The sequence below is a fragment of the Castor canadensis genome, chromosome 14 (assembly GCF_047511655.1).
Source record: "Castor canadensis chromosome 14, mCasCan1.hap1v2, whole genome shotgun sequence".
NCBI lineage: Eukaryota > Metazoa > Chordata > Mammalia > Rodentia > Castoridae > Castor > Castor canadensis.
The window spans coordinates 76,533,628-76,605,716 of NC_133399.1; the positions used below are offsets into that span (position 1 = coordinate 76,533,628).

At 36.3% G+C, this 72,089-nt stretch overlaps 1 long non-coding RNA gene across 1 annotated transcript; it reads right to left on the reverse strand.

The window, feature by feature from the left end:
* Positions 1-20,586: 20,586 nt before the first annotated feature.
* LOC141416896 (uncharacterized) lies at positions 20,587-49,017 on the reverse strand. Its single transcript, XR_012441518.1, has 4 exons — positions 48,874-49,017; positions 39,232-39,321; positions 36,629-36,743; positions 20,587-22,809 (listed from the first exon to the last, which is right to left on the reverse strand). It is a non-coding gene; the product is annotated as an uncharacterized lncRNA (long non-coding RNA).
* Positions 49,018-72,089: the final 23,072 nt, after the last annotated feature.

The window sequence follows — 72,089 nt, forward strand, 5'->3', positions numbered from 1 at the left end:
TTAACCAAATAAACAAACAACAACAACAAAACCTTAACCAATAACATTGGCTAAGAAGCCTAAAGTTTTATTGAGAAGTACCTTTGTCTAAGTCCCTTCAGGCTACTGTAATGAAAATACCATAACTGAGTGGCTTACAAACAAACATTTATTTCTGACCATTCTGGAGGCTAGGAAATTCAAGATCAAACTGGAACGGATTCAGTGTCTGGTGAGGGCTTGGTTCAGACAGTCATCTTTTCACTTGTCCTCACTTGGGTAGAAGGGGTGAGAGATCTCCCTGGCATCTCATTTTATGGATATTAATCCCATTCATGAGGATGCTGCCATGGTGTCTTAATCACCTCCCAAAGGCCCTGTCTCCTACTGTCATCAATTTGGTAGTTAAAGTTTGAACATATGAATTTGGGGGGACACAAATATTCAGTCCACAGAAATCTTATTTCTTACTTCTGATGCACCTCTTTGTTTGCTTAGAGTAAAACACCTTTGGGTCTGTGAACTGCTGCTCCTTTTGGTGTTCACCCTTCATAGTTAGCCTGGACATTGTACTTGGTCTTAAAAATTAGCAGAGAAAATTTTTTAAATCTGAAAATCAAAATCTCCTAAACACAAAATATGAATTTTTCCTCAGAACTAATATTTGATTAATTAATTTCTCCAAAGTCATGTCTTTGTCTTTCTCATGGTCATTCTCTGTCTCTGAAAAAGTCTAAAAACATTCAACGGTACCAATGAGTTTTTCAAAAAAGATTAAATGAAGGGTGGGAAAGAGAAAGAATAAGAAAACAATAGGTAAAAAAAGCAAAAAAATGAAATAATAAAAAAGTAAATGTTTAAAAAAGTGTTGTGGTTCAGATGTTGGCTGTCCTCCCTAGTGTGAGGCCCTTAAAGATGTTAAGAAAGTTTCCTCACCTTACAAGAGAGTTGTTATAAAAGTCTGAGCCTGGCTCCATCCAACTCGCTCTGACTTCCTGAAGGAGCCCTTGTTCCTGCATGTGCTCCCACCATTGTCATCCCCCTTGTTCCCGCTTGTGCTCCCACCATTGTCATCCCCCTTGTTCCCCCATGTGCTCCCACCGTTATCATCCATGTGCTGCAGTCAGGAGAGGCGTACACCTCAGCTGGTGTAGGCACCATGTCCTTGACCCTTCAGAACTGAAGTATTTCATTATAGTGACAACACACAAAGTAGCATGAAAATATTGCAACTTAACTCATAAAGTAATGTAAATAGAATAAGTCTATACAGCCAGCGTTTAGGAGGAAGTTAAGGTGGCCATAGGAGAAGTTAAGCATATTGAATGCTGGAAACAAAGTGGATACTGACACTTGCATTCTTTCCAGTGATTTCTTTCTTCATTCTTTTCAGCTTTACATTCTAAACCACTTCAGCATTTCACCAAGTTAACCAACACTACTAAAGCATTCAGAAGTTATTTAGTGTTCACCCCTTAAAATTAAATTATATTTCAAACTAAACCAATGAAAAAGAAATCCAAACATAAATTTAAGAGATGATAACATGAAATTTAAATATTTGCATACTAATGCTGAAGAAATTGAACATTTTAAATTCCAATTCATGTTCTGCCTTCCTCTCATAGTGTCTCATATTCATATGCTCAGTTATTTATTCATGATAGAGAATTGATCATCCTCCCCATAATGAATTAATAAGTAAAATTAAATCTACAATAGATTGTAATATGTATTATAATGTGCCTCTGTTTACAGGTGACATATATTTGATGACTTCAATGGCATTAGAAAAATATAGCTACATAATGCTCAGCAAATATTATACTCAAATTTTACCAATAATTGAAAGTATTCCATGAACAACTGAAATTTCTTATCCTGCTTTAAAGAAATCTCTGGGTTCCATTACAATTGGGGCTGCATCCCTCAGTAAATTGGAAACATGAATCCATGTCAAATCCCTACCTAAATGGACACTCCTGAGCTGGAACAAACTCTCTGGAGCATATCTCTAGATATGCCCCAGAGTAGAAAAGATTCCAGCTGTCCTGCAAGAGGGATAGAGAAACTCCTGCTATAGGTGACAGACAGTCCAGATGTTAAAGCAAAGAACACCTCCACAGGGCCATCCTAGAGAAGGCCATTGGTTGCTGTTGCTCAATTGACCCACTAACACCCTGGTGACTATGATTTCCCCAAAGATTCAATCAAGGCCTGAACACTGGAATCCATATTCTGAGTTACTTACAGCTTCTTTTGTATTTGTATTTGTTCTTTTACTGCCTGCATGAAAAAAGAATGATGATAAAAATGTTGATACATCAATAAGCATGCTACACATTTAATATAAGAATTATTTTAAGAACTATTTACTATAGATGATTAGGAAATACTTCTTTATGGTAGAAATTTATTTAGATTTTATTTTGACCATTTTTCACATGGTGAAATAGTATTTCAAAACCAGTTGTTGGAAGACAATTCTCTTTGGATCATTTACATTTCTGCATACCATTGCTTGTATAGCAAACAGTATTGGATAGAGATAGTATCTCCCGGAACACAGAATAGGCTTGCTTATATCCTTGGAAGATAAAGATGGGAACTCCCTCCACAACAAAAATGGCATAATTAAAAAGCATATTTTCCTATAGGCAAAGAACAATTATACTAACTACCCATTATAAAATTTCAGGCCTCCTAAAGTCAACTCTTTGTCCTCCAACACAATCTTCTACTCATTCAGGTGCCACCTGGCCCTCTTCACATTGCCTTGTAGATATTGGTGCTTAAAGAAGTGACCCAAGAAGGTGGTGGTATTCTGAACACTACTATGTTGTGAATAATAAAATCCTTTGTTTCTGGTAAAGGAGTCTCATCTCTTCTTCCTCTATCTGTAGCATGCTAACATGTTTTCTTGCCATTCGTATAAAATATTAGATGCTTCACAGTTCTTGACATTAGCTTTACCCAAGGCACATTAAAAGTAGAGGAACAAATAACATGCCCATTTGAAAAATACTTCAAATAAATGAAGTATTTAAATAAATTTTAAAAATTTTCTAATAAATGAAAATTTCTCTGCAAATCAGGTTCTCATTAGGTTACATTCCCTAGTAGCAGCTTTATTCTGAGACCACGTGTTTTTTTCCCTATATTTTATTTTTTTAAATTAGAATCATACTCTAATTCATAAAATTTCCTTCATGACTACTTCTATAAGAGAAGAGCCTCTTTCAACAATGCAAATGAAGGCCTTTCTGTCTGAACTTGTTCAAGTTTCTTCTCTCACTTGAAAAGTACTTCAAATCAACCAGAATCATCTCTCTTTTTCCTGTCTTAGAAGCACTCTGCTAAACTATTACAAAACAGCAGCAATGTATTATGTTTCTCCGTGATTGTGCCCTTGCAGGTCCTTTCCTGCATCGAGTCTCAGCTACCCTGAGAGCTGCAAAATGCCTTTCTTTGACCTAGAGAACCTGGCAGGAATGTTGTGTGAGTTTCAGAACTATGACACTTTCTCTTCAATCACCATGGAAAACAGTCCAGGTCATTCTGCAGAAAGGCCCAATGGAAAGAGTGGACTCGGTCAGTAAGAGAAATCTTCACATTTTAGCCACCCTGGCTAAGGGATGGGGTAAGTGAGAGAGCAGTCTTATTTCTTTTTGTGGTAGTGGGGATTGAACCCAGGGCCACATACCTCATGCTTGCTAGGCAAGTGCTCTATCACTTGACCCATGATCCCGGCTGTTTTGTTTTCATTTTGTTTGAGATAGAAGCTAACTACCTTTGCCTAGGCTGGCCGCAAACTCTTCACCCTCTTGCCTCCACCTTCCAAGAAGCTGGGAAGTGACCACCTCACACTAGTTGAAATGGTATTATTTGAGATCTCTAAGTTTTAAGGTGGTTTGTCATAGAGCAGCACGTAACTAAAACAGACTCAAATATTCCTCTTCTCCTGAGTTCAGTACTGTTGAGATCTCTCTATCTGTCACTGAAGTCATTGTCACTCTGTGTCATCTGAAAAAGTAAAAGCTCATTTGAAACAATAATACTGACAAGAAACTATGTCTTCATGATTCCATACACCAATAATTATAGAGAAAAAGTACAACTACATTCATTTTTACTCCATCAGTACTTTCCACTGAATTCTATCATTTATCCTGTAATCTTATCTTTTACAGAAAGCAGTGTGCTAAAAGTCACCTAAAACTTGCTAATCTCCAGTCCTGATTTTAACCCCCATGCTTTTGGAACTGTGTAATATTTGGCTATGATAAGCATTATCCTTTTTCAAATTCCGCCACTGGCTTCTATAATTTAAGTAGCCATTGCTTTCACACAGCATGATGGATATTCCTTCCTACTGTTTTTCTAGCTCTTGTTTCTCATTTGACCCCCTTGTTGAAGCACATCTGTTGACTCTGTCCCCTTCCTGCTTCGCTTTTTATTCTAAATGCCATAATGCTGATACCCTAGCTCCTATGACTTTAACTCCAAACTCTATAAAACCACACTAAAGTAACTTCTTTCCCAGTATCTAGATTTTTGTTGCAGGAACCAGCCAGCAGAATGGGAACCTCTTGCAAGCTTATGGGAAAACAGAAAATAAAGTGTGAGACTCTACTCAGACCTGCTAAATCAGAAGGTCTGAGACTTTCCCACAACTTTCTTCCCCACAACTACCACACAATATATTCTTCCTTTTCTAGGGAGCCATTAATCTTTTACTATGTACTATATCACAAAACCTGAAATCTTTGGAACCATTCTTCTCCTAGTACTTCTTTCTTACCTGTCCCCAATTACCTTACCAAGTTGACTACCAGTTTGACTACCAGGGTCTCTCTTTCTCCTCCTGCTTTGCCTTCCTACTTACAATATTGACTTTGTTACATTTTCTTAAGACTGTTTTAATTATGTACAAACTGGACACCTTCCTTCTGGGCTTCCTGTCTTGTAATACATTACTTCTTATGACTAGTTACTTACTACATGACAACCTAAAACAAACAAAACCCAAAATCTAAATAATGAAATAATGCACAAAATTTTTAAACAAAAATTGTGCAAAATAACAAGAAAGACCATGATAACATATTCTTGTTCAAAGCCATCATGGATCTTTCTTCTCTACAGAATAGAAAGTGTGAACTCTATAGCAGAGCATAGAAGACCCCTCTAAATCTAACCCCACCTTGTCTTTTTTGTCTCACATTAAGTAGTCAAAATGGAAGGCCAGCATTGGCTCACACGCTCGCTCAGTTTGGAACTGTCTTCCTTTTCTCTATCACAATGGCTCAAACTGTTCTTTTCCCTCATGATTCTTCCTTCTCTGTCACACATTACCCAATACTCCAGTGCAGAATAGGCACTCCTCATTTGTCTGAGCCTATGTCCTTAGCATAACTTATTTTATTATTCCAAATTTTCATGCATATTGCCTCACATTTTGCTATGCATTTATCACATATATTCATGCATACATCTGCTCTGGAAGACTCAGCATCTCAAGCTGAAAATGACATCCTTTTTTACCTCAGTGGTCCCTGGAATATTTTACACAATTAGTCCCTAGTATAGATTTTTTGAGCTAATTATTGAATGGATTCAGGTAGTTCACTGAGATTTACCCTGATACTAACTTTTGCTTATTTTTCTTAAACTACATTTAAAATGGTTTAAAAGAATTGGGATTTCTACATCAGTTTATTTCATGATATGTTGTGATAGCTAATATAATTTCTTCCACAGAACAGATTTCTGTGGAAATCCTGATAAACTTTGGACCACACAATCCCTACTGAACATAATTACAATTGCATTCAGAGTGTGCTTTGTACACCCAGGTTAGCCAAAGTCCATGCTTCTTCTTCAGTTTACTTATAAATAGAACTACCGTTGCTATGGATGTGTCATCAAAAATATGCTATCAGGAAGTAGAGGAATAACCATGAAAGCTACAACTCAGTAAAAAAAAATGAGCATTTCCATTCTTGAAGTATATAATCTTGTTTAAAAGAAGATTTCCTGCAGTCATGTGGAATGATCTTAGAGTTAAATTATATGATAGGACAAGTTGAGCTTGTTTAAAGAAAAACAAAAAAACACAAGTTTAGAAGCTATGAAGCCCTTGTGCTCCGGCAGTCCAATCCAGAAGAGTGTCTGAGTACGTGAGACAATATAAATATTTTAAATTAAAATGATCAGACTTACATGGGAAGCATTTCACCACATCAAGGAGCAGGAAGGAAGGAAAGACACTGTCAGCTTTTGAAATTCCTATGTAAACAGAACATGGGGAAGGCTTTTAGGGACTACAGCATACATCCTTTCTTTTTCCTCTTTAAAAAACAAGTCTATTGCTTTCCTTACTTTAATTGTTAACTAAACATGGGATGTTTATGACCAATTATTCTGAAGAGATTCTACTTAGTGATTCTTAAATGTTACAATCCAGCATAAAGCAAGTAGAAACAGGTAAAAATAAGTAGCAGGAGAAAAAAATAACTTGCTACATGAGTTCTTGCTCCAGGAGGAGAAGAATAAAGTGGGGTAGGTGGGAGAGTTTCTTATTCCTTCTGGGGATGAAAATTCAGGTAGTCCAATGACAATAGGCACAGCAATAATACTCTGGAGACTCGACACAGAGCTAGAACTGAGGGTTTTTCTTTCCTCTCCCAATTTTAGAAGTTAGGCCTGTACATGACATTTTATTACTTCCCCTATTGCCTCAGATACCTAGGGTCTAATTATGTGTCATTCAGATCCAATTTTTCCCTTTTTTTTTTTTGTTTAGTTTCTATTTGAACAGTTTCTTTCTATTAGCCTTTTTATCAGAGATGGTTGACAGTTGGAGAAAAGGAGGAAATCAAATAAGCCAGTTAGCTTTGTTGCTCAGAATTGTAAAATCTTCTGTGAGGAAAGGTCTCATATTCCATGAGGACAGGGACCGAATTTTACATTGGTAACTTGCAACCATTAGAATAGTCCCTGTCACACACCATCTGTGCAATAGATGGTTCTCTAATGAAGAGGGAAAGCAAATCAAATTAAACATGAGCATTTCCAAATTTTCTCAGATATCCTGGTCCTCCATTTATATGAATCACTGAAAGTTGGCTTTGCTAAAAGCAACATGACATACATGAGTTTGTGCCAAGCAGGGTTCCAGCTTAGCAGTTTGGCTGTGACTCCTTGCACAACATCCAAACTCCAAGTTGCTTCAGAGTTAAGATAGCAGCTTTCAAACTGTTTTTACTGCAAATCAGAGTAAGAAACAAATTTTACACAAGAGCCAGCACACACAAACACACACCACCCCACACTTTCACATGAAAAAAGAAAAACATGTGTATATGTAGATACAAAAGTTTGAAGAAGCAATATTTACCCTTGCCATGTAAAACATGTTGGTAGGTATGTTCTATTTTATTTTGTTATTAAATTCTGTTGACAACCTATTATATTAATTTCATAACCAGTTAATAGGCTGTGACCTAGATCTTTAAAAGCACCCCTTAGGACCACCCTATATAAGCCTGAGTATTGTGAAATGATGACTAGAGAGTAGCAGACATGTTAGATTACATTCCTGAAGCAGAGGATTGATGAAGGCACAGTGTTTCAAGCTGCTCTCAGCAACTGACTGCACTTTAGACTTTCTACATCTAGGTAAAAAGTGCCAGAATGTCTTCAGGTGGGTTTGTAGTTCAGATCACTGAAGCCAGGCAGAGTCCACAGTTCCTCACAATAGGGCACCTGGTGTTCTTTAAGCCACCTCTTCATCATATACATAGATCACTCAAAGCTAGTGACTTTCAGATTCCACAGAGCATTAGTAATTGGGTTTCATAGATTGTCTACAAGCTTCTCTGCAAGTCCCACATGCATGAGGCTAACGTGGCAGTGTTAGCAATGAGGATAGAGAAAAAGATACATTGACATCTGATTTGGTTCGGCTAAACTAAATCACTCTAAAGACTGGAAAAATACTCTAAAGAACTGAAGCAAATATCTGAATAAGTGCAAAGAATACTGGTGCTTTCATTTTAACTAGACAAATACTATATCTGCTTTGCTTTCATACATTCACTTATCAAATAGTGTGTGTCCCTCTATGCCAGGCACTCATCTAACAAGGAGACTCTCTGGCCTGGTGGAGCTGCTCTCAAATCTGGGCTATGACATTAAGTTTATAATGCATAAAATGCAATATGCACTCTTCTTCCATAGACCTCTGTTGCATATCTTTATAGAAAAAGGTAAAATTCATTCATACAAGTAGACTATCCCCATGGCACTCAACTTTGCCAGTAGTACCCTTTGAGGGACTGGCCTCCAAGGGCAGGAGATGGAGGCTGTGCCTTGCAGTCCTCTCAGGAGGTGAAGAGATGAATACCCAAGGGAATCCAATGCAACATGATGAGGTCTATAAGGCAATGTGAGTTGAGGTGGTAGAGGGAGGGATCACTTAAATCACCAAAAGGAGCTAGAGGCTTCTACAGAGGACAAGTGCTTCAGCAATCAGTAGAAATTTCCCAGACTGGCAAGGAGTAAAGGCACTAAAATTGGAGCAACATCAGGTGTGAAGTTAGGGAAAATGGAAACACATGCAAGTTGAATAAAAAGCTGAAGACTAGGCTGATAGTGACCTTGTCTTAGAGAGACCTACATGAAGGACATTGATTTGAAAGTTATCAATAAACAGGATTCACTAAAACCATGGATGTAAGAGATAATCCCTGTGAAGGTTGAAGAACACTAGGATTTAGTAAGTCCAGGGTTTGACTTATGTCTGAATGGCTACTTCCCTATTACACTATTCCCCACTCCAACCCAACATTGTCACTGTTGTCATCATCATCTTCAAAACTAACATTATCAAGACTCTACCAGGAACTTCACATGCATCATCTCACTAATTCTCACAACAGCCTAATGAAATAGTTCCTATTATTACCTCCATTTTCCAAAGATCACAGATCCAGTGATGGATGGATGGAGTCAGTCTTTGAACCAAGTAATCTGGTTGCAGAGGCTCTGAGCACTCAGTCCCTATTCTATCCTACCCTGATGCATCTCTACAAAAATGGTCTGTGCCACATTCCCAAGCTCCCAAGCCTGGACTATAAACACTTGCTAGAATGCTGAGTTGCATTCCCCTAAGAAAAGGTGGAGCCACCTGCCTGAATTGTCTACTTGTCACTCTTCATTACTGAAACTCTTATTTCTAAGATTATTTCTCACTGGGCTACCTTTCAGACTACTTGAAGGCTTTTAACCTAGATTAGCTGTTAATCTTTGGCACATTTGTTGTTGTGTAATTTCTAAATTGTAGAATTGAGATTTAGCAAGCTGATTTTAAAGCTTACTACTGGACAGAATCACTTCAACTGCTTTAGACAGTGTAAACCACCATGACAGCACTGTGCTTGTTTGGGCTATAAATTTCCTGGGAAATGGAGGCCAGTTTACACTTACAACAACAGTTGAGTATAAATCAAATGAGAACTTCTGAAGCCAGATGCTTCATTTGTTATTTTAATATGTATTTTATTTTCCAAAGGATTACAGAATCCATGTTATCTTCTTTACTCAGAGCGGAGTGGTTGAAATAATCTCTTTGTTTTTGTAGGTAGAAGCTTTCTTAGTCAATCAACATTCACTTGTCCTGTGAACTTGAAATCTGTGATTTAAATGTTCTAGCTAGCTAGCTTCATGAGAGTGACAATTTAAATAGCTCTCACAAAAGTCACAAAAACACTAGGCAGAATGGGTAATAAAGTAGTTCCTTTAAAGTTAAATGACTCATAATTTAGCATGAAGTAGGTTGATTAGAGAAACACTTGCAAGTTGGCAGTTGGTTAGGATCCTGAAGTTGTCTTGGTAATTAAGATTGTTATGATGGCGATTGGCACCAGTATACAGCAAAGATGGGTCATGTCAAGAGTCCACTCAAACACTTGTGGGTTCAGAGATCCAAACCCAAGATGAACCTTTTGGTGTTTGAGTTTGTTAACTCTTGGCTAAGTGCCACTTCCTGTTCCTAAGAAAAGAGGCCTGAAAAAGTCTCATAAAAAATGACTTAAAAGGCTCCCTTGACTTCAAAGCGTTCTTACAAAACAACATTTTGATGAGTTAAGTGTAAAGGAATCAGAAACATACGGATTAAATTTCCCTTAATAGAGTCATGTGTCTAAAAATGGAGGAAGAAAAAAGTGGCAAGTTTGTGTTGCTCAACATATTTCAGAAATGTCTTAGAAAGGTCTTATTGATCCCCAAAGTAATTAAATTCTTTCATTCCAATATGATGCATCCTTAGTAACATCTATAAAGTTATGCCAAAGGGTTCAACCAAAGAAAGACTAACACATTTGTGTAGGTCGGGTTACACCAGGTCATCCTCTTTACAGTCCATTATGCCAGCCTCCACTTTAAAGGAAATCACAGAGTGTCACAAGACAGAGCCACAAAGAACAAAGAGAATTTCTAAACCAGACCTCTCACTTAGGTCAGGCAATTGTCATCAACTTGCTACCCTGATGCATTTGAGATGGACTTCACTGTCTGAATGAAGGGAATACAAGCAAGCATTCATTTGCTACAAAATTCATGGAAAAGACAGCATAACCTGTTGTATGCATTTAATTTCTACATCTTTAATCATAATTTTGTGAATTTCTAACCATTGAAAATAAATAAACTAATGACTATTTCCCAAGTAGGGAAAATGTTTGGGGGCAAGAATATACTTGCAAAATACAGAAAAATAGAAATCATTTACAGTGATGAACAACTAAAAATTCTAGTCAAGAATCACTCCTCCTCAGTTTTACCACTAGTTTAAATGATGGACAGCTAATGTCTGATTTTTTTTTGCATTGAAATGTTATATAAAGAGCAAAGCATTTAATCTTTGAAGGTGCATGAAAACAAGACCATCCATGTTTCACAGTGAAACATTAGATATGAATGGATATAACTTTTGCTATTCAATACTCAATAACTCAACTTAATTTTTTTGTGTTTGGCCAAATACAATGGCATGAATTTCTATAAAAATATTTCACAAAGTGGATCCCTGAGGTTATGGCAATGTGCAATTACAAAAGAAAAACTTTCCTAAAAATGGACATTTCTTAATTTAATATGCTTGTGGCATGGACTATTCCAGTGACATGTAAATAAGTTGCCTTCTTATAACAAAATTAGAGAGAAGAAAAGGTCTTAATTAATTGAACACATAAATAGCATAGTTGCTAAATAGTATAGTTCACTTATGTGAATATATTTCTTAGAAAATGGAATTAATAGAACCTTAAAATATTACTGAACCTTTATATTCTAATGAAGGTAGATTGATAAAATAATCTGTTAAAGTAAATAATATCACTATTTTAGCAGTTTTATTTCAACATTTCATAAAATTTGATTCAGGTTGACATTCACTATTTCACCAACTACCAAGTGATCCCAAAGTTTTGTTTCTTTGTGTGTCATAACTCTATGTATGTTCCATGACCCAAAGACCCCAGAAAATGAAGGACCAACCTGGCCAAGATTCTATACCTCAACAGAGTTTGGGACTTCTCTAGCCTGTTGTTAATGGTTTCACCTACTCTCACCCTTAGTTTCTAAAACTAATGTACCTTGATGAAAGAGTTTTAAGAAACCTGCTGACCAATCATATCAAGAGTACTAATAAGTACTTATTTCAGAAGTGGTCAAAGAAGTGATTTCACAGAATTGTCTGCTAAATCCCTCAAGAGAAATATTTGCCATGGTGGATTCTGATTATCACTGAATTTTCTGTATCATTCCTTAGGAGAGGTATGAGGCATACACCATACACAAAACAAATATCCTTTCTTTTAATAACAAGATTTTCAATTTCCTATTCCTACTTCTTCTCTAAGCCTTGAAGTTATCTACTTAATTTCCCTTCCAAAGATCTTAAATATTTTTCAAGGTGTCTGTCCACACATTGAATAGACATGCTCTAATATGGTATAATTGTTTGTCTGGAGTCCTTTAATCCAGCAAATGGCCACTTCCAGGAATGCAGCCTTTGAGTTTCTTCTATTAAAAAACCTCTCACTTGCATTAAACATTGTCCCCTGAGGTTCTCCCTACAAAATTTATACCCTTTCAGAAGGGCTGGAATTAAGCCACTAAAACCTTTGTGTTAATCCATCAATAGCTTGGGAACAGAGGGATCTGTGAGCATGAGAAAAAGCAGAAAGATTAGAAGACGAAGAAGAAGAAGAAGAAGAAGAAGAAGGAGAAGGAGAAGGAGAAGGAGAAGGAGAAGGAGAAGGAGAAGAAGAAGAAGAAGAAGAAGAAGAAGAAGAAGAAGAAGAAGAAGAAGAAGAAGAAGAAGAAGAAGAAGAAGAAGAAGAAGCAAGGTGATTACCAAATCACAAATGTTACCAAATCTTCAGGTTTACCAGAAGCTAACCCATATCATACCTCCTAGACTGTTAGCCTCTGCTACCAAAATCATGGAGGTTTTTTCCCATAGTTTTGAATAATTTTATGAGTATCTTTAAGAGTTGTGTTACCTGTTCATCAAATTTAAATAATGTAAAAAGATGTAGACATTTTGACATCCCCTGAAAAGTGTAAACAAAAACAATGACTCTTCCGGGGTTTAACAATCTTAAAAAAAAAAAAACAAAAAAACAAAAGCCTTTACTGAAAGGCTTTCGTTTTATTTTATTTTAATTTATTTTATTTTAGTGCTAGTGATTGAAACCAGGGAGGCCCTTATGCCAAGCACACACTCTACCAGTCTCTGAAAGATTGTTTTCTAGTTTCCCAAAATCATAACTGGAAGGGAGTAGGATAGTGAATAAAACTTGAGAGAGTTGGTTTTAAGATGAGCTTAGGTAGTGTTTGGGGTCAAAGCAGAAGGTGAAGTTGAGAAAATGTATGCAACACAGACAGCTAAGAGTTTCTTCAGTTTTCAAGGATAGTCCTATGAGTGGTGATGAAATAATCTTTTTCTCCTGAAGTTCAGCTCATCTTCCAAAAATGCAGGAATTTCTATAGCTATCATACCTATCAACTAGCACAGAAGGCGGTAGCACACTCTTTGCTAAATGACTTTTATTTAATGTGTTGTGTAGTAAAACACAAATTTTTGTATTTTCTTTTTGCAGTAGGTCTGGATCATTGCTATGGTTACAATTAAATAAGAATGGTGTATTCATATGGGTAAAAAGTAAAAATGATAATGGGAAATCAATAAATTTGATTTGTTAGGATTATGAGATACTCGGTGATATTTTTCTGACTATAATTATCACAATGTTTTTAATGAAGTAGTTTTTAGTCAAGAACAATTCTAGTGTGGTGATTACTTATTTTAAGTGTTATCTTCATTGCACAAGGTTGCTGAAATTTTGAATTATTCCAGCAGGAGATAACACAAGTACCATCAGCTTCAGTCTTATAACTGGGTCAAAGTAACTGCCATGTTCAACCAACATCTTATGGTTACCATCTCTGTCTATAAAACAGGTGTTTAAAACTCAGGCAGGAGAGATGGAGATTGCCTACAGCCCCATATAGCAATGTCATGCTTAGGTAGGGGAGTAACAGGCAAGAGACTAAGAATAACCCAGCCACTATTACTCCAAAGAAGTCACAAGATGAAAATTCAATGAAGCAGAATAAGAAAATATTGGAACCAGAAGCAAAACAAGTTGGCAATCAATTTGTTTTAGTCAAATCCTGATTAAATTATTTCAATTCTGGGGACTAGAATGGCACCAGATTCTGGGTTAGGCTAAGTCTTCCATGTCTGTTCAGGAAGACACAAAAATGACTCCAGCCTGGGAGTTAGGTTTAGGTCAAACAAATAAGTCAGATGTCCCTACCAGTTAGTCATTCCTCCTCCTGCTGTTCCTACTGTTTCTCCTCTTGCTGCTCTTCTTCCTCCTCCTTCTCTTCTTCTCCCTCCTCCTCCCTCTAGCACTTTACTAAGTTTTTCCTAGCTAGAATGTTTTATTCTTCCCCCCTTGTGTCTTATATTTTAAACTCTATTTTAATGACCTCTTCTATTTATTTCAGAAGGTAATTGGAAGTCTTTTAACAATATCAATATTATGCACCCCATAATATCTTATTTATGGCAGTGCTTGGAAAATAGTGTTATATTAATCAGACTCCTAATAAATTAATCTTGAAAATGGAAATAACAATATAACTGGTTTACATTCAAACTTCATTCTATTTTTAAAAAAAAAGTTTGGGAGTCCATGTTTGGTATGATGTATTGCTGTTATATTCTCTTATTTTACAGCTGTCCTTCAAAACATAAGGCAATATCTGGCCAAATATATATATAGAGAGACACATATATATATTTAGGAGCTGGAGTCCAGTGTCTCACACCTGTAATCCTAGCTACTCAGGAGGCAGATCAGGAGGATCTCAGTTCAAAGCCAGCCCAGGCAAATAGGTTTGCAAGATCCTATCTAAAACAAAAAACCATCACAAAAAGAGCTGGTAGAGTGGCTCAAGGTGTAGGCCCTGAGTTCATATCCCAGTACCACAAAAAATAAAACTATTTAGAGGCAAGACTACCTTCTAAACCTAGAGATGCTTTTGTCACAACCATCTGCTGTCAGAACTCAGGCTCTCTTCCATCTCATTTAGGCCTTTGACACATTCATAACTAGTTCTAAACCATGCTCTTGAATCATTTTACTTTGCCTTGGTGTCCTACTTCTAATCATTCTGAACTTTGACCTTATGAATCACATCTCCCTTTAATTTTCCAACAAACTTGGTGCTGTTTCACTTTTGTTTTCCTTTCAACAGTGATTTAACTTCTTCTCACTAACTATGCAATTATTAGGTAAAGATACCATCTGTCCACACCAACTCCTATGGTCCAATACATCCGAGCACAGCCTTGGACAGTGGCAACCCTTCTAGGAGTTGCCTAGAAGGCAACTATTTTGCAAGATGTAATCTGATTCCAAGATGTACAGCCTATTTTGCAAGATGTAATCTGATTCCTTCCAAAAACTAATAGCTCAACATCTCTCCACCCAATGAAATTTGAAAGGTATACTTAAAATTTTGAATCAGATAAAAATGCAACACTTGTATTAATGAACAATTATATAAGGGGAGGCTTTCATATTGTCTTTTTCAAATTTTATTGTATTACCACCAAATAATACTGTTTCATATGGAGAATATTTTGGGTTTTGTTCTGTTTTGTTTTGTTAACCTTGCTTAATTTCCCATAACCTTCTCCAGACCCTTATGCATTCATTTCTCCATTCACTAAAAAGATAACTTCTTGTGGAGAATTAAGAGGACAATTCAGCATACTCTGATTAAAGTAACTTGCCTTCAATGTACAAAGATAGTCTTAAATAAAACCTCTTCTTTTGATTACACAATATGGACAAAATTAAGCTTCAAAAGTGGCCTTACTAATCTACACATGGTCCGCCCCTAAAATTAAAACCTGAATTTAAGTCATGGGTGTTAGTGTGGACAGATGATATTTTTACCTAGCATAATACTGAAAAAGAACAGAGATCTATTATGTGTTTCAAAATAAACATAACTAACATGAGTTAGTGGGTACTATAACAGATAATGAAGACAAAAAGTCCATTATTATTCAAAAATTCAAGGGATTTTGGTGACTGAATTCTCTTTTCAGTCTTTGAACAATGGATTTGAATCACCAAGAAAAAAAAAATCTATCTTCTACAGTCCATAATATTTACTTTTATATACATATGAAAGGATCATATCCTACCTCTCTGCAGGTAGGGACAAAATTGATAATTTAAAATAAATAAAGTAAATTTTCCTGTTGTAAGCCTTAGACACATGTAAAGAAAGACATACCAGTGTCCAAAAATATATACACATAATGCACACGCAAACACATGCACGTTTTTCTAATAATGGATCAGCTGAGAGCAATCTTATTTTCTATTCAGGTGAGGGGTTGAGAAGTTGCATCATTCAGCTCAAGGTCTTTTATATAGTAAAAATCTAATTGTAAATAATCCCGCTGAAAAATCCACACCAAAATTCTAACTTCATTCCAACTACCTATCTGACTTTCTTTTAGTAACTGTTACATTCTTAAAATCAATAATTCTAATCAAAGTTATTTCTAACTTTTATATTGTACTTCCTTTGCCTTTATAAGAAGTTTTATCAAAAATGAAACAGGCATTTCAGAAAATGCCCGATAAACACTTGGGGACTAAAATGAAAGATAGGTTGAATCTATGTGTCTGTTCTCCTTTCAATCAGCTATCTGTCAAGCTCCTAAACTAAAGAAAAGATGGTATTGTGCATGCAGTTGTGGTACACACTATAATCCCAGCTGTGTGGGAGGTAGATGATCATGGTTTGAGGCCAGCTCAGGCAAAAGTTAGCAAGACTCAATCTTATCAAACAAGCCAGGTATATTGGTGCACACCTGTGATCCAAGCTATGTGGGAAATAGAGGTAGGAAGATTGCTGTCTGAGTCTGGTCCTGGGCAAAAAGCTTAAGACCCTACCTGAAAAATAAACTAAAGAAAGTGGACTAGAGGTGAAGTTCAAGTAGTGGAGCACTTGCTAAGCAAGCACAAGACACTGAGTTCAAACCCCAGAAATGTCAAAAAAAAAAAAAAAAGATATTGAACATAAGCAATGATATTGTTTAATATCAATATAAATGTTTAATATTATTTTTGACAGTTCAACAACAACCAGATGAAAGTATTTTCTATTCATAAAACCATTTGCCTTTTTGTTAGATAAATTGGGCTAATATATTATCAATGAGGTTGGAAATAACCACCAGGTTTCTCTCACAGAAAAATTAGCAAACTGGATTTGTCATTGCATATCATAAGTATAAGATCACAAATAACACCTAGAAATAAAAACCTTCAATTGATAAATAATAAATCATTTTTGCAAATGACTATATGGAAAGGAATTATAAATTTCATTTCATTTTGGACCTACATAGGGGTAAAATAAAATTTCCCCTCTTTTTCTGAAGGTTTGCTGAAATGAAATGACAATAGGCAAATTAATAGGAGAAAAACATACAAGTTTATTAATATGCATGAGACCATCACAGGAAAGTGAGCACCCAATATTCCAATGAGACCCAGAAATTTATATAGCCTGCTTCATAAGGAAGAGGGAAATGGGGGTGTTCAAAGCTTAGAAGGATAGAAAATGATTTTTAGGGGAAATGAAATGGCCCAATGGACAGACAAGGCCTGAAATTTCCTTCTTGCCTGGGGGATGTCATGGGAAGGTGAGAAGCAGAAATTCACTGTGAACAAGGATTGCCATATGCAGATAAGGTCTTCCAGGTAATCTCTTGGAGCTGCCCTCAGAGGAATAGAGGAAAAGTCTGTTTGGCTTTCTGTCTCCTCTCTTCCCTGGTTACTAATCGTTCCTGGTTCTTTGATGAGATTCTTTAGGAGAGGGTTTCAGACAATTGCATTCCCTCTGGGAAGGGAAATTCCCTTAGTTGGAGAAGAACATGTCAGAGAAAGCCTCTCTGTGCAACTGAGGAAGGTGGGGATTGAGGGCATAGAGAGACAGATCTTAGTTCTGAGACTGTCCTTAGTTCAGCATGTCCAAGTGCCACACTTCAGTATCCTTTCCAAGCCCCAAAACTACAAGGTTAAATTTTTACATATAAGTGTAATAAACCCAATAAAATGATAAAGTAAAAGGGCTTATTTAGCTTGGTAGTTTACAAGAAAATAACATTAATTTGAATTCAACTGGTTTAATTTATTTGCAGTTTAAAGTAGATAATAGAAACAATTGTCTGGAAAGTAGAAGTTTGCCAAAAACATCCACATACTAAAGTAATTTTTGGATTTGATTTATTTCAACTCTTCATCTTTGTCATCAACATTTTCTTTGATAAATACAATGTCCTTAGTATACTTCCAAATCAATAGTTTAAAATTCCTATAGATTTCTGTTTCTAGCAACAATCCAATATAAACTACTTTCCTAATGAGAACTAAAAAGGAGAATTTTAGTAAGAGTATCCATTATTATAAAATATTAATTAACTGGCCATATTTTGTATTCTTTCTTCATATACTTTAGTTTATTTGCAATAGGCAAATATTACATTTTCTGCACAAATTGTATGTTATCAGTTTTTTAAAATATATGAATATTGCACAACCTATAGGATGTTTATATGGAAAACTTCAAATTCCATGTTTTTTTGGTTTTTTTTTTCTATTTTTTTAGATGGGTTCTCACCATGTAGCACAGGCTGGCTACAAACTTACAATCCTCATTTTTGTATTTTGTTTTAAAATTGCCTTTATTTACTTAGACCTTTAGGAAACATTCCATCTTTGTCAATCACAGTGCTTTATTAACAGATTCATTTATTCTTTTCCCACACCTTTGATAAAAAAAATTATCCAATTATTTTCATCTGACATTTCACTAATTACAAGATTCATAATGTCAATATTATTAGATTAGTCATTGAAGTGGGTAACACAAATTTATCTTCATTGTGCCAAATACCTACTCAAAAAGCAAGCTGTATAACAGATTGATTAGCCTCTCAAGGGCTAGGATTATAGATGTGCCCTTTTAGGATTACACCTGGATAAAATTCTATTTTCATAAAGCCAAAATCATGCCTCTGAAGAAATTATTTCTTAGATTGTACTTGGAAAGCAAAGCTAAATAAAGAATTTTTGGTGCTGTCTTTGACAAAGGAGCACAAAACATACGATGGAGAACTGACAGTCTCTTCAACAAATGTTGCTGAGAAAACTGGATATCCGCATGTAGAAGACTGAAACTAGATCCCTGTCACCCAGTAGCAAAATGAACTCAAAGTGGATTAAGGACTTTAATATAGGGCCTGGAACTTTGAAACAACTACAGGAAGTAGGAGGATATACACTGCAACAGATAGGCAAAGGGAACAATTTCCTAAGCAGAATTCAACAGGCTCAACCTCTAAGAGACAGAATGAACAACAAATGGGACTGCATCAAACTGAAAAGCTTCTGCACAGCAAAAGAAACAGTCACAAGACTCAAGAGACTGCCCACAGAATGAAAGAAAGTCTTTACCAGTTATTCATCCAATAAAGGACTAATATCCAGGATCTAGAGGGAACTCAAAAACTCAACCACCAAAAAATCAACATCCCAATGTAGAAATGGGCAAATGAATTAAACAGAAAATTCTCCAAGGAAGAGGTACAAATGGCCAGCAAATAAATACATGAAGAAGTGTTCAATCCTGGCTATAAAAGAAATGCAACTCAAAACTATACTAGGATTTCATTTCACCCCAATTAGAATGACATATTCAAGGGCAATCACAACAACAAATGCCGGTGAGGATGCCACAAAACAGGAACACTTAGATGCTGTTGGTGGGAATGCAAACTAGTACAACCATTATTAAAGCAGTATGGAGATTCTTCAAAAAGCTAAAATAGAACTGCCAAATGATCCAGTGATACCGCTCCTGAGCATCTACTCAAAGGAATGTAAGTCAGGATGCAATAGAGACACCTGTACACTGATGTTCATCACAGCACTAGTCACAATTGCAAAGCTATGGAAACAACCAGATGCCCTACAGCTGATGAATAGATCAAGAAAATGTGGTGCATACACACAATGGAGTTTTACTCAGCCCTAAGGAATATTGACATGTGGTTTGAAGGTAAATGGATACAATTGAAAGGCATCATGTTAAGTGAAATAAGTCAGGCTCAAAAAGACAAAGGTCACATGTTTTCTCTCATATGTGGAAGATAAATCCAAAAGATAAACATACACACAAAAACAAGCATGGTCACATACGAACTCATATGTAGAACATGTTTGTAATAGTGGAACTCAGAGAAAGAGGGAAAAGAAAAGAGAATGATAGAGTATCAGAAATATCATAAAACATAACATCTGTGAAGGTAGAAGATATAAGGATATGTATTGAAAGCTGTCGAAAAATAGGGGTTAGGAAGTAAAAGGATAAGGGAGGGCAATGGAAGGGGTTGAACAGACCAAAGGAATGAATATCCACAGGGATACATTGAGAAACCCCTTTGAACATCAACTTAAATATTTATAATGAAAGACAGGACTGTTAAAAAGGTACAGTGTGGAGGGAGAGCACTTGTTGGAAGGGGGAGGACGAATGAAGGAATTTAAGGTGAGAATATATGGTTGATGAACTGCATATACTTATATGAAATAAAACAACGAAACTTCTTGCAATTGCTTTAAGTAGGGTTGAGGGGGTTGAGGAGAGATTAAGGGTAATCTAACCAATGTACAATATAAGCCTATTTGGAATTGTCACAATGAATCCCTCTTGCACAATAAATATACCCTAATAAAAAATTTTTTAAATAATTATTGGCATTATTATATGGCCAAGTCTAAAAGTACAACATAAGGTGAGATATTAAGTAATTGATTATTAAAATTGTTTTTAATTCTGAAGTCTAGCACCTCTCTAGTAAGAACCAATAGGACATGATCTCAAATATATGACTTTTCATTATACACTTGAGATTTCAGACTATAAATGGAACTACATGTTTTACTCTGGTAAGTCATGTTCCTATAATTAACTGCCTGACAAAAGTTGCAAATCACAAAGGAGTTTTTCTTTAGAGCACTTTACACATTGGGAAGTTTGATATTTTTTCCACTGGTCTGAGACTCAGTGAGTGGGAATTAAAATTAGTGAATACTAAAATAAATGGGGGGGTGCTGAAGATGTAGCTTAGTGGTGCAGTGCTTGCCTAACACGTGCAAGACCTTGGGTTTGATCTCCAGCATAAGAAAAGAAAGAGGGGAGGGACAGAGGGAGAAAGAGAGAGAGGGGGAGGAAGGAATGAAGGAAAAAAGGAAGAAAGGAAGGAAGGAAGGAAGGAAACGTGAAGGTATAAGCATGTTTATTGTCTTTTGATTTCTAACCTGCACTTCACCCTAAAATTTGGCATATGGAAAATCATTCATCATGAAGCTCCTCAATGAGTGAATGATTTTTGGCTGAGTTACATTATCCCAGTACAGGAATGTTGACTGCCATTCACTTTGTAGATGCTAAGGCAGAATGCAAAGACAGTAAAAGGAATTGGCGATTTCATTATAGTTTGCAACTTCTTTTCTTTTTTTTTTTCCCATCATTGCATTTTTTTATTCATTTATTCACATGTGCATACATTGTTTGGGTCATTACACCCTCTTGTCCACACCCACACCCTCCCTTCCCTTCCAGCCAGAACTTGTTCTGCACTTTTCTCCAGTTCCATTGAAGAGTAGAAATAAGCAATAATAAGAAAGACATAGCATTTTTGCTAGTTGAGATAAGGACTAGCATTATATACAAAGAGATTCCTAACATTGTTTCCATGTACAAATGTGTTACAACCCAAGTTGATTCATCTCTAACCGATCTTTACACTGGTTCCTGATCCCCTTCTCTTGTTGACCTCTGTAGCTTTAAGGTTTATGTATTAGTTCCTCTGGAGTGGGGACATCAAATACTTTCATGTTTTGGGTTTTCTATCCAACCCCATACCTCACGTATATGTTCTCCCCGTGTCATGTAACCCAAGAACTACAACATTGCTATATTTGCCCTAGATCTAAAGACCACGTATGAGGGAAAACATACAATTTTGGTCCTCTGAGTCTGGCTAACCTCGCTCAGAATGATGTTCTCCAGTTCCATCCATTTACCTGCAAATGATAAAATTTCATTCTTCTTCATGGCTGAGTAAAATTCCATTGTGTAAAAATAACACATTTTCTTGATCCATTTGTCAGTAGTGGGCATCTTGGTTGTTCCCATAACTTGGCTATTGTGAATAGCACTGCAATAAACATGAGTGTACAGGTGCTTTTGGCGTAACCTGTGTCACATTCCTTTAGGTATATCCCCAGGAGTGGGATTGCTGGATCATATGGCAGATCTATGTTACAGTTTTAAGAAGCCTCCAAATTTTTTTTCCAGAGTAGTTGCACTAGCTTGCATTCCCACCAGCAGTGTGCAAGGGTTTCTTTTTTCCTAACATCCTGGACTAGGTGTTATTTAGTGTTAGCTGAGTTACAATAGTGAAACTAACAAAATCAAGGAAGAAGGAGAATACAGAGAAAGAGAAGTAGAAGTAAAAAAAGAAAAAAAGAGAGTACCAAGAAAAACAGCAGGGAGAGATGGTAGACTATCAAAGACCAAACCAGACAGCCAAACCTTTCAATGAAGGCAAACAAAAACATAAAATGAAATCATAAAAAAAAAGAAAAAAAAAATCACCAGTTCAGGAACAGTGGAATTTCAGTCTTAGTAGTTCTGCCTTTATTCCTTTAGCATCTAGACCTCTCTGTGTCTTCTAGGCAGGTTTGGAGCCCTCCTATGGCGGGTGGCAGGTGGGTGGGGTCCCAGGGCTTGCGGGTGGAGGCCTGTCCTTAAGACAATCTAGGGGCCTTTGGAGCATGGGCCTGGAACGCCTGAAGGGCGCAGGCCCAGCGGAATGGAGATCGTGGGTGCCTGTGGGTCGCCAGCTTGGCAGGGGTCTGAGGGGTGGGAGTTTGGGGGAGCGCATTCTTTTAGTAAATCGTGACATGGAGAAGCCTTCCCCAGCTAGAGGTTCAGAGTGCTGATGTTTCAGCTCTCCCTGGTGCTTCACCTCAGGCAAGCGTATCTCCAGCATCTCAGCAAAGTCCCTGGTTCACGGAGCTCATGCGGTCTGCGGCTGTGTCCCAGTCGCCATCTTGGATCCAGTTGCAACTTCTTTTCTTTGGCCAGACTGAGCTGTGAAATATATTTGAAAGCCAAGGTTCTTGGAAAAGGGAGAAAAAAGAAAAACTGGCCTGCTTAGCATTAACATTAGACTCTTCAAATTAAAGAATTTTCCAGAAAACCATTTCATAAAAATAAAAGAAAACAATGTGATTTAAAACATTTTAAGAGTAAAGCATGCAATAAAAATTCATACTGATCCAAAACTCCCAGGATATTCTAATGCTTTTCTGCTCTTAGAAATACTAACAGTGAAAATTAAGAATTTGTTTGCAAGTGCATAAAAATCTGACAAGAAAAATATTCCAGACTAATGGTCAATCTTATTTGCCTGTAAATGTATCTTGGAAAAAATTATACATTTTTACTATTAAAAAAATCAAAAGTTTAAAACGAAAAAGCTCTATTGTAGGAGACAAGTGATATCAATTCCTTATCCATCACAAGGTTAATGGCTGACACCCTTAAAAGACGATTAACAAGAGAAAAACATAAGGAATTTATTTGACCAAAGTTTTGCACAACAGGGGAGACCTCAGAAATACTCAATGACCCACAGAAAACTGTGTTTTTAATGTGTACGTTTGATTCAGAATAGATGCCTTGTAGAAGTATGATTGGACAAATAGGGGGAAGGACTAAATACTAATAACCTAGAATGGGGAAATCACAAGTCCTGTTTGTTCAGTTTCTTCTTCAGCTTTGGGCATAGAGCAAGATCCCTTTGGAATAAGGGTCTTATGACAAGTAAGAGAATTCTTTTACTGGTCTCAGGGGTAAAGATGGAAGAAAGTCAGTGGGTGACCTTTCTATGTTCTAGTGATTTCTCATTTTCCTTCAGCTTAATAATAGTCAATATGCCAAAATGCCATGCTTTAGGGTAGCATTTCCTGTGCTCCATCACTACAAAGCAATGAAAATCGTATTAATTTTTCATAGAAAGTCATTTATTCCATTTAACTCCAAAATGTATTTTTGCTGGCATTGTTAATGAAAAATGTCATCTTCCTTTCATTTATAATAAAAGAAAACAGGCATTATGAATCCTTCTTAACAGATTAGTCTTCATGTTTACAACCAAGTTTACATTTGATAGTTTCTTCCAGTGTAAGAAAACCATGGGTTGGTAAAGCTTGATGGTGTTCTTACCAAGTTCTTACCAGGGATATGATGTTTAACCTTTCTAACACCTATACACGTACACATAGGTTAAATCTTTGAACCAATAAAATCTGACAGATATGCTGTTAAAAAATGGCTTAACGGTAGTGTGATTTCAATGATACAATTTTACCTGAATTCATCAGGGATAAAAATCAATGGTTTATATAACACATCTGCTCTTGTTTCCTGTTAGCCGCTCACACAGTCTGAACTCACTGATAATCCATACAGTAGCATGTAACAAAAAAGCAATTACTAGACTGATTGATATTTCAATTTGTTGACTTCTAAGAAGGTGACTTACACTTAACTATGAAAGGGTGTGTATTGTTTTGTCTACTTCTTAAAATAGTCATATTCGTACACAAAAAGTAAATAATCTCTAGGATTGCTTGATGAGATGAAGTAAATTAGCATAAATCTGGGTTAATTATACTGTCAGATTTCCATTATACCTCAAAAGAAAGGCACTTAAATCTTCAAAGTTTTGAAAACTTCCAATGACTATCCATGTGAAAATTGTTTTCAAAGATTAATAAAGTATGCCTTTTATTTTGCATTTTGCTACAAACAGCAATAACATAATAGTATTAACCAAATTTTAATCCAAATGAAAGCAAAGCTGTCTTTTAGGATCTCATGATATGTCTTGCTATGTGAATTGTAAAATGAAAGATCTCTACCCAGGCATGTCTTCTAAATACTTTTCCTGCAGCCAGATCATTGAATTACATCAAATAATAATGAATACACATTTTCACAGTGATACAGAGAGCTTTATTATAGTCATTGTTGCTGGTGTTTTTAATTCTCAAACTTGAATCTCCTCTGTAAATATAATTTCTCATTATTTTAGTCAAGGCTATCTTTTGAGCCATTTCTAATATGGCACTTAGTCAAGGCTAATTCTTTAAAATTAACACAGAGAAAAGATTCTAAGAAAATAAACTTACTGAACTGAGGAAGGAGAGAAAATAATTGCATTCTATTTCAGAATGTAGCAGACAACATGAAAAGAACTCCCCCTCCAATGTATATTTTCTTTATCTGTCCTGTACTTGTTGAGTACACTAATACTAACAAATAGAAGGCATGTGGTTATAAATCTTTCATCTATAGTATATTTTTATTATGGATGATTCCTTAATGTAACCAAAATGTCAGAGTCCAGTGAAGTCAGATTTGACTATGTATATGTGTGTGTGTGTGTGTGTGTGTGTGTGTGTGATAGTGATTATTATGAAACCTTTAAACATTTCTTAATATTTAAAAAGTAAATTTATTAGAACCTTTATGAATATAGCATTATTTTCAAACTCTGAGACAAATAACATTCAAAGATTTCTTACTAAAATGCCAAACAAATTTGTAAGTATGATAAAGACTCTACACAATTCATTTTCCTCTCTGAGAAATTTCTGTCCTCTCCCTGCTTTGTTTCATTTTGAACTGTGATGAAAAGTGATTTTAACATTTGACATCTGGGTGTGTTTCCTCTATAAATAGTAAAAATTGTGTAAATTATTCTGTTTACCCTTTCTGTTTGGACCACCAGGAATCTAGGAAAAGGTTGCAATTCATCTTTAATAATGTTTAAGACACATGGCGTGTATATCTTGTAGCACTGCCTTGGCCTGCATAAATACCTTACTACTACATTCTTCTTGTGAACTTTCTTTTGTGATTATAACTCCTGCCAGATGCCCAAAGGCCTATTACTTCTTCTATCCATGGTCTCTTGTCTCTTTTTGAAGAGTGCCTACTTGTTATTCATAACTAATTTCTGTGTTGTTTCTACTCCCTTCCTTGCCTCACTGGATGGGGCCAGACAGAGCAGGCCTCACTAGCACCTGCCTCCCATTGACATTCTAGAGGTTCTCAGTCTGTAAAGCTTCCTACATGGGCCTTGTGATACCCTAGATGGAGACAGGTCTGTGACATCCACCCTAGATCTCAAGTCTATACAAACACGGGCTTCTTGACTGACACATTATAGAAAATATTCTTTGAACTAAGGAAAGACATCACTAAGTTAGCCCTGCTGACATAACAGACAGCCTCCCAAAGTTTTGGGTCTTCTGACTGCCTCTCCATTCTCCTCATCAGTGAAAATGAACCACGAACCTCTGGTTCATTCCTAGATAGCTCCTATTGGCAGAATTGGGATGAGTCAGCTCTTTACAGAATTCCAAAAATCTACACATCAGGAAAAATGTTATAAAATATGGAAAAGATAAGACAAAGTATAAAAGAAGGAGAATAACATAGGGATAGAGACACAACCTAACGAAGAATTGCTTTATAGAATCAAATGGGGAGAAAGAGACTACCAGTGTCTAAATGATGACAATGCATGGAATTGTGCATGTACTTCCTTTCACTTCCTTCAAGGATCCTCATTACGGGTCTTATTTAACCTTACTCCTCTCTCTCCAAAACCTTAAGGGTAGAGCAACTTGGTTGATTTCAGTCAGGCTTTCTTTGAATCAACATGTCCAAATTTGTCAGAAGAGATTTATTATTGTCACTGTTATTTGTTTCCTTTTATTTGTTTTGCATTTGTTCTGTCCACCATGTTTTGCCTCCTTACACCATCAACATGGCTATATGAATTCTAATTCTTTTCCCCCTATAGAGTCATGTTAATTAAATGTGTGAGTCAGAGAAGCAGTGTGTGTGTGTGATGATTAAGCCCTTGGGAGTCTGGAGTAAGACATACTGAGTTCAAATGATGCATAAGGGATTTAATATAAATATATCACCTAGGGCAAATTACTTAATCTCCCTGATCCTCAATTGGCCTTTCATAAAGTGGATATAATAATAGTGCTTATTAAGTGAGTGGTACTTATTAAAAGAGAGGGAGGATTCACTGAGATAATAAAGAAAATGTTTAGTACAGTATTTGCTACATAGTGTATATTTAATAAATCTTAGCCATTACTCCCATTCAATCTAGAGGCTGGGGGTGTAGTTTAGTAGAGAGCACTTGCCCAGCATGTGCAAGGCCCTAGGTTCTATCTCTAGTATAATAAATAAATAAATGACTGATTTTTGTTGTTGTTGTTGTTGTTTCTGCTCTACTTAGTCATCAGCTACATTTCTCTTTTTTATTTACTCCCTAAATGTGATTTTTTAAAATAAAATGCTTCTTCTTATCTCCATTATTGGTCTCATCTCTCTTTTATAGGATGAAAGGAAGACAAATTGTGCCACATTGACATCTGTGGACACATCACAGACTTTCAAAAGTCCATGTTTGTGCATATGTTGTGGCCTCTACTTGGATGGAATTCAAATTCATCCCTCTACTCTCTCTCTCTCTCTCTCTCTCTCTCTCTCTCCCCTTCTCGTTTTATTCTCCAAGTTCCTGTTTATCCTATAAGGCTAGGTCAAATGCAATATCCACTATTAAGCTGTGCCTAAATTCCCAAGTCATTATCCTTGTCACAGATCTGAGTTATAACATATAGTGTCATATGCAATGGACTTTTCTGGGGGGAAGGAAGGCTACAATCCTGAAACTTGGGATACTCCCACCTCAAGCAATAGAACCCTTTATGTGCAATAGAACCCTTTATGTGCAATAGAACTGTCTCATAATACACTGAGTTCCTTGAACTCAGGAACTATGAGCTATATATTCTTTACTTGTTGGAAATGGATTCTTTAACATGGAAATGTCACATAATAGATACTTACTAAATATATTTTGAGTGCCTGAGCATCTTCTACCTTCTATGAGAATAAGGCAAATTATTAATTAAGAGTTTATATAATAAGACACTTATACACTTCAAAATGCAGAGAAAGGTTAAAGGAAAAATAGGGAAAACAAATGATTCAAGAGAGTGCACTCACAGAGAGACCTTTCAACTTCTTCTGTATTAGTCAATTTGTTTTGACAAAAAGTTCTAGAGCCAGAATTACACAAAAACGCTTCTTTTGAGCTCTGCCATGCTTTTCAACAAACATAGTTTGTTATGACATAAATCTAGTTCTTCTTGGGAAACTCTTCACCACCACTTAGAATCTTAATCATTGGCAACATTAAGATTGTAAGACCAAATCTTAAATGAGCTTTCAGTCCAACCAAATCATGAGTGCCTATATTTTTTGAATCAACAAAATTACCATTAGCTTTTAAAAAGTCCACCATGACATAAAGAAAAAAGATCATTTTTCTCATAAAAACATATATATGCTTACAGACATATGCCTGTTTTATTTACTGTAATATATAAGGTCATAATAATAGTCAGCAGCTGTTAACAACTACTATAGATTATTTTGCTGTGGGTTTAAAAATTCTTAAGCCATTAATTATATTAAAATTATGCTACTAGATATAAATTACTTCTGGAATAACTGTAAGATATAAGATGATAGTAAAATTTATAGGATTATTTACTGGGAGTAAATTTGATAGCTACAACTAAGTTGCTGGCTGATCTAATTCAAGCTTTGCTATCAGCAAGTTATTATATTATGATATAAAGTCACAGGTGGGTGTCTCCAACCATTGGCTATTTCAAGAGGTAAGGTCTCTCTGTCAGGCTCCTTCCAGTTCACAGTTGCTAGGAAATAGGTCTTAGTCTGGGGTGTGATATCTGATTTATTCTCAAATATCTGAGTTTAATCCCCTAAATCCCTTTTCCAAAGCATATGAGCAATCCCCTCATTCTTTCACTATTTGGAAGTCTTTATTTTAAGAAAGACATTAAATTTATCACACAGAAATGATTCTATGTAACAAAAATATGACATACAGAGAAGGAAATATTTCCAGAGGTCCAGCTATATTAAGATCACAAAATTAGGTAAAGGACAGAAGGGTTCTCGTAAATAACTATTCTTCTTGGGAAACTTCTTCACCACTACTTAGAACCTTAAGCTATCTTTGGCACAAGCAGTGATTCTCAAACTTAAATAGTATGCCAGAAACTTTTAAAGAAAAAATTATCAGGATTAACTCAAATTACATTTTTAAAAAAATCAGGAAAACATTGCAGAATTATTGTAATCTTCATGAAATATGAGACCAATCCAATTATTGTTGCAACCTATCAAGAAAATAAAATATGATTGAGGTTTTTTTTTGTAGCTGTTGAAAAGAATTTCCAGTTTCAGCACAAATTTTACCACCAAGACCCTGAAGAAAATGATAAATGCTAGGCATCTTTATGCATATTTAATCTTAACTTGAGCATGAGTTAACTTTTCTTACTATTGTTTACACGTTGTCTTCATCTTGGAATAGTCTACGTATTAGGCTAACTTCTATTGTTTTCTTATTAACCCATTACAAATTAAAATACTTCCAGTAACCAAAAGAGAAGTTGCTTTAGTACTTTTGCATAGGGAAGGAATTCCACATAAACATAATTGGACCCTCCTGGGTGGTTATTTTGCACTGTTTATAAAACAGCCCAATGTACCTCCCAACTCTGAGATAAAAGCCAAATGTTCTCATTTTAGCCACCACTCTGGTTCTAGACAAACCCAGAGCACACATAGGATGTAGTAGTAAAGTGACTATGGCGATAATGCTGAATGCACTAATGCTAATTTTCTAGGTTATCATTTTTAAAAAGTCAGAACCCTGTTTTAAAAGGCTTGCAGAGGACTCACAGATCCCATCAAACACATCTAAAAAAGATCCCCAAATTTTATTTTGAGCCAAGCTATGTGGTACAGAACTGTAATCCCAGCACTTGGGAGGTGAAGACAGTAGAATCACAAAGTCCAGCCCAGCCTATTTTAAAAAATAAAATTAAAAAATGTATTTTGAGAACCACCGAATTAGAGGATTCAAGTACTTTTCTCCAGTTCTGGGAAACCCACTTAAATCAAGTCCCTAGACACATTGAAAATGGAGGCTCAGCAGTTCTCAATATAGGGTCATCACCATAAGTGCATGTACTAAATGAAAATGCCACCTTTTTCTGAGTGACGGCCATGAACAAGACAGATCAAAGTCACCTGCAGCAACAGGTCAGGGAGCAATGAAATTCAAGTGACATTTACCAGTGATGACCAGAGATGCGAGAATGAGCAGAAGCACAATTCCATCTTTAAGAACCTACAGCAGACTTTTGGTGATGGATGGGACAGTGAATTACAGAGCAAGCAAAAGCTTCTACCAGCATAAGCAAAGGCAGCCAATGGCACTGGAAAATCCCTGGCAGCTGATTCAGCATTTACAGGAGAAAAGTAACAGGTCCTACCTAACAAGGAGACCTCAGATTCTTGATGACATGAATATAATTGGTTAGAAAACACCACACTTCCAGATCTCCCAAAACTGGGCGTGTAACTTTCAAACAACCTCCTAAATACCTCCAGTGCCAGAGAAGCCTGCCAGAAAAAGGTAGTTAATTTGCAGTACTTCAAATGGTTAGAAATATTTATTTTAATAATAGCTATCATTTAGAAAATATAAACTAACAGCCGCTTTATTAAATATGCATGTCCAGCATCTTAATTTCTCATAGGGATGTTATGAGGTCACTGTTATTCCCAGTTCCTGGATGAATAAATGGAGACTTAGTGAGGTTGAGCCAACCTCATCAGCTTCCATCATAAGTACTTGTAGGTAGTAAACTCGATCATAAACTATAAGCTATACATCAGAGCATCTAGTGTATAACCCACTACAGAGCAGGCATTTTCTTAATGTATAACCATAAATTATATTTTCAAGCCCAGCACAGCAATCTCTTCCTCTATGCTATAGTGTTTCATATATGATATATGAAGTTTAACTCCCTTTTCTCAGTTTCCTGCTTTTGTCCTGTTTTCTGTGCCCACATGTCTTCCTTCACTCACAAGAGAGAAAGAAGCTCTTTAGTTTTTCCAGTTAGACATCCACATGTAATTAGGGTGTATATTAGATGAAAGATAACAAGAGAACTTTTAAGGGAATAATTCAGCAGCACTTTCACAAAAGAAGAAAACGGCCTTCTCATGAAGCATGCGTGATATCACAATCCTATTGTTTGAAGAATGTCTCCTGATGAAAGTAATGAATAATAACAACAAATTAAAACAAACAAACAAAAAAAAAAAAAACCCCAGGGAAAAGCAGACAAGGCAGCAAGTGATGCTGATTTTGAGAGAATTCCCCTCTCATCAAGCCACTAAGCCCATCCATTCTGAGTGGCATCCTTAAGGATACAGGAACTTGAATTTGATAAGTGATGGTGTTTTCTAGACTATTTATTAAATAAAGAAAATATTTTAGCCTGTGAATGTTTCCAGTAAAATATAGTTTTTTGTTTGTGGATAGAACCCACATGCTTGAGAAGTGCTCTACACTGAACTACACTTTGGTCCATAAAGTTTTGAGGTCTGAGTTTCCCAATACCTTTATTTCTCCCATCCTTTTCTGAGGGTAAGCACACACAGTTTCATGATCTAACTGCATTAAATTTAGAAGAAAGTATTACATGGGTAATTTGGAGATATTTTGATGTAGGTAGTTTGGTCAAATCTAGCTGACAAATGCTAAGCACTGTAACGCATGTAATTGTTTCTCAAAATCAATTTACATCTTTTCTTTGATTGTCTTCATCTTGTAGATGAAGGCTCTGCAAACATTTCTAGCCCTTCTATTCCTAATCCTCCTTCAGGTATCTGTTCCTGAAGTCAGACACCATTTAAGATACAAGCACTGAGTAATTCATTTCAAAGAGTATCACATGCCTTTCTCTGGGTGGGGCTCAATACAGGAAATCACTTACTTATAAAACACCTTTAGTCACACTAATTACACTTTAAGCCCTGAAGAAATCTAAGTGGTAAAATACATCATCGAGTTCACACTTCTGGTTTTATTTATTAACTAAAGAGAACAGTCTTTAACATTTCCATTCTTACATTGAATGTATTTATTGTCTGCAAACCTCTTACAACTATGAAATGCCATTACATTCCAGCTTCATTTGTGAAATTGAGCAAAAACAGTAAAGAAAAGCCACTGACCATTTTTCAGCAGAGTGTTTTTACAACTTAGTACATTTCCCTTTAAACTCACCAATCACCATGATCTTAGCAGTAAAAGCTTTCCACATCAAGAAGAAATACCTCCAGCACTGCTCCTCTAGCTTCCTATCTCCCACATTTATTAGCCCAAGTAACTACTGTGTAAATATGAGTCACTTGTTTTGGGGCATATGTTTTATAGTTCACCTCAGGATGTACTCGTCTTAGATCAGACCATTAGCTCTTCAAGAATATTACTGCCACCCAGGATCAGTGGTGAAGCAAAAATATAATATCATACAATAAAAGAAACAGAGTAGTATGTGTGTGCAAAAACACAAAAGAACCATTTAAAATATTCCATGGATTTTACAGTTATGTCTCAAACAAAAAAGTGAATTAAAATGTGACAGGACAGGGGGAAGTAAGCAAAAACCTAAATCCATGCTTTCGTTCTTTTCAATAGAATGTTATCAATCATCAACTTAACAGACATTTAATAAGTAAATAAATAAAGATTGTACACTGCTTAAGTTTAAAATGTTTGATTGCTTATTTAATATTTACTCAAAACTAACATTCACTTCCTACTCATTAAAAACACTTTACTGGGTCATAAAGAAACAAAAGTGAACAAGAAGCAATGAAACCATAAACAGCACATAAGAAGGGATGCAATCCAATAGTTCAGGCTTGAGATTCCAGGTAGGATGGAACTCTCCCAAGGGGCTTTTAAATAGAATCTGCATGCAATTAACAGGGTGAGATGATGAAGGAGTAGGTTGGAGGGATAGAGAAAAGTATTGCAGAAGGAAAGGAAAGAAAAGAGGGACAGAGGAAGTAAGGCAGAAAAGAAAAGAGCCCACCCATTCCCTGCAGAGGGGGCAAACCACATAGGGGGCAAACCACATATCTATAAAGCAGTAACAGAGAGTCTATATTTTCACTACATTTTTTTCCATGACCATAGATTCACAGCAGTTCCATTAGGTTGTAATTTATAAAACATGCATTAGAATGCCTTAACTTTCTCATTAATTCTTCCTTGAATGATGAAAGTTTACTTATAATGTTTATTACCTTTGTAAAGATTAATTTAAACCTTTAAAAGATCTAAAAACTCATTCTTCAAATTAAAATATCTAATGCTGAAGGCTTTTAAATCTTAATTCTTTAATTCTTCTGCTAAAACAGTTATAAGATGAGCCAGCCATCAACATAACCTTGGGGGGGATAGTTTTGCCTTGTGTTGGTATAATTTTATACTTAAACAAAGCTCCTACCTAGAAAACTCTGCCTTTTTACGTAATCATTGCATGATGTGTGGAGAATTAGAAATAACCTAAACAAGCTATATTTCTTAATAGTGAAACAATCCTTCCAACAAAATTAATTGTATAATAGATATTATTTAGATTGTATTGATTGTTCTGTATATATATGGAATTGAATGATCTTTTAATATCTGTATTATTCAAATAATTTCTATCAATGACATTATCTGGTATTGCTATAAGCATTTCACCTCAATAAATACTAATGTGTTTTAATATGTAGAAAATTATGTCAAGCATTTTGTCTTATAAGTGCCTGTATGAGTATTACATAAAAAATTCCAAAACTGTTTATTATAAAAACAACAAAGCAGTATATAAAGTTTGAAAAATACAGGAAGTTAATCACTCAAAAGCTTACTACCAGTTTACTAGAACAGCTCCTGGCATTTTACCTATTGTAAGGCACTTACAAACTGAGTGTAAATCAGATAAATACATTTCCCAGTGTCTCTTTCCTTTCTTTACTACTGACACCTTAATCCCCTTCTGGAACCCTCTCTTCTGGCTTCTTTACAGGGCTTGATGCTAGGGCAGGCAAATTTCTCTTTGGAGCAATTTGCAAGGTAAGCCCCAGAGTCACTCCCAACCCTTTCACTTATGGAAAGTACCATCCTAACATCACAGACATGAGAATTAAGGTCCCTTGGAGATATCACACTTTATAACTGTGCCCCCTCCACCAGGCACACATGAAGAATGAAAAGAGAAAAATCTGTCATTGCTAAATATAATGAATGACTAAACCTTAATTCAAATAGTTTCTAAGCTAAGAGTGTTGCTGTACTCCTGTAATACCAGCTCTCTGGAGGTAGAGGCAAGAGGATTAAGAGCTCAAGGCCAGCCTGAGCAAAGTTATCAAGATCCTATCTCAAAACCAAAGTTTAAAAAGGGGTAGGGGGATAGATCAAGTTGTTCTTGATCTGTTTTCACTGTTTGTTCTTTTTCATCCAATTTATAAAAAAGCTAAACTTTCAGCCCACTTCCTTCTTGGCTGTATTCTTAGTCTTTATTTCTTCCTCACATCCTTTTTACATCTCCTAAAAATTTCCAGGACACTGGAGAGCTACCTAGGCTCTTAGCTAATACTCTGAAATTCAAATTAAACTTTTTGGAGGACAATTTGTAAATATCTATCACAGTTTAGAATATTACCAAACAACCATTGCTAGGAATTTCATTCTACAGAAGTACAAACAAAAATATACAAGAGAAAGTCTTTGAAGATTGTTGGTAATAGTAAAACACTTAAAATAAATCACAAATGCTTTCAATAAGCAAATGGGTGAAATAAATGATGACATAACCATACAATGATGAGTTCAGTTAAAAGTGTATAATGCATCTCTGTGCTGATTTGAAAATTACATATGATAAATTGTTGGATGGAGAATATAAAGAAACCCCAAAGTAGATGACTATGACTCAGAAGTCCATTAATTTGAAGTTTAGACATAAAAACTAAGTTCTTCCCACCTGTCTTGCTAACCCCTTCCCAATTTGTGAGTCTATAGATTTTTTTATTAATTTTCCTAGAATCATTTACTGTTCCTGAAAAGTACTATTAAACTTTATCCTACCAGAAGCAGTTCAAGGCTGGAAAATGAACCAGTTGATTTTAAGGATGTGATAGTATAGTAAGAAAATATTATCAAAGGTGACCACTTCTAGCATGCTAGCACATGCTAAGCGAAGTATGTCCACCCTCATGTCATGAAGGCTTCTGGTTATGTGAATCCTGGTTTCTGGCACTTGCTGTCAATGACGAGAGCTTCTACTAATGAGAAGTTTCGTTATATACTTAGATTCTTCCTCAGCAGATACACCAGTTGCCAAGTTCACTTATTACAGGATTAGGAAAGGGGAATCTTGTCTAGTTCTACTACTTATGTCCTAGAAAAGGCATTTAAGATTAGTAATTCTTATTTTAATATTCTGTCTGCTCTGTCACATTGGTTTCAGTACAAACTATTCTCTTCTTCATTGTCCTTACATAGTCAGTTACTTTTCCTTCCCTTCTCCTTCCCTTCCTTCCTTCCTTCCCCTTCCCCCTCTCCCTCCCCTTCCTCTCCTCCCCTTCCTTTTCCCTTCCCCCTTCCCCTCCCTTTCCTTTCTTTTTCTTATAGTGCTTAGGATCAAACACAGGGCCTTGAGCATATTAGGCAAGTCTCAACCACTGAGCCATATCCCCAACCAAATTTTTCTGTTTATGTTGAGTTTTTTCAAAGTTTATCTAGAAGTCATTTATTAATATTTTTCACCTTTTAGGTTACAGCCAAAGCTATAAGCACTTGATTTTTTTAAACACATTTAAGATTTACTCAGAGGCCAAATATATAATCCTAATTTTATTTTATAGTTATGAATTTATATATGTATTCAAGGGTTTGGGTTTTTTTTGAAAGGGAGGGTACTGGGATTTGAACTTTGGGTATTGCATACTCTATCACTTGAGCCACACACCAATTCTTTTTGCTTTAGCTATTTTTCAGATAGAGTCTCACATTTTGCACAGGGCCAGCCTGTCCTCCTACCTATGCCTCCTACATAGGTGGGATTACAGATGTGTACCATCACAACTGGCTTGTTGAGTGAGATGGAGTCTTGCTAACTTTTTGCCTGGGCTGGCCTTGAAATATGATCCTTCCAATTTCAGTCTCCTCAGTATCTGAGATTTCAGGCATGTGCCACCACACCCAGTCAATTTAAAGACAAAAAAAAAAAGACTATTTTAAATTCTAAGCTGACTGTCATCAAATGCATATAGCCAAAATGCAAAAAAATGATGGTTACTGTCCTCTGAATGACTGGGAAGTAATGATTAGATGACAACATAGGATTTATAAGACTGAAGAAGGGAAAAAGGTGTTCTAGAGGACCCTAGAGGGGAGGCCAATGGAGACCCAGAAGTGGGAGTAATCTCATGTGTGTGGTCAGGACTCAAAGATAGAGACAGAGACAAGAGCTTGGCAGACCAAGGCATAGGTCTTTAAGAATGAACTCTGAAATTTCTGAAATAGACTTTTCCTTGCAGAAGTTCTCGGGATTTAAAAGTACTGATGATTTCTATAGAAAATTGTTCATAATGGTAACATTATGATATTAGAAAATATAACATGACTACCAAATTGAATCAAAAAATCTAGATATGTTTGACGTGTGAGAAAGATGTGGGGAAGAAACAATCTAAAAATAGTATGGATAGATGCACAGAAACTTGTGCAAAACAACAAAAGCCCATCTAAATAAGATCTGTCAAAAAAAAACAAATGGATTACTTTTAGAAGTTGTATGAGGCTGAATAGTGCCTCCCCAATTTTTTCCTAATCCCTCAAACCAGTGAATATTACCTTATTTGGATGAAAGTTCTCTGTAGATGTCATAAATTTCAAAAAAAAAAATATATTGTGAAGAAGAGCTCATTCTGGATTATCTCAGTGATTCCCAAATCCAGTGACAAATGCCCTGTTAAGAAACAGAGAAGACAATGTGAAGACAAAAGCAGAGGTTTAATCAACATGACTTCGAGCCAAGGAGTCATGGCAACTAGAAGCAGGGAATGGATTTTCCCCCAGAGTCTCCACAGGGAGTTCAGTCCCACTGAGTGAGCCTACTAGCTTCTGTCCTCCAGAACTGTGAGATAATAAAGGTCTTAAACCACTAAATGTGCCAATTTGTGACAACAGCCCTAAGAAACTAACACAGATGTAGTTTCCATTGCTACATAGGCTGATTCTCCTTCTCAGAAATCAGTGTGTTGCAACAATTCTTGCCCATGGGGAAAAGCTGGTTTCAGTGATATCTCATGTTCTTTTCAGCCCCAAACTTTTAAATTTGAACTTTCACATAGGCCACTTGCCAAGATCATAGCCTCATCTGGTTGTTAAGTGGGTCATTTCTGTGTAGTTCAGACTAAGGACTAGAATATTGATATTTGACTATTCATAGGTTATTAGACACTTTATTTCCAAAATTGTTGATATACAAACTTCATCTACTACTTACATTCTGCTGTCTTGTTCTCTCTTTCTCTCTCTCTCACTCTCTCTCTCTCTCTTTCTCCTCACCCCCTCTGATAAAAAAGTTTGAATCAACTAACATGAAAATATCAACTGTTGAGATTAAGCAGCTGTCATTTTTCATGCTCTTTGAGAATATTTGCTGGAAAAATAAATGGAGTTGGGCTGCTACATTTGTTACCAAATCATTGGAAATTCCCTTATTGCACTTTGAATCATCCTGAAACAGTTATTTTTAGCCATTTCCCCCATTTTGTCATAAATCAAGGTTCATCTCTATATCCTTATGACTCAGGATTTATTTGCCTAAATAAATATTGAGGAGCAGTGGGTAGAAATTTCTTTCTTTTCAACAACGAAATTAAGCAGGAGACAAGGCATTCTGTAATCTCCAAGTTAAAAAGTCTGTTGTACTGAATTTGATGGGATCTTATGTAAGTTAGTGATTGCACAGAACCCTTTGGAGAGTTTTCTGGGTATTTTTTAATATACTGAATTGTTAAAATATCTATATGAGGTAGATTATAATATTCATTAGACACCCTAGTTATACCTGAGCATTGCAAATTTACTCATGTTATGGAACATTTGATTGCAGAAATTCCCTTAGTTTCGTGAACTTACATAAGACTTACAACCATTAGATTTTGTGTGCATAATGAAGTAAAATATCAAAGCAATGGCATGTGAGATTAAGAGTAGGAGTAATCCTGTAGCTTCTCCATTATCATCCCATTTCATCTTTCCCTCCCTGAGCATTCAGGAGCTCACAGGATAAAAGGAGGGTCAGAAATACACACCAGTGACCCAGTGACAAGGACATCATGAAGCAGTTATAGGAAGTGCTGTGGCAATGTAATTAACAAGGTGCTGTGGGAGAACAGGAGAGAGAAAGGCTCAGACCCCACCGAAGGGCAAGGGAAATCCCTCTGGAAAGGACTAGACTTTAGGAGTGAGCAAGACTTCCAATAAGACTAAGGAAAAGTGGGCTTCATATGGTGGAGCAAAGGTCCAGCCAGGGGAGTTCAGAGACAAGATTTGAAGACAGCAGGACATGAAGGTGACAGGTGATGGGAGCAGGGACTGTAGACTGCATCAGACTTGAATTCTATTTTACAGAGAAAGGGTAGTAACAGAGGACTTGTGAGTGCTGAAAGGTTTGCTCTCTGGAGAATTCACATAATGTGGATAAAAGTTTAAATTGGAGAGAAAAGAGCTATACCCTAGGCTATTCTTTCCTTTGGGCAGCAAGTTTGGGAAACAGTAATGTAGACTATTGATAATGAAGGGGATGACAAATGGAGTCACCAGGAAAAGAGGGATTGGGACTTGATTAACTGGGAGGTTGGGCAGAAGGGCAGCAGGTAAGGCCACCAGATGTGGCCTCAGAATCTTTTGTGCTTTATAATTTCAGACATGTTCCAAAGAACTAATGAGCTGCTTATGCTAATGCTAAAACAATAGGGAAAGTCCAGTAAAATACTTTCAAAAACTCGAAACATTGTTTGTACTGAATCCAAGTTGTTCAGAACCAAACTCTTTAAAATGAAATGACAGCTTTGCCACCTTCCTTCATGTGGTTTACAAGCAGGATAAGCAAACTTCCCACCATCTGTTGTTTTCCTAGCTTGCTAGAGCAAACTCTAGAACTTACCCTTTTAGGCAATAGCTTTTTTGTTTTATTAATTTTTAGCCAAAAGATAAGACCTTTTATACCATGTGTGTATGGATTAGTGCATATTTGTGGCAGAGGTAAAGCAGTGTTTAATATGAAGTTTTAATTTGTTGTCCCCAATCAAATGCAGCAGCCATCTCCCAGACCAGCACTGCCTGCCCTCTCTATGTGTTCTGCAGTTGTCTTTTATTTGCTGCACTTGATTGAGCCAGTCCTAAGGTGGCTTTTATCCCGGGCTGAATGCAGTCTGACCACTTACCTTTCACAGGTCCACTTCCCTTCAGTTTTCTCCTTTTATAAGACATGCTTGCCCTAGCACCTTCACTCTCAACCAGGCCCTTCTTGCTTTCTGTGGAGAGATGAGAACTCAGCAGGCCGTAAACTGTAATCATATTTACTACTCAGTATGATTGGATCTTAAATATCTGGGGGAGATGTTTCATTGGATTTGTTTTCCTCTTATAGCCAGAACATTTGTAAAGTAAGATTTTACTTATTTTTGACAGTGCTTGAAGAGAGAGGGGGCAGCTGCTTCCCTTAGAAAGTTCTAGGTTTACTCCCTCCCAAAAATGAAAATACAGTTCAAGATGCTTCCTTTGAAAAGGAAAATATCTATGGTCAGAGTATGTTCACAGCACAAAGTAATCCTTTCCCATCAGAGTGTCTGTGCATTCCAGACCAATGCAGCAACTGCCCTTGGCTATGCTGGGTCTCAAAATTATAACTTACACTCCTCTCACCCAGTGGCAGTGATTTGGAGAATTAAATGTTATTGAATTGGCAAGAAGAACCACTCAACCAATTCTCAAACTTCATCCAGGCAACTGGAGCCATAATAATTCCTTTGGATTTGTCCCTTCTCTTAAGGCTTTCCCAGATCAAAGGTATGATGGGCTGGGCGTGGTGGTATATTCTATAATCCTAGCATTTATGAGGCTGAAGGAAGAGAATTGAGAGTTCCAAGCCAGCCTGGGCTGCATAGTAAGTCTAGGACTGGCTATATGAAGAGACCCTGTCTCAAAAATAATTTAAATAATGTTGGCAATAATGGCGCAGATAGGTTTCAGTTCTTATTGCACCCTTAAGCTTCCATTTCCCAGGGTAACAGTCCTGCCTCAAGTCTAGCCTGAATCCTCCTTCTGCCCCAACCTCCAATCAGCATGAACCATAAGATCCTAACCAATCAGATCATGCTGAGTCCCACTGAGGGGTATTTAAGCCCCTGCCCCCCTCTCCCTCTCTCCCTCTCTCTCTCTCTCTCTCTCTCTCTCTCTCTCTCTCTCTCTCGTTCTCTTGGCTCTCTGTTCTCTCCTTCTCCCACCCGGCAATAAAGAATCTCTTGGCCAGATCACTCCTCTCCACGTGGTCACTTTGGGGCCTATATTTCCTTACAAATAACACAAAGAACAACAAATGCCGGTGAGGATACGGGGTAAAAGGAACACATCTACACTGTTTGTGGGAATGTAAATTAGTACAATCACTATGGAAAGCAACATGGAGGTCCCTCAAGAAACTAAAAATAGAACTCCCATACAATCCAGAAAAACCACTCCTGGGTATGTATCAGAAGGAAGGTGCTCCAGGATAGAGTCACTTGCACACCTATATTATGATCACCTATAAGTTTTTTATTTGCTTGTGTACACACAAGTATTTACCACCAATGCTTGCCAACAGGGTTCAGGAGGGAGGAAACCAAGAAGGCAGAGGTAGATGTATTGAAAAAGTTTCTCATACAGTTTTGAAACAAACTATCCCCATCTTCATTCCCATCACTTTTTGGTAGAGAATCTCTGTATTGCATGAAATCTTGGATCCCTTTTGTCTCTAACATTATATGACACTACATGAAAAAAATATGTAAATTTAATATATAATGATTAGGACCCATTAAGTTGCTAAGAAGCTGTAATAGCATATCTCATGACTTGTTTCCAAGACCAGATTGTGCCTTCATCTTAAAGTAATGTAATTGAGGAAATTACAGGTTTCAATGTGAAATGTTTTTGTATTGAAGTAGTCTAAGATACAAACAGCATAGGAGGGTAAAGAATGAAGTTTACCTTGTTATGAAAAAGCTTTCTGTATAAACACAGAGAGAAAACTTTTACATGGAAAATTAATGACAGCTAAACTGTCAGTAGTGCAAATTTGTATGTGATTTTCTTAGTAGTCAATATTGACTACCATGTAATTTTATAATACACCTTGCCTTATCGTCGCACCATATAATTTGGCAAGAGAATGCACACACAAACCCAAACAATTATCTATTAAAATGCTTTAATGATACTCCTCTGCAACAATTTCCCTTGAAAACATATCATACACTACACTAGACTTACAACTGAGGTCACTTCCTATCTCTTCCCATCTACTTTCACACTTTGGCTCAGTTCTAACCATGTTCTAGAAACAGTGATGAGAAACACATAAAGATAACTTGGAATGATTCTGTATGATCATCTATGTGAACTTCCATATTCCGTCTGCTCTTCCCTTACACCCCCACAACAATCTCTCTTCACACACTCACAAAAGAATTGTAAAATATAAAAAGGATGTCCTTAAAAATAGAACATTCATGTAAAAATCAGAAAAGGAGAGCCTGGGGATGTAGCTCAGTGGCTGAGTGTTAGCCCAGCATGTGCAAGGCTTTGGGTTTGATCCCCAGTACCACACACAAAAAAATAAAAAATATCGTAAGGGGAAGGTATCCTTCAATAAACATTGAGCGCCTACCTATGTCAAGCACCGCATTAGGTATTAGAAATACAAGTTAAAGAACAGGTAGCCTTGACTCTGAAGATGCATGTATTGTAGCAGAAGCAGTAGTAGGAGAACTCTTTTCGGAAGGTAATATGAGGAGTTTCTAAGTTAGATAAGGAGGTAAAGGTGACCTCTTCAAATAAATGACTCTTAGAAGACTTTTGAAGAATGTGTAAGTTAGCTAGATAAGAAGTAGAAAAAGAGAAGAGAATGAAGAAATTTTAAAGGAAAGAAACAACATGGCCCATTGTTTCTGTAGTAAAGAGCTGTGGGATGGTGGAACAAAGCTGTGCAAAGAGACAAGTGTCTCTGAACGATGCATGAAAGCCTTAATTCTTAGGTTAAGGAATTTGAACTTAATTCAACAAGCTTGGGAGAGATGCTGAAGGATATTTAAAGAAGGCGATGACATGATTGGGCAACTATTTTACATGAATTGTTCTGACAGCATTCTGAGTAACAGCTTAAAAGGAAGGCAAGGCCAAAAGCAAGGATTTTAATGAGATGGTTATAGTACTATTTCAGGCAAAAAGTGTGAAATCCTAAGCTAAAGTGATGATCTAAGATAGAAGAGAGAGTATGCTAAATCACTCTTCAAGAGGTAGAACTCAAAGGTCCCCTTGACTGGTTAAACGTGAAAGTTGAGGGACAGGAAAAAGGTGTGGATATCACACAGGTTTCTGGCTTTGTTAATTTGTTGAATAGTGATACTGCTCAGTTGTTCAGATCAGAAATTAAAAAGTCCACCTTTTTCAGAAATTATACCCTATGTATAAAAATAAAAATAAAATCTAAAACCAAATACAACATGGGAGGGATAACTACTGACACAATACCTTAGAAGAGACAGAAGTGTACTGAATTCAAATATCAGCAAAGTCATAGCCTTAGAATAGAAAATAATTTAGCCAAACTGAGAGGAAATGAGGGAAGAATGGATAGAAATAGAAATTAAGAGATGAAAGTTAAATAAATACATTAGCCTCAACTCCTACCCAAGTCCCACTTAAATAACAGTAAAATTATTCATATATTAAAAGCATAAAAATATCAGGAATTAAATTTTGGATATTGAAAGCTAGATAAATTCAGAGGAATCAGCTCGTAGAATACTGGTAGTACAATGTGTTTCTTGAGGTGAGAGTTTAGAAGAGCCTCCCAGAAGAAGCCTGGCCTACCTATACAAAAAGACCAAAGACTCTGACATTGGAAATTTTGCAAGAAAATAGCTGTCAACTCAGTGAAACTCCCCATCAATAAAATCCCACCCACAAAAGAGATTCAAAAAAATAAATCTTGAAGTCAAAGATATAACCATAGAAATGAAAAGTTCATTATAAAAATTGGAAGATAAAGTGAGGAATTCTAGAAAGCTGAAAATTAAAGAACAGTGAAAAGAAAACCAGGCACAGTAGCTAAAGCCTGTAATCTTAACTGCTTCAGAAAGGCAGAGACCAGGGGGATCTCAGTTTGAGAACAGCTTGAGACCCATCTCAATCAGTAAAAGCTGGGTGTGGTAGTGCATGCCTATCATCCCAGCTAGGTAGGAAGCATAAAGAGGAGGAAGTGGCCCAGGCTGGCCCAGAAATAAACATGAAACCTTATTCAAAAACAATACAGTGAAAAGAGCTGAGGGGTGTGGCTCAAGTGGTAAAGTACAAGGCCCTGAATTTAAACCACAGTACTGAAAAAAAAAAAAAAAAGAGGAAAGAAACTTAGAGAACTATGGAAGAAAGCCAATATCTACAGAAGAGTTCCAGAAAAAGAAAATAGGAAAAAAGGAATGGAGAAAGTCATCATGAGACAAAGTCTAAAAAAAATTTCCCCGGACCTGAAGGTTATGAGTTTCCAGATTAGAAAATCCCAGCAAGTGCCAAGCCTAATGAATAAAAATAGAACCACACATGTACATCTCATTGGTAAATTTGGAAAGGGGAATGAAGAGGATATTTCCAAAGAACAAAGGAAAAACAGCTCACATATGAGGTAGTAGGAATTTGAGTGGTTTTGAACTCCTCAATAGCAATGTTGGAAACTAGATAACATGGAAAATGGCTTCAAAGTTCTGAGAAAAAATAATTTCCAACCAATAATTCTAAAACAGGCCAAATGATCAAGTAAATGTAAGCATAATGACATTTTCAGACATTTAAAATTTCTAAAAGGTGACAGCTCCAAAGCAGGCATACTAATCAACCAAACCAGAAGGAATGGGGGCCAGAGGCTCTAAGAAGAGGCCTTTCCAAAAAGAAGGAATGAGCATTAAGGATTGAAAAGAACAAGGGAAATTTTTACAACTGAGAAAAACTAAGGGAAAACTAAAAGAGTATTATTGATCCTACAAACACAAAGGGATGTATGTTTTGATTACCTTCTGCTGTCCCCCAAAAGCCCATGTGTTGGAAACTTAATCTCCAGATTCATATCGATGATATTTGGAAGTGGCATAATTGGGCTTAGATGAAGTTGTGAAGATGAAAGTTTAATTTGGCTCACAGTGTCAGAGGTATAGTCCATGGTCAACTGGGCCCATTGTTTTGGGCCTGTGGTGAAACAGCTCATGACGGTGGGAGCATGGAGCAGAGAAAGCCTGTTCACCTCATGGCAGCCAAGAAGCAAAGAGAGAAGAGACAGGGTAGGTGTCAGGGTCCCAATGTCCCCCTCAAGGGTACGCCCCAATGACCTAACTTCCTTCCACTAGCTTCCAACTTTCTAAAGCTTCCACCCCTCCAAGGGCATCACAGACTGGGGAACCAAACATTTTAACATTTGGGCTTTTGGGGGTCCTTCCCCATCCAAACTATAACAAGTAGACAACAAAGACTTTTGCTGTAGGGGATGGATGAATGGCAAGGTCAGGAGTTTTAGGAATGACATATAAACCTACAAGATGAGAGAAATGGGACTGGAAATGAAAACAATTGCTCTGCAAAATGTAAAGCCCAGCTTTGGTAAGACCAGACCAGAAGGTACAGCAACTCCAAATGTGGATGGCCATCTCACATGCTAACATGTGGGCAAAGAAATCAAGTGTTTGCATTGATTGGAGACCAGAGTTTTGCCAAGCCAAGAGGAGAAAGAAGCTAAAAAAAAAAAAAATAGTGGCAAGAGAGTGATTGAAGTGATGGACTGGAGAGTTTAGGCTGGGAATGGAGGCTGGTGAAAGTAGAAGTGGCCTGATTGATTGGGCCTGGAGGCTTTCCTGCAACTGAAGAGGATTACAGAGAGTTAAAAGATGGTGTGAACTAGAGGAAGAGACAATCTTCTAGTTCATAAAGTAGAGCCAAGAGGAGGATAAAGAATTCTCTTGATTTCTTAACTCCGCGATATGGAGTAGAATGCATAGCATAGGATAAAATATTTTTATCTTATTATATCGTCTCAATAACCTTAGAGAAAAGAGATAAGATGAGAAGCAGCCAAAACCCCTGACTTGTACTGAATATTTAATGGTCATCTGGATCGTGTTATACCTGTTACATATTCATTTCATTTATTCTTTCACAACAGCCTTATGAGGTAGAAAATGTTCCCATTTTATAAAGAGTAAACATGAGCTCAGAGAAGTTGAATAATACACTCCAAAGTCCATGTAACTTCCACAGCACCCAGCTGATAAGCCCAAAGACTGGCTACTGGTACAAAAGCCAGCTGCGGGCTAGGGAAACACATGACTTTTTCTGAGGCTTAGTTTCCTAAAATATGATTGGACTGGATTAAATATTTTTAAAACACTTTCAGAATGAAAACCCTGTATTTCCAAATAACAATGTCTGTGAGCAACATTTTTTTATTTGTCAAATGGAAGTAACAAAATGTACCTTGTCCACTTCAGAGAGTTGTTATGAATACCAGATAAAATGATATATGTAAAAGTAACTCACAAATTAGGGCACACAACATGATTGAGAGGTTAGAAATATGGGGGAAGGGAGAATTAAAGTCATGCAGAAAAAAAATAAGGAGTTTTAGATTCAAATAATGTCCAGTAAACATCTACCTTCCGCTTACAAGTCAGAAACCTTGGGCAGGTTACCTAACCTCTCTATACCTCTGTTCCCTTATTTGGAAAATGAGAATTAAAAATTGGACTACCTTTTAGAGTGATGAGAATTAAACAAGTGGGTTTATTAACAGTATTTTTTAAAAGACTCTGGCATGATGGTTGTGATAAAAATATTAACTACTACCATACTTATTATTACTACTATTTTTCAGGAATAGCAGTAGCAGTTTGGTGTGTGTATGTGTATGAGCGTATAAATTTACATATATATATATATATGAAGTACTAGGAGCCAAGAACAGGAATAAAGACTGAGACAAGGGAGCAAATATGGTACAGAAGGGGGAAATACAGTACATGGGGACACCTGTCTGCTATCAACTCCAGACTGGTAACTCAGGGACAGTGCTCATGGCCATGAAGTAGAGCCTGAAACCAAAACTCAAACTCAAAGGCAAAGCCTTCCTACTTCCTCATTACCCTTCCCATCTCTTACCTCTTACACGTATTCCTTGGGAAATCTGTTTTAAGCTCTGCTCCCCATCATTTTCTCCCTGGTGTAACCAAGTAGCTGCCACCAACAGATACCAGAAGGGGAACAAGGTAGAGGTAGAGAAAAATGAAGAACTCAGTTTGGAGAAAGTTGAGCTGTAAGTAACTTGAGGACAGCTATATGACTAGCTATTGGCTAGAAGTTGGGACTGTGAACTTGGATGGAAAGTATGTAGAAGGAGAAGAAAGCAGGGGATGAAAGAACTGTAGTGGTCATCGACCTATAGCTTATGGATAGAGGAGCCCTAAAGCATGACAGAGAAATTTAGTAAGTGAAGAGAACCAGGGAAGAAATGGGTCATGAAGAGCTAGGGAGTAAATGTTGTCAAGAAAGAGAGATTCTCTTAGTGAAGCCTTCCTTAAAAATTATCCCACACTCCTATCTCCAATCTAATTTCAAGTACAAGGAATCTTTCCTGCCTGCCAGCTGACATATGGTGCAAATTTGTGCAAGCTGGCTCTGACAGGTGAGCATCCCTCAAGTGAAGGCAAGGGGCTAAAGAGCTCTGAAAACTTCAGGACAACTATGCTGAGAAGGACTGAGGAGGTCATGAGGAGTGAGGAGGAGTTAAGTTGGAGGTAAGCAACCTCCAACTTCCCCCACAGTTCTGAGAGGCAACATGAACCTCATCTTCTCACCACATGGTCTCAGTATGGTGGGCTCCAGGAGCCTGTTGTGTCAGACCAGAAAGCAGCCTCCATCTACCACCTCCAAAGCCAAGTGCTCATTCACCAGCGTTATTAGATAAAAAGGAGACAAAGTGGGTTAAAACATAAGACACAGTGTGACAGCAGACTTAAAAAGCCATTTTTAAAATTTTTTTCTGGTAGGACATTTTTATTTTTTATTGTTGTTCTAGGTGAGGGTACATTGTGGCATTTACAGAAGTTTTTCTATTTGTGACAGAATGAACATTGAACTTGCATAGATATTCATATTGTACATTTTGATAGAATCACAAGCTACTAGTCCCATAAATTAGCTTCAGAAGTCTATTTCAGAAAATAATTTGGACTATTTGAAAACACATATCACTTAAATTGGCTAAAAAAATATTTTCGTGCCCCTATCTAAGACCACTTTCAATGTTACAGAGGAAGTACAACCAAAGGAAAGGCCTGGTCGCTGCATAAATGCTAAATCTATCAAGTGCTTGCTGTTTAGTGCAGTATCAAGGTATGTGTTCTGTTGATGATTATTTTAATCACTAAAATCCTATTTTGAATCAAATGGAATTTTGTTTTTGCCTCCATACTTCTATTTTTCTGTGTAATTTTTCCATTCTTTGTCAATGGATAGGAAAGCTATTTCTGTGAGCAGCTCAACACTGAATGACTTTAAGATAAGAAATACAATAAACTATCCATATGTAAATGTTGCACTGGGCTTTATTAATATAGCATATATGCAAGGAGATCTCTGAGCATGCCACCACCTCTAAAATGCACTGAATGTTCATTGGAGGCTCTGTAATTATACTCCAACAACTATGTCTAGTCTCAAAGATTCATTTTCTAGCCCTCAGATCCTTGACCGTTATAACTGCATTCCATATTTTTGAAGAGTGCCAAATTCGTAATAGAATAGAAGTGTGTCTAGAGTCATGCTCTAAAAAAACAATGGAAGAAAGCCCAGAAACAATGTCCTTTTCATGCTGTTTACTAAGGCTGATTGCTATGTAATCAGGAGCCCAAAAAACTTGTAAGAAGAATTTAAAAATCAACTTGATACATTGGAACTAAAAAGGTCATGAAGGAAGACCAGCTTGTCAAATGGGGTTTTCCTTTTCCATCTAGAGAACATTTATAATTTTTCCTTGTCTGAATAACACAAAGATCTCTGCTCTCCTTTACACATACATTCTCCATTTGGAAGAAAATTACTTCACCTTTCAGAATTTCACCCTAGGACTGAGAGGAGATCTGAGCCTCCCAGCATGCTGAGACTAGATTTTTATCAGGAAATGTTTCATCGCATTCTTTTCCTGTCATTAGTGTCAATTATCATGTATATTTATGCATTCCTTTGTATGAAAGTGCAGTTTGGATCTGAAAAGAGTCTGAGCAAAAGGGCATTTTTAATTAGACAGCCTATGTGTCTCCTGACTCATAAGTGGCTACATAAAATTACATATACCTGCCCCGGACAAGTTCACAAAAGCTGTTTCTAGTGCTTAGCAATGCTTGGCTAATAGGGCTGAGGAGTCAGCTGCCTTCCATCCGACCTCACACATCACCAGCCAAATACCCAGCTGAGCTTGGATTCCACAGATTATTATTGGTAATGATGGTTAAGGCAAAAATTGTTTGGGCACAGCACCCTGAGCTATTTTGGCAGTTAGAGCAATCTTGCTGTGACTTGTAAACTTTGCACCCAGTATGCAGGGCACTTTTTACATAAATTATGTGCAGAGCTGAAAGCCATGATGTAGATTTAGTGCCTTGATTTGTGTCTGAAATGAACATTCCTAAATTTCCAGTCAAAAGTGAAGGAAAGTTTGCTCTTTCCCTGAATCTAGGGAAGAACTCTCTGGCAGCTTTCAAAATCTGTATAATGTTTTATGGACTTACTTTTATTCTTTCAGCTACAGCATCTGAACTCTTCTCTTTGAAGGCACAGCTACCCTTTGAGAAAAAGCCCACTTACTAATAGTGAAACTGAAAACAGCCCAACTCCTGTCTCCTCTCACCCTCTGGCAGCTGAAGAGTGTGGCACACAGTGGCTCCACCCATGGAATAGACACACTCTCTACCTTTCAACCAGAAACTGATGGCTTAAAGGAGCAGATGCCATGTAGAATCTGTTGGGCAGTATGGTGAGGAGCAAAAGGTTGCTACAGGTACCTCTGATTTCAAAGGCAGCCATTTTGTACAGTGTCTGTACCTAGCAGTGACTGTTGTGAGGTTTTCACCAACAGGAAGAAAAACTGTACCAACTAGGTAGTATGTTTTCTAGCCTGCAAATTAACAATAGATTAACAGAAGAAACAGGAGCATCCTATAAAAAAAAAAAATAGCTCCCGGAAGTTGGTTATAGACTGACTTAATTAAGGAGTAAGGATTGGTTTAGGGGATGGGAGAATGGAAGTTTCCAATGAGGTTGTTTGCACAAGGTTTTTTGGAGTTTTTGGTGCTTGTCTGACTAGAGACCTGAGGAGTTGTCCTGGTGAATTCTTTTAAAACTCTGTTCTTGCCAGATAAGGGGAAATCCCTGAAGACTTCTGTGTTTATCTCAAGTAGCTCAGGTGTTCCTGCCCTGTAGACATTTCCACACCAGTTTGGTGGGTTGTCAATCTCCTCCTCATCACACCAGTATTGCAGTGACTGGGGACACTCTTAGCTGCACAGATTTCAAGTCTATGGAGTTTCTTAAAATGCTATATGCTCCTGAAACTATTTACAAATATTTCTACATACTCTTACTATATCAATTATCTCTTTGCTTTTAGTAGCATGTACCTACAAAGACAATGACTGCATTTACAGATGAGTTGAGAAGGAATTACAATTTAAATATAGAAACAAGTCCATTATAATCAGAGCCAAAGCAAAGATAGTGACTGCTACTATTTGTATTCAACTGTAGGAGGGAAAGGAACTTCCCCTCTTCCCTCTGGAGGTAATTGAGTCTGTGGGAAGTAAACTGACAACAGCCAGATTAACAGGAGAAAAGGCCTACAAGCTTATTACCTGCACGGGGTATTACGGGGACTGAGTACCCCATAACCCAAAGAGATTTAGGATTATATACTTTCTTCACAGGGGAGAGGAAAGCAGTGGATGTAAGCAATTTTAGAGGAAGAGTAAATTTGATTGTAAGGGCAGATGGATGGATCTGAAGAACTGAGAATAGCCAGGAAATAAAATTCACCGTGGAGCTCTGGGTATAATGTCAACTCTAGTTTTCTTTTCTTCAAGTTAATCTTCCCTATGTGAGGAGATTATAGGAAGAGGCTCAAGAGAATTGCAGTCCCTGGAGGAACTTCCCTTAGGGAGACAAGAAGACTTCAGAGAACCTCCCACCTCTGCATTTGCTGTTCTCAGGTGCTCACAGTTTGAAGTCCAAAGTAGCATATTTTCAGGGATCATTTTCTGCGCCCCAGCAAGTCCTAGATAACGTACTAGATAAGAACATTTCAAAGGTTAAAAAGTCATTATTATTATTACTATCATGAAAGGATTTCATTGTGCTATTTACATATGTGCATTAATGCACTTTGACTGAATTCACTCCAGCTATATTAATCTTAACCCAACTCCCTTTTTAACAGTTCTAATGGCTTTCATTATGCTATTTTCGTAATAATATATAATGTAATTCTATCATAGTCATCACCCCGTCTCACCTTCTCCTTTCCCCCCTCCCTCTTCCTATTAGTTTTCTCCCCCAAACAGCCCCCTTTTACATTCAAATAATATTATACTTTTAGGTTTAGATTCCATATATGAGTGAAAATATGTGATATTTGTCTATTTTTTAAGTTTTGAATTAGCATACATTAACATGAGGGGTTTGATGGTGCTGATTCTATACATGTGTGCATGCATCTTGATCAAGTTCACCCCTCCATTATATTCCCACTCTTCTCCTCCTCCCCTTTTCAAACAGCGTTTGGTGGGTTTCATTACTCTGTCTTCCATCCTCTTCACCCCTCAGTATCCTTTACTTTCCCAATCTTCCCTCACACCAATCCCCCTCCCCAACAGTCTCCCTTTTTCGTGCATGTCCCATTACATTTATTATTAACATGGTCATCATTTTAGGTGTAAGTTCCACAAATGAGCAAGAACATGCAATATTTTGCCTTTTGAGCTTGACTTTTCTCACTCAGCATGATGATCTCCAGTTCCATCCATTTTCCTACAAATGACATAATTTCATTTTTATTTATGACTGAGCAATATTCCACAATACATAAGAAGGTCATATATAAAATGTATATATATATATATATGTATATATCATATTTTCTTTATCCGTTTATTGATTGTTGGGCACCTTAGCTGATTCCATAGTTTGGCTCTTGTGAACAGAGCTGCAATAAGTATGGGCATGTAGTTAACTCTCTTCTATACTGATTTATACTCCTTCAGATATATGCTGGAAAGTGGTATGGCAGGGTCATAGGTAGGTTAACAGGTTTAGTGTTTTGAGGGACCAACATACTGGTTCCCATAGTGGTTACACTGGTCCCACCTACACGTACAGTGGGAAGGTTCCTTTTTCTCCCCACATCCTCACTAGCATTCTTGTTGTTTATTTTCTTGGTTATTGACAATCTAACTGGGATGAGATGGAGTCTCACATGTGCTTTTTGTCTTTCTGAGTTCGCTTATTTTACTTACATGATGAACTCCAGTTCTATCCATTTTTCTGCAAACAGCATAATTTCATTCTTTACAACTGAATAATACTCCATTGTTTATATGTGCTACATTTTCTTTACCCAATCATCAGTTGTTGGACACCTAGGCTGATTCCAAAGCTTGGTTATTATAAATTGTGCCACAATAAATATGAGTGTGCAAGTGTATCTCTATTGTATGCTGACTTACATTTCAATGGATATATTCCCAATTGATAGAGCAAGATCATACACTAGTTTTATTTTTAGTTTTTTGTTTTGTTTTGGTGTATTTATTTATTTGTTTATTTATTTATTTATTTGGCAGCACTGGGGTTTAAACTTAAGGTCTCCTACTTGCTATGCCTTCTAAGCAGGCATTCTACCACTTGAGCCCCTCCACCAGCCCTATTTTGTGTTGGGAATTTTTGAGATAGAGTCTTACCAAACTATTTGCCTGGGCTGGCTTTGAACTGCAATCCTCCTGATCTTGCCTCCTAAAGTAGCTAGGATTACAGGCATGAGCCACTGGTGCCCACCTTATTTTTAGTTTCTTGAGGAACCCACCTTATTTTTAGTTTCTTGAGGAACCTCCATACTGATTTCCACAGTGACTGTACTAATTTATATTCCCACCAACAGTGTACAAGAGTTTCATCTCATCCTCGCCAGCATTTGTTTTATTTGTTTTCTTCATGATAGCCATTCTGACTTGGATGAGATGGAATCTGAGTGTCTCTTTGATTTGCATTTCCTTTATGGCTAAGGATATTGAATATTTCTTCATGTATTTATTAGCCATTTGTACTTCTTTTGAGAACTGTTTATTTGCCCATTTTATAATTGGATTTTTTGTTCTTTTAGCATTTGCGTTTTTGAACTCCTTATATATTCTGGATGTTAACTCTTTGATGAATACCTGGTAAAGATATTCTCTCATTCTGTAGGTTGTCTCTTGATTCTGACAATCATTTCCTTTGCTGTACAGAAACTTTTTAATTTGATGCACTCCCATTTGTCAATTCTTGGTTGGTATTATTTCCTGAGCAATTAAAGTCCTATTCAGAAAGTAATAACCTATGCCTATATCTTCAAGTGTTTTTCCTACAGTAGTTTCAAAGTTTCAGGTTTTTATTTTAAGATCTTTGATCCATCTAGAATTGATTTTTATATAGGGTGAGTGACAGGGATCTAGTTTCAGTCTTCTACATGTGTATATCCAGTTTTCCCAGCACCATTTGTTGAAGAGATAGTCTGTTCTCCAATGTATGTTTTTGGCACCTTTGTGAAAAATCAGATGCTGTGTGGGTTCATTTCTGGATCTTCTATTCTATTTTATAGGTCTATATGCCTGAAAAAAATCATTATTATATTAAGAGGCAAAAAAAAAATCACAAATGAAGTGACAAAATCATCCATTATTATAGGCAAACTTCCATAAACATATAAATATATAATTGTATATCCCAAAATGAACTGAATAAGCTATTAAAATAAGAAAAAATCAGCAGTTAATAGACACAAGATCAGAATTTTAAAAATCAATAGATTTCCTCTTTAAGAGTTAGAAAATGTAACTGAAGAAAATGCACATCATCAGATATTTATTTAGTAAAAGATATGAAAGATCTTTTTTTTTCAGTACTGGGGTTTTAACTCAGGGCCTACACCTTGAGCCACTCCACCAGCCCTATTTTTGTGATGGGTTTTTTGAGATAGGGTCTCATGAAGTGTTTGCCCAGGCTGGCTTCAAACTGCGATCCTCCTGATCTCTGCCTCCAAGTTGCAAGGATTACAGGCGTGAACCACCAGCGTCTGGCTATGAAAGATCTTTATGGAAAAAAAATCACATTTTGGCATGTGGAGTTCTTCAAATTAGTGGAGATTAAAAAAATCTTAGAAGTAAAGTCTCTCTTGTCTTCTCCTGCCCTCCTTTATTCCACCCTCTTTCTCTTCCAAAATGAGTTGCAGAAACCTCTCTTTCCAGGAAGGTTATAGAAAATAGAACTCTTTTCCCCACAAAGTAAGCCATAAATTCTAGAAAGTTCACCTATCCCTTCCCCCTTCTTCCTAGAAGACTCTCATTCTGGAGAGGTTCTAACCCATACCTGGAAAGAAGGACTCATACACATAGAGGTCAAGGAGAATCTGAACAGAGAGGCCTTGCTGCATTTTCCCCTCAGTCTTTACTGCTATATCACATCTTTTTGTAACCGCATTACTACACAGCTGTCCTTATCAAACTTAGCACTTAAAAATAAGCACTTTTCTCTGGGTCTTTGGACCTTCATTCCTGATAATTGATGTGTCATGTAAAAGTTGGTTATTTATTTAACCTCTGTTCTGTTTTCCTCTTATTAACCTGTCTTTTGTTATAGGGGTGTGGGCCATGACCTTTATAATGGATGAGGAAAGGTATTACTCCTTTTTTGTCCCTGCACAGGTGATTCAAAAGAGAATCCCTGAACTAAATATATAAATAAATAGCTACTCAACTTCCTTGGAAATCAGGGAAATAAAAATTAATACAAAGAAATGAAATACTACTTCACACCCATCAAATTGGCAACATTTAAAATTCACACTGCCAAGTGTTAACAAGCCCGTTGATCAAAAGGAACTGGTGGAAGTACAAATTAATAGGCATGCTTTGGCAGAGTCTAGTGAGGTGGAAGATGGGGAAACTCCACAATTCAATCTTCTTTTGGCTGTGTTACGTAGAGAAACTTTCACAGATGCATACAAGGAGAAAGTTCAAAACTGTTCAATGCAGCAAAGTTTGTAATAGTCAAAACCAGAAAAAAAAGGGCCAACAAAAGAAAATCAATTAATAAATTACACTATTTTGAGAATAGAACATTCTATAGTAATGAGGGATAAACTAGAACTATATGTATTAATGTAGGTAAATCTCAAAAATAAGGTTAATTTTTAAGAAGCAGATTCATAAATTGATATGTGTATTACAATACAGTATCTGTATGTGCATATAAAATTTAAAGAACATGCAAAATAATACTATATTTGTTTATGATTCATGTAAGTGTATCAAAAGCTTAAAATTAAAGTGGTAAACCAACTTCTTAATAGTTAGAACAAAAAATTGAATCAGAAAAAGACACAAAAAGTATTTCAATATATATCATACTTTTTAAATTTTTCAAATTGAAAAGTTATCACAGGAAAGAAATGATGTTTTTATTATTATTATTTTGTAGCCCAGGCTAGCCTCAAACTTGCAATTGTCTTATCTCAGCCTCCAGAATACTAGGATTACAGTATTTATTTGTATGCTACCAAATAAAACTTTTGAAAGTAAAAGTGACTAAAACAAAAGTGGTAGAAAACACTGAGTTAACATTGCAGGTTTGTAGAATTTGTGAGAGTCAAGAGAGGGACATTATTACTATTATAGATAGTCCAAACTACATAAAATTTAAGTTTCAAACATAGAAAGTAATGAATTTGCATTTTAAGAAAACTTCAGCTTGGTTTTCATCAGCCTTTTTACAAATATATCTGGATTCTGCCTGCTACTTAACAGATTGATGAGATAATTACTTAGTTCTGAAAGTTACAGTGTTTTGAGCCAAAGGTATCCGTCTTACTCATTCCTGATTACCAAAAAAAAAAAAAAAAAAACCTTAAAAACCTTTTGAAGTTGTTTCAGTCCAGTCAGCCTACATTATGCAAGGATGCAATTAGAAACCTGGTAGCTGATATCAGATTGTACCTCTGCTACTCCTAGAAGAAACTCTGTTCACATAAAATCATCTCAGACATTCTCAGCAGTCATTCAGATAGCAGGATGGGCCACAGTTAGACACCATGCAAGCACATTTAGAAAACTATGCTACAGAAATGGTGCCATTTTACAAAGTTCGACATAGCACTGAGACATGGAAATATTAATAGGAGCATCATATTTCATATTTTTTCCAGTACTAGGGATAGAAGCCAGGGCATCACACATACTAGGCAAGTGCTCTACCACTTAGCCAACCACCAGCAGCACATTTAAGATTTTTTTGCTAATAACCTGTCTCTAAATTTTTGTGCCATATAACAAACTCTCAGATTGTCCACTAAAAATATAATTAATTACAACAATATTAAAAATAACACACATCTATCAGGATTATCCCAGATACTAAATAGCAATTCAGTGATCTAAAACTGACTGACAAGACAAACCCCTACAAAGTAGGAGTCCAAAATTTAGCTGGCAGAGTAGCACAAGGGGTAGAGCACCTGCTTAGTAAGTATAAGGCCCTGAGTTCAAACCCCAGTGTCACCAAAAAGATAAAAAAAGAAAGCATTTTATTAATATTACCAACAAGCACTTCTCAAGATAGAAAGACAAGCTAACCAATAATGACATCCTAGATTAGCATCAATTAACAATATTGAGATTGGGTTCCTGTTGTTGGACTGTCTTGGTTCTGGAAGGTGAGAAAATAGATGAAAGAAAATTCTCTAAGCAGCTCTGGAGTGGTATGCTGACATTCTAGCAGGAAATTAAATACATTCCCTGAATCAAAGATGAGTATAGTTTGTGAAACACAAAGAAATAGTAGCAGATGAACCAACAGGCTGCATAATAATAAGACAGGTTGAGAAAAAATTGTCAAACAATCCATGAGAGAAAAAAAAACTAAACCAGTAACAGGTTGTTCAAATAGCAAATACAGTTGCCAGTAAAAAACTAGCCTTTCAAGATCTGTCTACATATATTTGGTATTTCAGTCACATGCCATTAATAACACATTCATTTTAGATTTTAAAACTTTCATTTGGATATTTCCCTCTTAGCTGAAACAGGAATTTTGTCCTGAAGAAATGAAAATGTAATGAAAAGGGAAGACAGGAACTGTTTTGGTAAAGAGAACAGAGAGTATTTTTCTAAGGAAACCTAATGTCATAGAGTATACACCATGGCAAACATTGAATCAGACCATCTTTTGGTTCAGAAAATATAGGAGCAACAAAGTCAGAGCTTTTGGGAGATAGGCCTGATCATTCTCTGATGACTGATGTCACCATTGGCATTTGGAGCCAGTCAGAAGGAACTATAAGAATTAGAAAGCAGGAAGGATGCAAGATAACTTCAAATTTTTGCAGTCATAGTGACTTCCTTAGAGTCAAAAAGCATCTAATCAAACAGCTTCCCTTTTATCCTACTTCCTTCTCCAATCTGTCTTTCTTTTCCTCCTTCCCCACTTAATATCCTTATGCTTCCTATTCCCTTTGCCTATAATTTTCTCCATCTAAATTTTCAAATGTCTGTTTTCTTGCATTCAGGTTTCAGCTCAGCATCACTGCTTCAGTGAGCCCTTCTCTGATCATTGCTTCAAAAATAATCCATCACATGACTCTTTGGTTTTTTTGTAGTATGCCTTACTATATGAAAGTATCTTGCATATAAAATTTATTTTTTTTACCTGTGTCCATTGATAAATAAACTGCTAAAAAGTAGGATTTGTGACTACCTTTCTACAAAGGTACCACACTATGTTTGGCATATCGTAACTCTAAACACCTGTGTAATGAATTATTAACCTGATGAATGAAAGGCCAAACTTTAGTAGGAGCCTTTCCAAACGAGCTTTAGAAAGAACCTTGTTTAACATGAAAAGAATAGTTCAGATAATGAGAGAAAACTGTACCACTGTGCCTTCTTTACTTTCCTTCCATATAGAAAGAGCTTAGCATGATTTACAGTCCATATGGATTTGGAAAGAGGAAAAAGGAATAGTAACAGTGATAATGATAACAGTTGAATCAGTCGAATTGAATGAAATTAGCATGAAACATCACAAGCATGCTAAGAAGAAAGGCACTCACCAACAGGACTGAAGGAACAGACTCTAATCTGGGATCCTAGCAATGGCATCCATCATACTACAGACTTGAGACAGTAGAGGAACTATTATTTTTACTGAATTCTGGAGAGAAGGGAACCAGGAGACTGAGACTGGAATCTATGTGTTCAATAACACATAGAACTGTAATTTAGGGATCAGGAAGCTATCACAACTACATCTACAACTGGTACAATGGTTCACATGCTAGCTTGTGGAATTCAGAGTCACTTCGAATGTAGGTGCCTCTCAACACTACAGGTTTGGAAATCAAGCATTGTTTCTGTTTCTATTATCACAGTAAAGATGTGTAGTCAAAACCAACAAAGCATCAATGGCACACAACAATTATCATTATGCTTTGCTCACTCCATGTGTCAGCTGTCAGCTGTGTGGTTCTGCTCATCGTGGTTTGTTGGGCAGTAAGCTTTCATATTGTCTGGGGAGTAGCTGAACTATGGTGACCCAGATGACTCGTATGTTTCATGTGGCCATTGCTGGCAGGGTTCAAAGAAAAAGCAGAAATATGCAAGTCTTTTAGAGGCTTAGGATTGAAACTGGCACACCACCATTCCATGCCATTTTATTAACTGAAGCAAATCATGCAGACAGGCCAGAATCAAAGGGTAGAAAATAGATTCCATTCCTTGATGAGAAGAACTGGAAAGTCACATTGGAAAAGGAGGATGCATTCATTAAAGCCACCAATGCTATCAGTCCACTACAGGCTCTGAAATTCTCCTGTGGTAAAGAATACAGCTCTCCATGAACCCATTTGCCAACACAGTAAAAATATGGTTTCTTACTACCTTCTGCATGATTCCTTCCTTCCAATCTTGAATGATTGTAACTAATTCACATAAACATAATTTGTATCCAGAACCATAGATGCAAGGTAGTTTAGAAAATGCAGTTTTTATTTATTTGTCAGGAATTGAACTTAGGACTCTTGCTTGGAGGTGCTCTACCACTTGAGCCACATCTCTAGTCCTTCTGGTTTCAGTTTTTTTCTTAAATAGGGTCCTGTGCCTTTGTCCAGGCCAGCCTGGGATGACAGGCATGGCCACCACCCCCATCAGAAAATAGTTTTTTTATTTTTCTATCTGTAGCACAGGAAGACACCAGAAGAAGGTGAGAAAGTCCCTCCGTGAGAATTGACCGCATTCCTCATAGTAACTAACATCTGTTCAACTCTTAGCACACGCTAGGCACTTACAAACCTGGTCTCTCTACATCTTATTCATTTCCTTAAATCTTGCCTTTACTTCCTGGAAGAACTACAGATTTGCTTTCTAGTTACAAATATCTCTGCTTTAGTCACTGTCCCAAAAAGGCAGTACCAGTCTTTAAATTATTTGAAACAGCACTGAAATTCAGACCTGCAAGATTTGTGCTGTCTTGCAGTCATTCTGTTTGTGCTGTATGTAGTTTTGAAATGTATCCAAGAGCATCCCTTCAGGCCTATAATTTACCTTCCGATGTATGCAGGAACAATGAAAATTAGTCTGATTATATCTGATCCGTCATGCCATCCATTTGTTGACCAAATCAGTACACTGCCTCGAATTCCAGCAGCAACTGGAAATGCACAAGTAATGTGAATTAGCTCGAGCAAAGCGACTTCTTGGTAACATGCCTGGAATTGTTGGTGCCATGATATTTGCCTTTTTTTGTTGAAAGCAGATGTTCACCACAACACCCTTCACAATGAGCTGACAAGCCAGCTTGCCTGACCCCATTTTATAGCATAATCTTTGTGGTTTCACTCACTTGGCATATTAGTCCCCAATCTGTAACAAATAATCTTCCCCACATAGTCATTAGTACACTTTTGTCTCTTCCTGGGAAATGCATTTATCTTTTTTGTTCCAAGTAGGATATATTTTTTTTCCATATCCCTTTCCTTAAATTCACATAATCTATATAATGGATTGTAATAGTTATTTCAAGTCTAAAATATACTCACAAAGCAATTTATGTTTTCCCAGGCTTTCTATCATGATTATAGAGTTATTTCTCATGAAAATGTAAAATTCTTTCATATTTTCTTTGATTTATATTTGAATATAAAAAAACTGCCTGATGTACTTGGAAATCACAATGCCTAATGTCTACGCCAGATATTTTAGGCAACTCTAGATTTATATTAAGTCTGTGCAAATACTTATAACTATCTTCTTTAATCAAGAATTTATAAAATAATAGTTAGTTGGAGCTAGATTTTAGAAATTCCCTAAATAATTATTTTCAGATTACAGACTTAGAAGTACAAAGAATTCTGCAGAAATATCTCCAGGGACATCAAGGAAGAAAAGAAACGATAAAATCAATGAGCAGACCATCTACCATTTCCCAACATGCACACACATGCACAAGCACACACACACATGCACACACACATGCACACACACACATGCACACGCACGTACACTCCTGCTACAAATAGACCTACTATTGTGGGTATTCTCCCTAATACAACAAGATAAACGTCTCATCAAAGTTCTGATGCTGTTGTGGTGGTAGTCTGGTTGTACTGAGAAGATAAAGGTGGCCTAAATAAATTAAATGTCTCAACTAAAGCATTGGTCCTGTCTTCTGGTCCAGTAACTTCTCTATTCATCTTACTTTCTCCTTATATTCTTCTTAGTTGTTTATAAAATGCTGCGTGGTTTTTAAGGAGGTTTTGTAAAATCCATAGTAATTTTAATGTTACATTTAATTTTAATATTTAACTAACATGTTTCAATATTTAACTTGTAATTGTTGCTACAAATACAGGCCATTTTAGTTTAGTGATATAACCAGAGAGTTCTTTGTTACTTTGTCACTTTCCTGAGCACCTAAAACTATCAGAATCAGCTCTGCTGAAAAGGCATGCATGCACAGCAAGTATCATAATGCTGATCTCACCAAAATGGCAATGCATTTTTCCCTTTTTATATATACAGATCAAAGAACTGTAAAATGCAGGACAAAGAAAAATGATATACAAAAATAGCAAGGTTTCATTCTACTTTTCAAGACAATTTGTCATACTTTTTTGGCCACTGCATTGCCTATAAGTCCCTCAAGTTGGTTAATAAAGTACAAGTGACAGATCTGAAAAACGTTAAGCATTCAAAGTATCCCCAGAACTTAAGAAAGCTTTTGTGAACCTATAAGGATAGCAACAGCAAAGGATTTAGAAATCCCTTATATCTGAAGAATAGGTTTAGCTTATGTAAATAATATTAAAACTGAGTTTTCCTTGACAATTTAGTGAAAATACTTGCAGTGTGGAGCAGAGATGACTCTAAGTTTCTCAAGGATGTGATTAAGATCTTAGGGCTATCATTTTAACCAGATCTCTACTGTGACTTCAAATAAACTCTTCTACTGTTCTTTGTCTCATTTAGAGAATAGTATTAGTTAACCTCGTAAGATTTCTATGAACAAAAACTATAATAATTAATAGTAGAAATCTTCATAAAATAAGATACAAAGTTTTTTATTTAACTATGAAATTTGAATCACAGGCACTATAATGACAATTATGTTCATAGGTAATTATGACCAAAAAAATAGACAATACTTAAGTAAAAGCAAGAGAAGAAACATACTTCATGTGCATTTTGAGAGTAAGATTTTCCAAAATAAGCAGAATGTATATTTACATTGCAAATATATTCGTACAAACATGCATACACTTGCCTTGCAAACAGACAGACATGGGTTTCAAACTTGTTTCTATTACTTGCTACATAGAAGACCTAAATCAAGTTATTCACCTTCTCTCAACTTCATTTTCTTTAAACAAAGCTTATAAAAATCACTCAATTATTGTAAGGATTAAACAGAACAGGATGAAAAATTTTATATAATACATTTGGCTCATAGGAAGAACACTGCCTTCCTACACATATGCAAAAATGTAATATTATATGTTAGCACAGTTTTCAATCTTTCAAAAGAGCTCATTCTATAATTACAGCAAGCTTAGCCCAGAGACATGGTGATATTTTGATACAAAACTTGATTTTAATATAATTGTTTTTCCAGTATGTGTTTTTGCTTAGTACAAACTCATAAAAATAAATTGAGTGAAAATGAAGCATAACTATTTACCTGTAGCCAGATCTGCTCCAATAAGACAATGTTTGAACAAACTGTGATTCTTAATACATATTTGTAATATGGGGAATAAATGAATCTGATGGCAGGAAGACTATCCTACGAAGCAAAATTAGAGAATTACTAGAGTTTATGATTTTTTTTTGACCTTATTTTTAGTATGGACTCTTAAAATAGCAAAGTTTTTCATCTGAGAAAAAAAAAAAACTACCTCCTCCTGGTCAATCGCATCGTTCCGTTACATAGTCTCTCTGTGAGTCAGTAACATCTCTCTTCCCTTACTGGATTTTGCTGCTCTTATTTCTATGTGTTTATTCTATTTTGACATTAAAAACCTACGCTTATAATATACCATTAAATTATCACAAGGAAACTTTAGGACTGAATAGAAGCATATATGTGACTGGGAATAATAAAATCATTCATTTGGCTTGAACAAATATTTTAGGTTTGGAACCTTTCTGTCATTAAAATCCTATAGCAGACTACTATGGAAAATATTGCATAAAGCAAGGCTGGAGGGCCTGGAGTCTTATCTGTCTGTCCCCACCTCATTCATCTATTTCACCATTAATATCACCACCATCACCACCAAACTACCCAGAGGGCGCCACTGATCTCTGTCATAAACCATGGAGCACTGTAGAAATAGTCTCTTTATAATCTCTCTAGAGAAAATAACTTCTGCTGTGAGCAGTAAGGAGGATTTTGCATAAAAGATAATTTATTGCTGGGCTCATGTCAAGTAAAGAAAACTTCCAAGAGAACTACAACATTCAATGGACCAAGAAGGATATTGGTGATGCAAGGATGATGACAGTTTCATATCTGTGGCTAGAAGCTGAGAATGAGCTTGTTGCAAGGTAGGGAAACAGAACCCAAGATTGATGAAATCATAAATGTAGCATGATTCTAGGTAACATTTAATCCTAATCCTCCCTGGACAAAAACTACCTCATTTTCAGTAAAAGCTCAATGGGTTCCTTGAGTTAAAAATCAACCAACATGAGTTTAAAATTAAAAAAACCAACAGACATATATGAAAAAAAATAGTACCTTGAAATCAACAAATGTGACAAATTTAGAGCCTCAAATTCTTCAAGTATTGGATTATTAGCAAAAAATTTAAAAATTGTTTTGAATCATAAGAATAAGAAAGATCATGTTGGTGTATGCCTATAGTCCTAGCTACTCTGATGACTAAGGCAGGAAGATCAGTTAAGCTTTTGAGTTCAAGGCAAACTTAGGTGAAATAGTAAGACCCTGTCTCAAAAAAAAGGAGCAAGATTAGAGACATTTGAAAGGGGATCCAAAAGGAGTTTAAGAAATAAAAACAAAATGTCAATGTCAATAAAAGCTCATTTGATGGATTGAAGAACAGACAGACATAGATGTATTGAGATAAGTAGACTGAAGGGTAAGGAAAGTTTATGAATTAATACAAATACAAAAAAGTGAGTCACAGAAGTGGAAGATCTGAAAAGAAGTTCAGTCACAGAGAGGGTAACATGAGATGTTTTTGCATATCTAGTTGAATGAACTGAGTGAAGAGAGAATGGAAGAAAACAACTGTTCAGATAATTAGCAGAGAAATCTTTAATTCACAAGAAATAGTGTTTGCCTCTCAAAATAAACTAAAAAGAAGCCCACACGATGAGACTGTGGAACATCAGTAATTACAAAGGTGAGCTTAACAGCAGTGAAGGCAGAGTATTGCTTAGTGGGTGTGATGCCCTGGATTCCACTCTCAGCACGGTGGAAGGAAGAAAGAAAGAAGAGGAAGGAAGGAAGGAAACAATAACAAACAGTAAGAGAAAATACTCATCACTATCAGAAGAAAAACAATGATAACTAATGATGATGATAAAATACACAGCTACCTTCTCATCAGGAGATAAATGGAAGCTAGAATTCAATGATTTCAGATAATCAGTATGCAAAGAGAAAAAAAAATTTCAATTTAGAATTGTGTATTACTCCTCCATTGCTTTCATGAACAAAGTAATTCTTTGTGATTCTATAAATCAGTAATAAATATATCTCAATTGAAAATGAGTGAATTATGTGAATAGGAAGCTCACAGAGGAAAATATCCAAATCATAAGAATACCAAAGATGTTCAACAGTATTAGTTATCAGGAAAATGTCAATAAAAGTCACACAGGAATTCTACCACTTCTTTATCAGATTTGCTGAACTTAACAAGATAGAAAATGTCAAGTGTCGGCAAGAACAGGAAGACAATTTAAACTTACTTATTACTTCTATGAATGTAAATTAGTGTAACAACTCTGGAACACTATGTGGCAGAAGCCCTAAATCTAAGCATGTATATATGTCTCCTATGAAACCCTAACTTCACTCAAAAGAATTCAGGACTTAGGTCCTCTAAAAAATGTATACAAGAAAGTTCTCCACAGCTTTATTGGCAATATCCCTGAACTGCACACAATTCCAACTCCATAAACGATAGAAAGAATAAAGTAGGGAACCGTCACACAATGCAAAAGAATGAGCTACAGCCATGCCACAGCAGGAACAAATCTTACAGACACAATATTCAATAAAAGAGGCCTCAGAGGAGTGACCCTTATCCTCACAGGTAAGTTCCCAGACATTCCACAAATGTCTGAAACAAGGAATACACCAAAAAGAATATGCATACTCTTTTTCCTAAACATATATACCAGTGATAAGGTTTAATTTATAAATTAGAGCAGTAAGAGATTAATAGCAGTAACTAAAGATTAAATACAATTATAACAATATACTGTAATAACAGTACTTTATTGTCCTTTTCCCCTATCCTGTATTTTAGAACCACACTTCACTCTTAACAGAGGGTAATTGAAATTAAAGACCTTGAAGCCCTGGATAAGGCAGAACTATTGTACAAACAAGGAAGAAAGGGAGGGAAGAAGGGAGGGAAAGATGGAGAAAAAGAAATAGAGAGAAAGGAAGGAAGGAAGGACAGAAAAAGAAAGAAAGAAGAAAAAGAGAAAGAAAGAAAATACAAAGCCAGGAGTAGTGGTACACACCTATAATTCCAGCACTTGGCCTGCTGAGAATTGATTGACAAGGACAATCTTAGTGAGACACTGTACCCTCCTCCCCTCCAAAATGGGGAAAAAAGTAAATAATGTAAGATTCCATTAATGTGAACTTGATTTACTGGACACATATGTCAAAACAGCACTTTTGGAAGATATTACCTGAGAGAAGGAAGAGAGGGTGTGTGAAGGTGCTGGACATTTTTTATACCTTGATCTGAACTGTAGTTAAATGACTGCATGTGTTTCTTACTATGTGTGTGTATGTGTATACATATATATATATATGTACGTATATATATTTCATTTACCTGAACAGTTAAGATTTTTACACTTTATTATATTTGAGTTTAATACTAATAGAGAAAGTATTTTAAGTAACAGAGGAAATGAAAATATTTTCAGACTGTAAAAATGGAGGAATTTTTACCACAGATTTATGCTAAAACAGATCCCAGTATCACAAAAAAAATGAATGAAATACAAAAAGGTAATTCCAGAGAAAAAAAATAACATCCAAGAGGATGAATTGAGATCAAAGAAAAATTGGTAAGTATGTAAATACATAGAAATAAATGTTAGCTCTATAAAGCAATATTACAAGTTTCAGGTCTTTTAAAAAAATAGACAAAGTTTTGACAAAATGGCACAAAAGTTAAAATGGGATGTTCTGAGATAAATTTTTCTCATATCCTAGTACTGTCTTAGAAGGGATTCATTGATTATACATAGTAATATTTCAAAGGTAATTACTAAAATAGTGGACATGAAGTGCTTAATTTTCAGATAAAACTCAATGTTGATTTAATAAGCAAGAAATACGAAGGATGAAGGCAATTTAAAAAGCTTACTGCACTGGTGGAGTGGCTCAAGGGTAGAGCACGGGTCTAGCAAGCACAAAACCCTGAGTTCAAACCCAGTTAAGCCACACACACACACACAATAAATAAATAGAAAGCCTACAGAAAACTAGAACAAGTCCCAATTATATCCATAATGATAACAAAGATAACTAAATTTAACATCCAGTTAAAAGTCAGAGTTTGCTTGATGGCATGGAAAAATCCAATGACACATAAATACTAGCAGAATTATGTATGCCATTTAAATTCTAAATTAAGGAAAGCTTAAATAAGTACCAAGAGGAAAATAAACATAAAATAGAAGGTTTTATTGAGCTAGAAAGATCATTATATCTATTGTGACTGGAGCTTTACCTTTCTGTTTCTTACTTTCTGAATGCTGGTCACAGCCGTCCCTGTGACAGCTAAAATGGCTCAACACATTGTAAGAATTCTTGGGAATTAGGCAGTATTCCACTGAGAGTCAGGTTGATTCTACCTAAAAATGCATTTTTTTACAACATGGAATAAGAGAAAGAAAATGGTGAAATAAGGGGAAGTTTCCAAGTTGTAGAGTGAAAGGAGTTTGTTTCTTTGTTTATGGAAAATGTGGAGGAGGTTACTTCAACAGCTTGCAGACCTGACTTGGTAGGAGATGGGAAGGGGGAGGACTGCAGTCAGGAAATTTACTTTCCTTCCTGGAACCTCAGAGGGCTGCCTGGAGATCCCTTCCCAAGAAGAAAAGCTAAGAAACAGGTTTTGAGGGCCTTGACTCTCCAGTCCTATGATCCCCCAGACAATAACAATGAAAACTTCCCAGATCATCTAAGAAACATCGGTATCGTTTAAAAAGAGGTACATTTCTCTACTTTTTTTATGGCATCATCAAGGAGAGGGATTGCTGAGAAAAGAAAAATGTTCCATTTCATGGTCAATCAGGACAGAAAGAAATTCAAGAGGGGAAAAAAATGTAGTGTGTCAACTTGCAAAGGTGAAGGCATGCTGCACTCTGGGGTTTGAGAAAAATGAAAAGGGCACATAAAGTTATAGGACAGCCAAGTGTCTGTCCCAAACATAGGGACAGTCCTTAACATGCCCAGACTTTATTCTACTTATTAAAGATTTATAGAATTAACTTGTGCAGTTATTATTAATTACACAATGAATCGCACTTTGTTCATGTAAACTCAGTTTTCGTAGTCCGTAGCTCAAGTAGACTGTAATTATATATTCACTTTCTAAACTCAGAGGAAACAAGCCTAATTACTAGGAAGTATTTATCATAGAGATTAAATGTACTGAAACACTGGAGGAAATTTTTGCTAATGAAAAAGGGGCCTATGTAGTAAGTATAAAACATTAAAGGTGAAAAAGATTTACGTTAGTCACATCTGTGTTCAGCCAAACTGCTTTTTATGCTACCACTTATCACCCACAGTCTTAAAAAATGAAGACTCATTAGTCTTCTATGTTACATAACTAGATTTTTCAGAGACTCATTCATCTGCATAAAGCCTTGTCCAGTCATTCATTTACTCAGTAAACACTAGTTCTGTACCATTTGCCAGGCACTGAAGAGATAGCTAGCCCTCACAGGGATTACGGTTCATTCAGAAGAAGAAAGAAGCCAAACACTATAGTTTGAGTTTAGTGTTTTCATGGGGAGTCATGGGTAGCTAAATTTGTGTCCTGGGGCAAAGGGGAGCTCAAAAGATCTTCCTAAAGTGACACAGGCCCTAAGGAGAGCTTTGTAGGTTAAGCTCAGACCTCCAACCTAGAACCCTTTCCTGGAAGTCATAGAGATCCACTAAAGACATATAAAGAAGTTGAAATGCTCTGATTTGCATTTTGAAAGATCTCTGATGTGGGAGAGCACGGCCTGGCTCAGAACAAGAGAGAGTTAGAGGATTTTGCAAGGCCTGATAAGGGCTTAAAAGCAGGAGGGACAGCAATGCTGAGAAGTGGGGGAGAAACAGCACAGACAGGAGGAAACAGGGACTTTAGTCTAAAAGCTTGGCTGAGAAATCAACAGAAGACAGTGGCTAGAGGGGCTCAAGGGGTATGGAAGGGTTCTCAGTGGTTCTCAGCCTTGTTTCTGTACACAGCTCACAAATTCACAAGGTCCACGTTCATGTACAAAGAAAACACAAACTCTTTATTTTCCTACAACACATTGAATCTTCCACTGGGCAGGAGAATACACTTAGTTATAGGTGCTCTAGTTGTCTTTTTTGGTGAGCCGTCTCTGCTCCTCCCCAATGACAACCCACATTAATGAGACTATTTAGGGGTTAATGTGTGCAAGGCACCTTTTCAAGCACCTTGTAAAAATTATCTTAAACAGTCCAAACACCCTATCTTTTATTTTAATCATGAGGAAAATGAGTAACTTGACCAAGGTCAGGCAGCCAACAACTATTGGAACCAGGATTCAAACTTGGACAGCCTGTGTTTTAGCCATAGTAGTTAGCTAACACCCAGAAGTTGTCTGGATGTGTAGGAGACTGAGGCAAATGGCCCTCCCTCTGGTCATCTCATGGTTCAGTCTCCTTTCCAGATGGGTGAATACTGAGATGCTGTGAGTTCCATCTCCTCATCTGCCATCAAGCTGAACATGCTGTTGGGTTCCACGGTCCTAACCAGTGCTTTTGGGCACTAACATCCCCCATACTGTGATCCATCTGTTCTCTACTCAGGATCACTTAGTTCTTCTCCAAAACATCAAAGAAGCTCTGGAAGCCTTGCATGACACCTGCAGCCCCTGGGAACAAGGAATTGCTGCCTTTGCTGAATCCTCATTCAATCACTATGGCACTATTTCTTCTACACATTCTGAACATGGCCATAGCTGTACCTCCTCCATAACTTCTAACATCATTGCCCTATATCTTCCTCTCACTTGGCTGCTCCATATTTCAGGTCAAAAGGGAAATATTTCTGGTTTTTCAGTATGTGCAAATGCTGAGTTCCAACTACACCTTATACATAATAATCATTCAAATTTTTAGGTTAATGGGAACTAAAGAAGTTTAGAAAATGCATTTCCTTCTCACTGAAGCCTGGCTTTCAAAATTATTGCCTTGCTGCATCCTCAAGAAATTCAGCTTTCTGAGTAAAGATGATCAATCAAATCTTTGTTTTAGACAGAATTATCCTCTCATTTCTTGGGACAAAAGGACTCCTGGTTCAGTTATCAGTGGGAGGCGGGAAGTGAACATGGTGTTAAGGGAGAAATTAAAGTGCACTGACTTAATATCTTCAAAATATTACCGAGCATAATGTGCCTAAAAACTTCCCTTCAGATTATCAACTAGTATAAGTAAACTCTCTTTGTACCTCTCTCCTTAAAGTGGAGAGAGGCCTTTTAGCCTGAAAATTCTTATATTTAGTCACAGATTTGCCTTCAATAATTTTATTAGAGCCTGTTTAATTTTTTGCAACCAGAGTGGGAGAGACTCAAGCTTGTCAACATTTTTCATCGTGAGAAAAAAAATTATTGTAACAAGGTTCTTTTATTTAGGACCAGAGCTGAGTTGGTTGTCTACTTTCATGAGTCATACACAAATGAGAAATTTAATATGACATAACCAAGTATTTTTGTTACATAAAGAAGATGTATTTTCCTCATAGGAGTTCAGTTTACAGATTTAGGGAGTAATAAAAGAGCTACTAGTATTATTTACATCAGTAACACAGATATTCTAGCTTTAAAAGGTGGTATTCATAATTATTATTATAAGCCTGACTTCTCTATTTGCTTTAATGAATCATATAGCCATTGACTAACAAATCTTATTGCTGGTTCTTGTACTGTAAGTCAAAAAATCACCCACAAGCTCATACAAATTAACAAGTAAAGCAATAAGACTCTAATAGATTAGCATATAAGAAACACAGACATCTCATACAGGAGAAAAACAACTAATAAATATAAGAGACAATAGCTTTTCTGTACAGAAGAAAAAACAGCAAAACCAATGATATACATCATTAATGGTCATAAAATTAAGAATAACTTAAAATGGCAAACCCCAATTATGATAAAGTTGAATAAAAGTATCATACTTATATATTACTGCTAGAATTATAAATCAATATAATAGCTTCAGAAAACAACTTGCAAATGTACTTTAAGACCACATGATATTCACACACTTGGTACAAATAATTCCAACCTGGGAAGTTATCTTAATGAAATTATCTGAAATCAATTCGGGTACTAAGATAATAATTTAGAGTTAGCAAGCAAACTTTTTCTCAACTTTCTGTAACACCAACTCAACTCTGCTTTTATAGTGTGAAAATTACAACAGATGATACGTGAGTGGGTATGAGTGTGTTCTCATGAATTTTTTTTCTTTTTTGGTTTTTTGAGACAGTGTCTCACTGCATAGCCCAGGATGGCCTCAAACTCACATTCCCCCTGCCTCAGCCTCCAGAGTATTGGGATTATAGGCATGTATCATCATGTCTGGCTCAATTAAATTTTATTTACAAAGTAAGTGGTAAACAAGACTTGGTGAATGGGCCAAACCCAGCTACACAGTATTGTTTATTGATGACAAATGAATGAAAATAATCTCAAGTCTAACAATTAGAAAAATAGTTTCATAAAATAAAATATGATAATCAACTCAATGGCTTAATGGGTAATCATTGAGATAAGAACAACTACAAAAATTTAGCAGCATGGGAAATATTAAGTACAAAACAGGATCCAAGATTACATATGAAGCAATATTATAAATAATGCAAATTCCTATCTGTAGAAGAACAAGGCTGAAGGGGAATATACAAAAAATGCAAATTCTTTTGTCAGGAAGGATAAGATTTTGATCTCATTAATAAAAAATTACTTGAGTGGTAACACAGTCTTTAAACACTCATAAGTACACTGCATTGCTGTCATCACACAGCATTGGCCTTTGGCTAGAAAAAGTGCTAAGAAAGGCAGGCAGAGACTTTGGGAATTTCTGTAGTTCTGGGGTGATCATGTGTAGCTTCATACCATTGATGCACTCCTATTATATTGCAATGCAAATTGGCTACATTGGCCACAGATAACTAAATGAAATATTTTCATAATTTTAACACATCTATGTTCACTATTACCTAACTCAAGGTTTACCAAGCTAATGGCAGATCTGCCTTGTCACTAGAGAGACTGGTGAACCACTTATCTTAGATCTAGTACTCACTGCAGCATGCTAGAAGCCTTTTTAAACCAAATCCTACATTGGCCAGCAATGATGCATGGCTTGAAACCATAGTCATAAAATCTTTATGCTACTATATTTTACTTAATTCATATAGTAGTCCACCCTCACCCTTGATATATATATTCTGTGACACCCAGAACACCTAAAACTACAATACTACCAAACTCTATAAATACTGTCTTTGATACTATACATACATATCTATGAAAAAGGTTAATTGGCACAGTAAGAAATTAACAATAATAACTAACAATAAAATAATTATACCAATATGCTGATAGGGCACCAGTTGATCTGATAACCAAAGCGGCTACTAAGTGACTAACAGGTCACATTGTAGTGTACACAATTTGGATATACTGAAGAGAGGAAGGTTACATGTCCTAGGTGAGATAGAGCAGGCTGGCACAAGATTGTTATTCAGAATGGTGAGCAATTTAAAACTTACAAATTGTTTATTTCTGGAATGTTCCATTCAATATTTTTAGACCACAGAACTGTGGGTAACTTAAACCATGGAAAGCAAAACCAGAGATAAAAGGGGAACTACTGTATTCCATTTATGCCAGCTCCTTTGTTCTATAGACTTTACTATAAGAGGAAATTATTATTCTTGACTTGTTAGGACATTAAAATCATATACAACCACCACATATTTTGATGAATGAATTTGAGTCTAGACTACCTGTTCAAATTCCAACAGTTTCACCTACTAGATATATAAACTTGGGCAAATTTATTCACCTCTCTGTGCCTCAGTTTACTCATCTGCAAAATAATAGCAAAACTTGTCTTCTAGGGTTGTTCTAAAGATTAAATAAGTTACTCCATGGAAATTGCTCAAAACATGTTTTACTGTACTCAGTGATTTGGAGTACTAAATGTTTGTGAATGCTCAGTAATTATCTATTATTTTCTTTGACCGTAGTCCACTGATATTTTATTTCCAATCACTGTCGTATATAGAATTTTATCTCACCACTCTGTTCAAATTATTTTCTCCTCAGGCAGCACATAAAAAATTAATTCAACTTCCTGAGCAGACAATCGTTCAATATCACGTCTAACAAATTCTATAGCATTGCAATGGAAAAAAACATCAGATTTACTCTGGTAATGATCTTAATTTCACAGTTCTCCCACAAAACTGTTCCCTATCTAAAAAGCAATACTGACAATCACCTTCCAGTCTGTTTCTGTAAAATGCTGCCAGTAAGATAACAAAAGTCATTGTGGACTTTCAGAAGGAGCTATGTGGGAGACAGTTGGTCTTCTCTAGGTCATTTCTAAGAAACAGGTAGAAAATTCATCTTGGGAAACATGCTGTCAAACAAAAACAAAAACAAAGCAACACGGTAAA